Genomic DNA, 72089 nt, shown 5'->3' with positions numbered 1-72089 from the left:
CGGCAACTCAAAGCAACCAAGGACATGAGAGGCAATTGCAATGAGAACAGAATTGATTAAAATTAATTTCTGTGGCTGAGACAAACTGATCGCATTCCAACTCGTCAACCATTTAGCAATGTTATTGACGATGAACTGAAAGGAGGCAGATTTGCGGCCCACCAAGTCAATAGGGACTCTAAGGTGTGACGCAAACTGGTCAACCTTGGCCATGCCCAAAATACCTCTGAACGATGTTTGCAAGGAGAGCGGAGTATTAGGGCTAACTTTAAAGTGTGACTTGGCTAGATTAATTTGTTGGCCCGAAATGTTGCTGAACCTGTGAATAACGGCTACAATGGCATGGGTACTAAGAACATTAGCTTTGTAGAACAACAGGGCATCGCCTGCAAAGAAAAGATGAGAAATAGAAGGAGGGCCTCTAAGTCCTAACTTTATCTCGTCGAAAAGGCGCATGTCACAACCCTGTTGTAACATTCTTGACAGAACATCCATACAAAAAAGGAAGAGGTAAGGGGATAACGGGTCCCCCCGACGTAACCTACTTAATGGTCTAAACTGTTCACTCGTTTCCCCATCCAGTAAAACTTTGTACGAAACCGTTGAGATGCCCACTGACCTATCATCTGTAACCAAGTGGGGGGAAAACCGTACCACTGCAGAACCCAGTTCAGAAACTCCCAATTAACCGTGTCATACACCTTTCTCATGTCGATCTTAAACGCTGCCAAGTATTCATACCCTGTAGTCCTCTTGTTTATCTTGTCCAAGACTTCATGGCTTAGAAGAATATTATCTGTCATAAGTCTACTTGTAATAAAAGCATGCTGGGACAAAGAAATAAGATCCGGCAAAGCTCTCTTTATACGACTTACCATACATTTTGAAATGCACTTGTAAACCGTGTTACAGAGACTAATAAGGCGAAGGTGCGCTGTTGTTTCAGGGACATCAATCTTCGGGATCATCACAAGGATAGAATGATTCCATTCCTTTAGCAGGTAACCTGTGGCAAAGAAACTCTGGATAGCTAATACCACCTCACTTCCCACCTTATCCCAATGCTTTTTGAAGAAGGAAGATGTGAAGCCATCAGGGCCAGAGCTTTTATCACCATTGAGGCTAAACATAGTCCTTCGAACCTCCTCCGCTGTAACTGGTTTAGTTAAAATCGCCAGCTGGCGACTATCTAAGGTTGGGATATGAAGTTCCCGTAATAGCATGTTCATCGAAGCATCTGTATCTATATCCTGCACTGGGCATAACACTTTTTTCATCGAGTCCACAACCAAGTCCCTAACCTGATCTTTATCCTCTAGCCAAACTCCCGCGTCATTCTGGAGAGTGTGAATAAGATTCCTCTTCTGGCGCATTTTCACCCTCGGGTATAGAAGGGAGGTAGGGAGATCTCCCGATGCCACCCATTTTTCTTTCATTCGTTGCTGCCAAAATGCAACACTCAAGGAGGCATCAGTCATAGTCGTGTCCACGTTTGTGACGTAAGAATGAGCATGCGGTAGATCCTCCGCTGACATGCCCTGTGAAGCTAGCTATGTAGTCAACAATTTCCAATTTACCCCCAGAGCTTAGTGTTTTGTAAACACCAGTGACACATTTGATTCCTTGTTATGACCTGTTTCTTAGAAACAGAAAACATGGGAGAGCCCACAATAGGTGCATTCCACGTCTGTGAGACAATCGAGCCAATTTCTACAAAATCCAGGCACCAATTATCTATCTGATAAGGTCTATTTCTATGTTTCTGACCGACTTCATTTGTAAAAATGATGGCTGCATGATCAGAGGCTACCAATGGTTGGTTAATAATCCTACTCTCCGGAAAATGGAAAAACCAATCATTTGACATATAGCCCCTATCCAGGCGTTCCAAAACTAGGCCATTACTAAGTCGTTTATTCGTCCAAGTAAACCTCGGACCAAAAAAGGGAACATCTAAAAGTTGATTACCCAACTTCCAATTTGTGAGAACCTCACTACCTCTAATGTGTATGTTCCCTCCCATCTTATCCTCAAGTAGCTCTAAGTGATTGAAATCTCCTAACACAAGACTATTAGGGAATTGTTGTAGGTTTTGCAACATAGAATTCCAAAAGACAGACCTATCCTTAAACACAGGCGGACCATACACAAGAAAGACATTCCATACCATCCCATTCCGATCCTCTACATTACAATGGACAAAATGCGGAGTCATAGAAACACAGTAGATAGGCAAACTAGACCAACCTAAAACTAGTAGACCCCCACTAGCACCAACCGAGTCTACACCTGTAACAAAAGAAGGATCTCTAAAACTAAACAAACTAGCAACTGTACTAACCGAGCATTTAGTCTCGGAAAGAAACAAAAATATAGGCTTATGTACATTAAGAAGCCACAAAAGGTAAGGGAGCTTAGGAGAAACTTGAGAGTTTAGCCCCCTTGAGTTCCAAGCTATCATCTTCATGAAAAGTTAGAGGAAATCATCCCTGATTTGTCGGAACTAGTAGCCTGCTTTGAATTATTGTCAAAAACCATGTCCACCGAATCCGAAGTGTCCGAGTCTTCAAAAGAGGTGACCTTGTGCTTCTTACAACTATCAACATGAACCTTAGTAGCTTGTTGTTTCCTTGCCTTTGTAGAAATTCGACCTTTTGTAGTGGTCGAAGATGAAGCAAACCCCAGCTCCACCCCCATATCATCAGCCATCGTGACATCCGTGACGCATTTCGAAGAAAGAAGCTTGCTGCCATCCTTATCTAACCAAAGGTTGAAGCCTCCTTTCATTCGAGCCTTTCCAGCCGAAGCCTGCTTCTTTTCTACAGCCAATTAGAAGTGCAGTAGCGAAGAGCAGCAAGCATATCAAGGGACTGAGAGCGCTCCAAGCTACTGGCAAAGGGACGTGCCCTTTTGTAAGGCCAATTATGCTCAACATCAATCTGCATCGGCGTACTCGAGGCTGTGGGTACCTGGTGCTGTTCTGTGTGAGGCATAGGTGTGTTATGTGGCACTTGATAGTCCTGAGAAGTTGTAGTAGGACCTGAACCTTGAGATTTTAGTGGAGAGAAAGTCACATTAGGTGCGGAAATATGTACCGGTGTGGGAACATGATACACTTTGCTTTTGTTTCTCAAAGAATGGAGAAAGGAGCGTAGCTTCCCACCACTGCACGACCTACCAACATGTTGCGATGTATGATCCTGCCATGGACGATCCAGTGGGTAGTAAATCGCACCCCTACTAACCTGAGGTACGCCTTCTCGAAAAGGAGTTTGAACTCTGTTGATGTAAACAAAGACTGTATTCGAACCACGGTTTGCATTTCGCCCTCTATTTTCAGCCAGAATAAAGGTAGATGATTGGGGTGGTGATGTATGGCGTTGGTCAACACTAGATGAGGGTTCCCCAATTTTGAAGTTGGAATTACAAGCTAGTAACCTCTCAGTTGGTTGCTGACAAACAGGAGGTGACATCAAGGCCTCCTCTAAAGACATTCTAAAAAGCCCACCAGTTGGCATCGACCCGCTGTCACTTGAGCAAGCCGTATATTGAGTGTATGGATCATCAAAAAGATCATATCTTGTAGCCCATGATACTCTGCCTTGCAGTGCCTGTGTAGCTGCCACTGGAGCCCTAACCTCGTCTTCAACCATAGGCTGCTTCCCTCTCGAATCAAGAGCAACACCCCCCCTCTGTAAAATCTCCTCCGAATCAACTTCGCCTTCGAAGTTATCGGTTACCTACACAAACTCCGCCTCTGTATTATCATCGCTTGAAATATCAACAATCCCTTGAATCTCCTGTTCTAGGACGTGCCCCTGTTCTGGCTCATTCTCCTCGTTAGGGTCTACGAAGAACACTGTGTCTGTATTATGGTGATACCCATAATCATTGATGTTTGGGCCATTACCATAGTAAAATTCATCATTGACATCATCATTATTATCCGGATCATCATTGCCCCCATTACCATGATAAACTTCGGCTGGAACATCACCAAGTAGCAGCAAATTCACCTTAGTGTTGCGATGAATAAACCAGTCAGGCAAACCTTCGATTAAATTAATATATAAAGGATGGCCAGGAGGGCCGTATATAACATCGTAACCCTATTGCATGAAACTTTCGTAGCGGAGATTTAATCTACGAGTAGCTTTATATTCAGTCAAGACACAAGAACCAGTATTATGACCAAGTGAACCACATAGTTTGCAAGATTTAAACACACCTTCGTACTAAAAATAAACCCAAACTTCCTGACTTGGAATATCCGTAGGAAGAAAGCAACCTAGGATTAAGGACTTTGAAAGATCAATGATAACTGACGCTCTATAATCTGGGTTGAAAGGCTCCTCGTCACCATAATCTTCGACCTTGACGATATAACCTACATGGCGAAGTGCCTCAACAACCCACTCTGGGTCTAGATGATCAAGTGGTAACCCGGTAACTTTAATCCAAATTTTTGCATAGTCGAAATTGAGAGTAGCTAAGAGAAGTCCACGCTGACCCCTTCGGAATGTAATCAGCCAACCATCTATGACAGTGGTATCTTGCTCTAACAAAGCATCAACATCCCTTGGGTTGGAGTAGACAAAGGCATAGTAGTTCCCAATTCGTTTGATGCGAATAGAGGCCCTCTTAATCCACCTTGTATCAACTATGTTTTGGACAGTAGAACGAGAGGCTCAGGTCCTTGGAATCTCCCTATGACGGAGCTATCCCAATTAGTAGGAGGCCTTAACCTGCGACTTGAAGGATGTCTACCCAGTACTCCTCATTTGGTAGGACCATAGTGGTTGTTATGATTCTCCATATTAAACAAGTAGAATTTGTGGAAAACGTTTTGAAAAAAATAACCAAGAAAAGCTTAAAGAAAGAAAAGAAAAACACAATGAAAAGATGTGAAACACGTTTTGAAATAAAAAGGAGATTTGAGTCAATTTCTTATAAGAGAAGGAAGAAATTGATGAGTAAGAAAAAAAACTTGCATGCAAAGCTTAAGAAAGCAACAGGTGTACCTTAGTGAATTTTAAGAGGACACTTCAACACCTGAGAGAAAGCCATGCGCTTGAAAGGGATTAGTAGCATGAAATTGGTAGGAACAAGATTATTGGAAAAGAAGAAATTGGATGATTTTTATGAAATTTTTTTAACTTGCAATCAATGGAAGAGGAAAGGGGTTCAAACCCTAGGACTCACTTTTCGTGAAGGAATTGAGCTGCTTTCTTTGAGAGAGAATTGAGCTGCTTGCTTTGAGAGAGAATTGAGATATTCAACATTTAAAAAATATTCTAATTAATCTATAACAAATATTCTCTTTCCCCTTAAGAAATCTTTCATCAAAAAACTAATTAACAAGCTAACAACCACTATTGTTAGTCAGTAGTCACTATAAAAACATGACATAGTAGATATTGGCCGGCCAGACTGAAAAGTTGTTATGTAGAATAGGTCACACACTAGGTTAGAACTCGTGCGATGCACGGTTTATATAAAACCAATTTTTAATTTGTACATTTTAATAATAAATCGCTATTATACATGAATATAAATAAGAATTACGTACATTTTGTAATTTAAAATATTTTATTTCTTCAAAATTATGATATAGTATCTGTTCAACGTCGTCTAATTCATAGTTCAATGTAAAAGGTCATTTATTAGTGTGCTATTTAAAATTGTTTCAATTTCCTACGATAAAATGATAGGTTTTAGTTGTAAGGTAGAAGCTTATAATATTTAAATTTCAAAAATGTTAAATAGGATAGCTCTACAAAAAAAAAAATGACATCATCATTGCATTTAGGCGGGAAATTTTTTATGAAGAGAGCGACACGTGGGCAGTGGTGACATCAGCATCTTCTGTTTTAGTAATAGTTAATAGATTTGAATTTCTCATCTCTATTTGTAGTCCATAATTGGAATGGACTAGACAAAAATTGAAAATTTAAATTCAAGACTCGAAAATCGGCCAGTTGCGCTAGATTCGGTAAAACAAAAGTGAAGAGTGTCATATAGCTCATATATATAAATATACCTAACACATAATGATGGTAACAATTAAGCATTCCAAATGTTTTTATGCATAATATTAAACAAAAAAAACTTATATGATATGATGGCGATTCTAATCCAAGATCCGTTTTTAAAGGGCTTTAGATAGGATCGGATCAGAGATCAAAAAATTTCTCAACCCAGATATCAAACTTGTTCCCTTCGATTCGATCTTGACTTGTTGATTTTAAACACCCAATATAATGGTCTTGTGCTTAGTTGAATTGGACAAAAAAATTGATTATTCACTTTTTTTTTTATTAATCCTGATTTCCTACCATTACACTTAAGCCCTGGAAAAAATTGATGTGAGTTTAGTATTTTTTTCATAATACACGTGTCTTTACTTTAAAAATAAGAAAAAAAATGAAGAGCGTTTTCATAACTTTTCAATAAAAGCCTAATAGGGTTAGATATTATTCATCAATTAAGGAGTTGGGGGTTACTAGTTGGCAATCACCATTAACCACACAATTTGGATTTGAAATGGAAGGACTATGTAGGTTTTAGGTGAAGCCAATATTTTATTTCTATTTATTCAAATTTATGTATTTAAGAAAATATATGTGGTTTATGAATAAAAGTACAAACTATATAATCTATATTTGTATTTGTGTTGGTGTCTCTACACATAGCACAATAGCTAAAAGTCTAACAAAGGTCCAAAACCGTTAATATTGGAAATTTGTGAGAAAAGAAAATGTGAAAGATCCTAGAAATGAGGATATGGATTCATATGGTGGGATCATGTGATACATTTTACCTGTAAATTCCTTCACAGAGCACCAAACTAAAACTACGCGTGACAATCCTAGGGAAGATGCATTATACATTCATACACATCCTTTATTTTCTTTATTCTACAATACTATTAATTTCACTATTTATTTATGTAAATTTGTTTGATTCCATCTCAAACCATATATCCTACTAATCCTAGTAACATTTTTGTTGAGAGGTATACAAGTATTTTTTTTTTCAATATAAATCTTTGCATTTTAAATTTTTATTCTTTCTGGGTAGATAAATATGAAGAGATGTATCAGGTCAAAAGGATCAACTAGGTCTGAATTAATGGGCTAAACAATTTGAAAGAGTGTAGTCGTTTGTGTGGGGGATATTACTCCGTATAGTGATAGCACATTAATACCATCTTAACAAGAGTCAATATATGGGAGAAATGCTATTGTTGGCTACTCATGATCGATGAGGGTAGTCAATGCTAAAGTGAACGTCAGGAGTGCAATTTGATACGTCTTCAATTGTCTAAAATATCAAGTTCTTAAATCAAAGAGTTGTTAAAAATACAATGTATGTTATTGTGCATAACTGCATATGTATACTATCATGTACTGCACATTCGAGAAAATTAAAAAAATAAAATTAAAATTTTGTTGCAATTAATAAGAAATGAAAAATAATACTATTATTAATTTCGTAAAATATCCACTTGACCATGTACGTGATCCATCTGTCCTCGTCTTTTGTGTTATGGTAGTTAGTCCTACTATTTGTCAGGCCCATTTTGCTACCGTCTCCTAGAATGTATACTCGTAGTAAAGTCTGTAAACATAAATGGTCCCTTGAGTTTGTTAGTTTAGATGTTTACGTACTGTACGATTATTAGGTGAAGTCGGCAGATCTAGAACTATGCAAGAATGCATTGCGAATTTGCAATCACAGGGTTTAGATTTTACAGAGTAATTGATTTTTCTTATAAATTCATAAATTGTCTGTTGCATATTATATTTTGGTCTATGGTTTGATGACATAAACATAAATAATAAAAACAGATTTCCATAACTAATGTTGTTGCATCCAGCTACTTAAGTCATGTTGATATTTATTATTTTGCCCCTTGAAATTGTCTAAAAGCTTTTTTTCTTAGAAAGATATTTATTTTCATTTTTATTTTAAAAAAGCAAATAGGTACTTGTAGTCCCTATAAATAATTTATACAGGATTACAGGCGTACAAATTCAAATAAATGACAAAAATTAATTCCGAGTAACAACTATATTTGTTTTTTTTTTTTTGGCAACAAATGATTTTTTTTTAATTTTTTTTATTTTTAAATTTCACATATAATATATTTTTGTTTCAAATAAAAAGAAACAAAGGTAGATTTATGATTGATATATTTTCTCTCATAGTATACCGTATTATTTATGCAGTACATTCATACTGTATTTGTTTACTTTGCATTTATTACTACAGTAGTAACTAATTATTTTATTTATTATTTGTTTTAGTAGGATTTTTTGTAGACAAATGAGACAAAATAAAGTCGTGCATAGACGGTAGACCCGTGCTACATAATTGCAAAAGAATTATCAGCGATAAATGCGCTTCAACAATGAAACAAGAGCAAGAAGGGGACCAATATTATTGAGAAAAATCCATTAAAAAATATATATTATTGAGAAAAATACGTATATCTCAATAAAATAAATTAATAAAGGAGATAAAAAAGAATCTAATAATTGTAGACCATGCAGTAAGAAATCTTTTTAAGAAAAGAGATCAAACATTCCAAACAAATCAACAATTCACTGCATCTTTTACAATCCAAATTCCAGATGCATCTAATCTAATAAAGGAATAATCAACTTGTAAACATCTAAACCAATTAAATAAAAAGATGACAGCTTAGATGAGGTAAACTTACGATTAGTTATTATTATTATTATTAAAGTATTATTTTATTATTTATTTGTGTGTTGAGATACAATAAGTTATTCAACCATTGACAAATTGTGATAAGCTGATAACTCTTTCTAAGGGCCTGTTCTGATTTATTGAATAGAGCTGAACTAAATTGAATAGAGCTGAAATGAATATGTTATGAGAGAAGGAAATTAAAAACTGAACTGATTGGAGCTAAAATGAAGAGAACACACCCTAATTCTCACAATGTTACTTGATTGTATAAGGATAGATAAATGATTGTTTTGTTATCTAATGTTATTTTATCGGAAAACTAGATGTGATGAAGGTATTTGTTTTATGGGAGAGAATAACATATAAATATAAAATGGATCATTCTTAGAATATAAATGTAAACAAATATTTAAAGATATACTTAGTATAAACATTTTGATGAGGGGGTAATAATGTTTATTTTTCTCTTTTTGGAAAATGTTAGCATATATTATATAATATATTAGTGCAAAACAAGTTCACCCAAAATAGTTTAATTGAAAATATAAATACTACGCTTAATTTTGTATATTGAAAGCGAATGGAATGGCTAAATCTCAAGATTCATGCTAGCAATATTTGTTGAATTTATTTATTTATTTTTATTTTGATGATAGCTAAGATTCCAGAAGATTTAGGTTCACAAATCTATTGGGAAAAAACTGGTCAGTTGAGAAATAAAAAATTACTCTAATTGTAATTAGCCTAATCCATGCTTTATTATTAGGCTTAATAGTTAAAAACACGTATGCAATGACTCAGAGTCTCAGAGCAATGACTTAACTACCAGACATAAATTACTTTTGTGGTCAGATTAACTTAATGTCGTGAAAATGGGCACTGTCCACTGAAAGCTACGCTTTGTGCTTTTTTCCCTTTCCTTTTTTAGGGGTGACGAGCCCAATTTTCTAAGATAAATCTCGAATCAACTATTGGATGTCAAATTAGGTATCCTGATAGCATAGGAACATATTTTAGATTTGTTTAGAGAATATCTCAGCTAATACAAATTGAGTACTTATGAGGTGAAAGATCCTACTCCATGACTCGTTCTTCGATTACAAAGTAGTTTAAAAGCTTAATTTGAAATACCCAACTTACCAACAACCTTTTATGTCGAACACAGTCTTAATTGCGCTCTAGTATAACATTAAAAAAAAAAAAAAAAAGAAAAAAAAAAAAAAAAAGAAAAAAAGAGTACTCCGTAGCATGTATTTCATACTCTTAGTGGAAAGTGCACATCAACAGAAAATTCCCATGGTTTATCTGATAATAGTAATTGGACCAAGTTTATAAGGAATTAACATAACGCCATAATCCATATAGTCGTTCCCCTTGACAATAAACTAATAAGATGTCACATTCAATTTGATTATTTCCCAAGTAAAACGTAGCTTTCAACTTAATTAAATGAATTATAGTGCTTCCATCACCATACCAGTCCAAATTCAATTAGACACATCAGTTGCACGCATGCATGATCGTGCAAAACGGCATCCACCGCTTCTACAAACTACTCCTATGAATGAGCTAATTATTCCTCAACAACCATCTCCATTTCCTCTTTCCTTCGCTTTGCTCTTTGGTTGCCTAGTTATGATACCATATAATAATTTGATTTAAAATTATGGTTTCTAACTTATGGATCTAACCAGTGACCCATGACAAGAGAGCCTCGGATCAAGCTCAAAAGAGACATGGTATCCTCTACGAACCCATAATGTCCGTATGCATGAAGGGGATGGGCAAAACAAGCCCAAACTCGAGAGCAGGTGTAGACGAGAATTTTCTCCTAAGATTCCTAGTGGGGGAGTTGAACTCAAGAGAGCTCGTTGCTAGCCTGAGCATCATAGAGTATGCTAAGTAACGAAACCAAGGATAAATCACTAGATTTTAGTTTTTTACCCATAAAATGTTTGAGGGCCCCTAAATTCCTAAAGGGACGTTACGAGCCAGTCCATGTCGTGCTTTGGATTGCAAACTTAAGAATGTCCTAGGTATGGTTTGTTATGCACTCTTGGCACATAGGCCACCACAGCCAGACCCGATAGCAAGGTCAACTCATGACTAAAAAATACTTCACATGCCTATCAATAATTAAGACTAGCTTGGTGATAATGGACTTATCGTATAGAGATGGGTTACTTTCAAAAATAGAAAATCCAAAATTAGTAAAATGACTTAAAACAAACCATGTCCAAGGAAAGACTCTCAGAAGGAGTTTGGTAGCTGGCTTATCAGCAAATGGCACCACAGAATCCAAATGCACCTAACTTAGAACACTGAAAAAGACCATTCAACAAATTAGTCATAAGAAGAGTGAGTAGCTGAAGCCAAATGCTGGAATCTTTTCTATTTTGACCTACCAGTTAAAAAATTAGGCACACAAGCATTATGGGCGGTGGCAACACTTGTAATCCAATTTTGAGAATGTGGTTCATAAACTGTTTAAAAATGATAGCTACCCAGCACAAATATGTTCTGGAATCTGGATCAGGGCTAACAGTAATCGAAAAACCTAATAAAATCATTTTCTTCTGCATATATACTGTATGTTATGATCAACTAGTAACATGTTCTCAGTTGATCAGAAATTACAGTTCTAAGCAAGATAAAAAGTGAGCATTACTAAGAAAAACCTCAAAAGAAGTTAAATGATCATGTATCTAATGGAGCAAAAAATATATGCTGCATAGATTGATTTTTCAGTCCCACAATTGTACAAATTACATTAACTGTAATTAATCTGATAATATCTCTTTTTTTTTTTTTTTTTTGGGAAGAGAGGGGGGGGGGGGGGGGGGGATTTCTTTCTGTACGTGTCGTGTCAAAATTTGGTGTATGATACACAGTAAGGGTAAAGGACTACTTCTCTACATGTGCATAACCTCAACGGCCTGTATACCAAGCTGTGATCATTGATCAATGTTGCTGCAGGTTTTGTGGTGACCTATTCTAGGAAACATAACTGCCGAGCTGGTCGCTGCTGAAGGTCTCGTGCTCTTAAGATAAAGACAGAATCAACTTACAGTGGCAGCGATTGGTCATTCTCAATGTCAACCAAGGGCCTACGCTGAGGGCCTGCGGCTAAAGAATGGTCTCCATGAAAGTTTATACTGAGTAGATACATAATGCTTGCCATGTAAAGTCAACCAGCTGCACATACAGCACCTGAAACAATTCAAAGACTTAGGTCAAACAAACCCTTCACTTTGCAAGGACTCTTCAGAAAATGGAAAACGAAATTCTCTTCCAATTATGTCAATCATCACGCTCATTAGTATAGAAACATGGATCAAAAATCAAATTTGATCCACATATTTATATATAAATAAATATAATTGAACTTCTTAAAGCAGATTAAGGGTGTCTTCGGCACTAGCTTTGGAGTAGTCTTTAGTGGTTTAAGTGTCAAAGGTGGGATTGTTTTGGAATAATCGAAAGGTGGGATCATTAGTTTCCATTTTTCCAAAGAATAATTATTCATTTTCATATGACCACCCCTACTTTAATTATCTACAGTATCACAGCTAAGATTAATCCCACAGCCATAAACTACTCCCACAGTCCCACATCTATGTTTTGCTTAAGAGGGCCCAACCAACCAATTACAAAATACTGAAAGAATTTTCCCCTGTTCTAGGTGTGGAGTTTGTGCAAGTGAAAGTGCATGTTTAAACAATCCTAAAACAGATAGAATAACATGCTAAGAAGCACATTATTCAGACAGCATACAACAATGATAGCCGCCATTACAGAATGTTTCTGACTCCAGTTGATTTGCCCACTCCAACATGACATTTCAAAAAGTATTACACAACTTGGTCAAACCAATTTGAACATTACAAGAAGAACATGGCATACAGATTGCAAAGCAGAACCATTCAATCAGTGTAGATTTCACAGAAGGGGAGGTAGTCTCCACTCCTATCCCTATCTTTTCTTGGTGTGTTCAAAATTCACAATATACCTGATGACCAAGAAGAACAACAAAGCTTTGCTTCATCAATGTGCTTCACGTCCAGTCCAATAAACCAAGACCCAGCACTGATGTCATCGTGGGCAAAGGTCCGAAGGATGGACCTGCAAAACAATCAGAGGTTCCGAATTCATTTCAGCTGACTCAACCCTCAGCACACAAATGAGAGCTACACATGAATGCGTGTATAACATGTCTTGATGTATGAATAAGACTAAGGGAAAGGATGCAGCAATGACAACCTGTTTATTGATACAAACTGAGCCAATTCCTGCGATATGGCAAATATCTCTCCAGAAGCATGTCGAAAGTACCTGTCATACATAAATAGTAATTTCAGGCATATTAAACCGAGGTCAACCAAGACTTGTATAATTTGCTGATGCCATGAGAATCGCTAGATATATGTGAAGTATATGGTGGCAAAATCAGTAACAAAGGTTAGTTACCGCACTGAAGGAAAACAGTGGGGTGGGGTGGCGGGAGGGGAGGGGGGACACTAATTTTTTGACATGATTCTGCTTGGAAGCAACCAAGTTGTTTAATCATAACTAAAACTTGTATAAGTAGCATAATAGAAGCCCACATCCAACAACCATGATACCAGAATTTTTAATTCACTAGTTCCAGGTATGAGTGAATAAGGCTCAACTCTAATATGTCCTTTGAGGAATAAGCAAAAAGATGATTCACACTGAAGCAGCTGAACAAATAAACTTCAAACAAGAATGAATTCTCCGTTTTTAAAATAAAAGCAGTAAATATCATTCAACTGAAATCAGTAAATTAGAATTTTCTGAGTATAATCTTGAATCTTAATAAATGAGTAGATCAAATTCATGGTGCTACGTTTTTCTACTTTCGGTTTTAAATTCATGCTATTAGCACCTTGGAAGAATTGTGTACTTTAGAGGTACCATGTTATCCACATTCAATATGAGACTAGTTACCAAACATAAATTCTTGGATTCCATGTGTCCCCTTCCCAATTCCTTGCCTCCTTTAAATAGTTCTCAGCATGGCAGCATCCCAAAAGCCATAAAGTAATACTGCATAGATTCATAGAACACTCATTTGCTCATAGCTCTAGTAATCCCTATCTTTATGATTAAAGAGTGTTGATGGAGACATTAGCATCAAGGATCCAGAAAGACACTCAGCACGAGGCAAATTTAGCATCCAGTTTTTTCAAGTCATAACTCCAAACATCTTCACACAGCTGGGCTGATTCAATTGTGGCATGATATTATGGTTTATATGAGATTATTCTTCTATTGCAGAGAATCTTTGTCTATAATGATCTTAATATGTGAAGTTTCACAATTTTACCAAATTTTGAGGTTTGGATTATGGATGACATAATGACAGTTTACATTAAAATCTTCCCTGTTAATCTGACTACAGTTAAAACGGTGATTGCTAACACGTGATCATTCCTATTATAGTTGCAAAGCATCTTCAATTAATTTGTTAGTTCTTGGTTCAATGTACTGATATCTTAACTTTTTTTACTCAACAAATTGTCGGTTAAACTTTGGGATGGACATTAGGTAAAGTTATGAGGAGTGCGGAAAGGAGTGGGGCACCTTCAATAATTCAGGTACTACGCTAATTTCAAGCACCCAGGGCACGTTATCAAAGCCGCCTTTTGTCTCTTTGCATCTCAATCAGTCTCATTTCCACATATATTTTCCCCCCTTTTGATGATCTAGCAGCAAATCTAAATGAGTAAATTTACATGTACAAAGATAATACTTCACACACCCCCATGCAACACATACTTATGTTACCAATTTGCATCACATCATAGGGTGTACCTTGTAACATAACACCTTTATATTTAATTTCTCTGATAGTGGATGTGCACGTGCAGACTTTAAAATTAAAATATTGCAAACGGGGAATCGCTTTTTCCACTATGTTTAAAGTCTAAATTGTCCAAGCAGTTGGTGAATTTTGCCACATTCCTAAAATAAAACATTTAAAATTCCATACCTTCAATCATTGGAACCTCTCAGTAAAATTAAGGAGACATTCTAAAAGACCAGAACAAAAGTAGTCAAAGAAAAAAATCAGCAACAGAAACATTAAAAGCTCTTGTTCCTGGGACATAGGGGGATTCAGATGTATCTCAATATGTAGAAAATGAATCAATACATAATTACATACTGTACACTTGCTCCATTAACGAATCAATATTATTTGATCAGCAGATTAAAGAAGAAAAGCTCACCAAAGAGCCAAGAACCCCCCTCCCCTCCCCCCTCTTTCATTCTCCGATGAGGCACTTTAACTGTGTTCTGAGTGCAATTCGAATAACCTTTATTCTTCCACCTCACAAAAGGGCGACATTCTTAATTCCATGCAAGAAACTGCATTGAGTTTCTGCCCAAACTACATAGATAGATTTTGAGAAAACCCTATTTTTAGTTAAAATATTTCATACTCTGTAAAATACTTTAAATGTTTCTCTTATTAATAATCTGTGTTGGTGCACTCATAGATTAAAATATTTCATAATAATTATGTAATAAAGCCATTAAGAACAGGAAACAAAGCCAAGAAAAACAGGAATATTGTGAACTTGTGGTTTAATGCTAAGTTCTCAGGTGAGGAAAAAAGAAAGAAAGAAAGAATCCATAACATGAATGTGCTTAACTCCTTTTCTACATAATTAACACTTGACACCGCAGGTAATATAAGCACAGAGCAAGCAACAAGCATAAATGTCCTGAAATTATACACATAATTTAAAAAACATAGAGAGGGGGGGGGGGGGGGAGGGGAAGCTTAAAAGTAGATTAACTTACGATTTCCCATCGCCAAATTTCCACCAATCTGGTTCATACCATTTATTACCCCTGGAAATTCATAGATAATGCGTTTCAAAAATATATAATTTACGTTATGCAATGACAATAAAATATAAACTTCTCAAGTTTCAAAGTAAGGACTGCACTTACGGCTCAGAGAAAACTTCCCCTGACTTCATGCACCCAATATAAATACGAGGTTTATCCAAATTTGCAGAAAGAATTGCAGCGAGGCCATCTGCACGACAAAGCATGCAACTTAGGGATTGATTTGTCTTGAGAAAAAAAGGTGTGTGAGCATGTGTGCCAATCTACTTATATTTACATGCCAGTCCATAATCAGTTGGATATACAAACCTATTTTAACATAAACATCATCATTGACCTTGACATAGAACTCAGCCTCCCATGTTTCAGCAGCATGAGCAAAAAACAATTTTGTCTTCTTAGAAATCTCCTCTGGCACCTCTACATGATCATCCTGAAATTGGTACAAAAACAATTAAAAAAAAAAAAAAAAAAAGCTGATTACTTTATGCTAATCACATTCAAGTACATGTTAGAAGGTGTACAGAAGTTTCTAATCTTATACAAATATAATGGATGAATTTATTCACAGAAACAGTAGCTTAACACCAGCCACAATGTAAAAGAAAATGAGAATCGCAGCATTTCACACTACAAGGTAGTACGCCAACTCTCAGTCTGCAGCTAAACAGTACAAAGACTACAAACAAGATCCTGCAGTCCTACAGGGACACAGCTCATGACTGAACAAGCTAGGTATCCATGTGAGACAAGATTAGGATAACAAAAGATAGCAGATATTCAACATACAAGAATGATGAAATCGCTGGTCTGCCTGCTTTCAACATCAATATCTCTGTCCAAACTGTCTCCACGGTTTGCACTGCAAGATTCCTTATTTTCAATTGAAGTTTAAGGAAGCAGGAAAGAGATTTAACATAAATTCAAACCAACAGAACATAGACCTTCTTCCAATCACAAATCTTGGAACAATGCCCTTCTCATTCTCTAGCTTTTTCAATGCATCTCCTGCACAGATGTAACTACAAATTACACCTTCCTTTCAGAAAAATATGAAGTGAATCGCTACATCAAGCTTTTATAGTGTAGATTATAGAAATCAAATCCATTACCAGAACACATCCATGCTTTTCGTATAGCATTTCTGTTCCTCCTCCGACCAAACTGTGTAGAAATTCCTATAACAGCTAAAAGCTTCTTCTTTTTAGCAGTAGCATCATTCCCTGTTGAGTATTTTGAAATAAACCCCCCTTTTTTAGCTGCAGCCAGTTCCATCTCGAGGGCTGACAGTTTCTTTTCCTGTTCCCTGCGAAAAATTATAAATTGACATCACAATAAGATTTCAAAACACTGTAGACAACTTACCAGCAAGATATTATTTCAAATTACACAATGACATCATAATAAGATTTCAAAAACCAACACATGCAACCCCCCAGCCCCAACAGAGCAAAAGAGTAAATAACTTACCGACAAGCTATTATTTTCAAAGTGTCATCAACAGATATAGCTGTCTGCCCCTGGGAGTGAAAATTTGTTGTTAAATTTCTTTGCACAAAGTACAGTTTTACACAATTCATATGTAAAGTGAAATATAAAGGACTCAAACTTCATACATAAATCATGACAAAAATAACAGTCAGTAAACATCATTGCCCAGTCCTTGTCTATGCAATTCCTCAAAAGACTAATGAACTTGAACATGTAGATACGATCTTCCACTCCCCCAACTTCTCCATCACAAAACAAAACACAACAAAAATCCTTCACAATGGTTGAAGACATCAAAGAGATAATACCCACATGTCAACTTCTGATGGAGGCAACTAGTATGAGATTGAGACACTTGATATGTCACACTAAAGAACTCAAAAATTATACAGTGCAATAAAAAAGGATATATGTGTATAGTCTGATACTCATAACTTCATAAGTGATCCCTTCTCAAACTTTGGGATGCTGTCAGAAATAACTTTACGTTTCTTATGGACAATATAATCATGATATTCTTCGACAGAAAAATGGGACAGTTTAAGCAATGACCACAAGTCCACAACACATCACTACTCAAACAAATCCCAAATTTTGAACCACTTCCTCAATCCTTTTCACTCAAGCTCTAAGTGGTACTTGCATCCTCTACACCACTAATCACAAAATTCAACTTAGGTCATGTATTTTTTACCTCACTTAGGCCATAATGTGTTTGACTTATTTTGACTTGTCAGATAGCTTACGATAAGATCAGAGGAAGACAAAAAAGGTTTTTCAGCAGACAAGTTTAGACAAATTTTTAGACAATTTACACATACAAGGATTTTCTTTCTCAAACTAAATAAATATTATCAGACAAAATACAGTCTTATAATATCATTCAAATAATAGAGGCTATAGAGCCCTAATCTTAGGCCTTATTAAGTTCAGCTTATTGTAGCTTGTTTCGGAAAATAATTACTTCAGGTAAGTCATACAAAAAAAAAAAAAAAAAAAAAAAAAAAACAAAACTAATTCAGACAAAATACGTGAAGTTTGGATAAAATAAGTTTAAACAAAAGAATTTGATTCAAACAAGGCCACAGACCTAAAGTTATTTTAGCTGATCATAACGGATTTCTCTTGTAATTCATAAGCTGAAGAGAACAGGGCCGTACTCATAAAATCTTCGTAAAAGACACTGAATTGACGCTCACAATTCATTAACAATTTTATCTTCCTAAAATAACACTACCATGTTCACACAACAATTGTTTAAAAGATATACAAGTAAAATTAAACCAAAGAAAAATCAAAAAATAATGTTGTAGATCAAAACATAATACACATTTGCAAAATTGTCAAATAATTGGAACAAAAACCATAACAGATTATCAGAATATACCTTATCAGTCCTCTTATCAAGTTCCTTAATCATATAAACTCGATTCTCCGCATCTTGCCACAATCTACCAATTTAAAAAAACAATTAAATAATTAAAATCCGATAAAAAAAATTTAAGCACATTATGAAAGATCACTGAAAATCACAAAAAAAAAAAAAAAAAAAAAAAAAAAAAAAAAAAAACTGTAATTAAAAAATTGTAGATTAATACCGGCCAGCGACGTAAAGGGAAGCTATTGTAGCGAACATAGCAAACATAAGAGATGAAATTCGAGATCTAATTGGTGAACCAGTGAGCCGGTGACTTGATTCCCGACTAGGCATTGATTAATTTTTATTTTTTTTTAGTATTGGTTTGATTTGCAGAATGTTTGAATTCTGGGTTTTCTAGGGTTTATCGATTGAATTGAATTTCTGGAGATTTGAAAATTGAATGCGTTGAGTAGAAGATTTGAGTATGGTGGAATTGGAGAAATGGAAGATAGTGATGGATCATGAACTTTTTTTTTTTTTGAAGAAGAAGGGGTTACTTTCGTGTTTCTGTTAGCAACAACTTCAACTGACTTGTTGGAGTTCATTTTACTCCGCCTCTTATTTGAATGTTGTCAAAAACATTTTTTTTTTCCAAATTCAACAACTGTACTTCTATTGTTTATAAGTTTGACTTAACCCAACATTATGCATAGATTTTATTCATTTTAATATGTGATAAGGGTTGGTTTGTTGGTTTCGATTATCATCATGCGTCAAAAAAAATAATTTTAGATTAGTAAATAATAATTTTAATTCAACAAAAAAGTTTAGTAAAATTCAGTAAATATAAAAAAGAAATATAATTGATAATCCGTAAAAATTAATTTTAGTTTAGTATATAATAATTAGTTTAGTAAAAATAAGTTCAGTTTAGAAAAAATAATTTTAGTTTAGTAAAATTCAGTAATTATAAAAAATATATATATATGATAGATAATCAGCAAATAATTTCAGTTCAGCAAAAATAATTTCAGTTCGATAAAAATAATAATTTCAATTCAGCAAAAATAATTTCAGTTCATTAAAAATAATTTCAGATCAGCAAAAATAAGGTGAAGTGAACATGTTCACCTTATTTTTACTTATTTCAGAAAAAATAAGTTCAGATCACATCAGAAAAAATAAGTTCATATTAGATCATCGTTTTATGTGCAGTTTTTTATCGCTAAATATCTTTAATTTCGTAACAAAAAAAATTATGAAAATCACATATTAATAAATATACACATTATTACGAATCTAACAAAACCTCACTTGATATATTTTTTCCGTATAGATTGTCGTATATTTAAGGTCAAACTTTGGTCAAATCTGTCATTCAGATCAGATCAGACCAAATCAGAGAAGCAAAAATAAGGTGAACCAAACAAGGCCTTACTCTATATTAGGTTCTATATGAATTAAGAATTTTCTATAAAGGACACAAAATAGTGTCATTGACTTGAATTAGGCCAAGTACAACTAGGGGTGTGCAAAAAAAACTGTAACTGTAACCGTTAATCGGTATAATCGACTCATTTTATAGGTTAAGTTAACCTTAAAAGCATCTTTATTTATTTGTAATCAACTAATTAGAACTTATTATTGTGTATATCAAAATTTGTATTATTAGAGTTGAAACTCTTAAAAGGACAAAAAAGTATTAATTTATAATTTTTTATTGGTTAGCGATTAACCATTTGGTTAACCAGTAACTATATCGCTAAGAAATGGTTAATCGCGGTGGTTAACCGTTCCTTAAGTGTATGATTACGGTTGTGTTTTTAAGTAACCGGTCTAGCGGTTAACCGTACCGTTAAGGCTTAATGGTACGTTTAACCTAATGTGAACAACCATAAGTACAACCATTGATTGATACAATATACATGGGGAACAAGATGACATTCAATATGTTGTGATGTATGTATTAATATGAATTGATTCATGATTCAAACTTTCGTAAAAGGAACTACTAATGGCTACACCAAAAGGTGGAAAAGGAAGGAAAATTTCAAAGAAAATCGATCTTGCCTTCGAGTAAATATTACGGAAGTATTTGACTTTTGGTCTAGTTCGATCAATTCGGTCCAATACAACTCTAAGATTGATCTTTGACAAATAGCTGATTATTACTCAATTCTACAGTGCGTATATTAATTATTCCTAAAACCATTAATTGCTCATTCTAAATTTCTAATATCAACTACCAATCATGAAACTTGAACAAAATTACAAACCATGCATATACTGTAACTTTTTTCATGTACATTATTCAATTCTCACAATTAATATACAAAGTATTTACAAACAAAAACACTTACGGATGGAATACAAATACACTAAATTTCTAAATTTTAAATAAACAATATACTTTTATGATATACTAAATTTCCAACTTAAAAAAACTATATTCCTTAGCTTTTAAAACGGGACTATTTCCAATTGTTGACATTGCATGCAAGTATACATACGTAGTAACTAATTTGGTGTAGTTTACAAGAAAAAGCTCGTTGGTCACATTAGCTAGCTAATTAAAGTGTTACTTACAAAATCTAGCCAATTCATTCTAATTAAGTACTTTATTTAATTTAATTTCTTTCATTTTACCAACTAAGAAACAAAGACATCTTAGCAATAATCGGTAGCAATGCAACTACTGTATGTACCACCTTTCTTCAGTTCATTCCCACACCCCCATAATCGTTTATAAAATGCTTGGGTTTAGCTTTGTTAGATATATACCAAAAAATATTATCAATTTTTCATTTATATGAGCACATAGCTTAAACTAGAGGTTGAGAAAAATGGCGAGTTGGAGGGAGAAAGGGGTGACAATAATAGTGTTGGTTGCTTGCTTATTGCCAGTATTATTGGTTGAATGTCGAGTTCGTCACTACAAGTTTAATGTAAGTACATGAATTTTCGTTTTTATACTTTTTACATGCATGTTATGGTTATTTATTTGCCTTCAATATTTACATGTATGCCTTTCAAAATACTAGGTGGTGGAGAAGAACTATACAAGGCTGTGTTCAACAAAATCAATCGTGACTGTCAACGGTAAATATCCGGGGCCAACGACCGTGGCTAGGGAGGATGATACCGTGCTTGTCAAGGTGGTCAATCATGTCAAGTACAACCTCACCATTCATTGGTAAGTGCAACATATATATTGAGTATATGATATTAGTGTTCAAACAACTCGATCGGTCTAACAACTTCATTGCTTAATGGACAGGCATGGGATCAGGCAGATACACACCGGGTGGTCGGATATGATGGACTAGCATACGTAACACAATGTCCAATACAGCCAGGGCAAACTTACACTTACAATTTCACGCTAACCGGCCAACGAGGAACCCTTTTCTATCATGCTCATATTCTTTGGCTTAGGGCCACTGTCCATGGTGCCATTGTTATATTGCCCAAACTTGGTGTTCCTTATCCTTTCCCCAAACCTGACAAGGAAAATGTCATCATCTTAGGTAAAAGCTCATTGGATCATTTTTTAAATTCAGCATATATATCAGTAGTTATTGGAGAAAATTCTGTGAAAAAAATAAAAGAACAATGACTTCTAGGCTTAAGCTTGTACGAGTATATATACTTTCCTACAAAAGTTATTCAACATAACCACTTAGCCCAGTAGCACAAAAACCACACTTAGGCCCATTTCATAAGACTATAAGAGTCATAACCAACACTTCACTTGCGTCATATTCTATCCAAATGGAACTAGCTAAATTTTTCAATCATGGAAAACGCTCTCAACCAAAATTCCTCTTCTCAAGAACAGGATCTAAACAATAGTTCCAAAAAAAAAAAAAAAAAAAGGGCAAAATTACACATTTAATTTTCAATAAGGAGCAGGATTCTGAGCCTAATCCTAATCCTGGATCTGAGGATAATTCAAACATCCATCATTTCCCTCCTTTGCCAAATTCAAAAAACCCTTCTAGAGGCTCGCTACAAAACTCCTTCAAAGAAATGGTCCTCTCGGATAATATAATGGCAAAGTCTACTGCTACCCTGCAGCCTCTGGAAGAGGATGAAGTCTCGGATGATGATGAACCCCCTGACCATGTTATTGATGATCCTAAATGCCCTGTGATTTACTGTCCAAGGAGGAAAAGCGCAGGATGAGACAACCTTGGCAGCATACCCTCATAATCAAGATGTTTAACGGCAAGATAGGATATATGTCTCTTGTGAAACGCTTGAAACAGAAATGTGAATTATCTGGTGGTCTGGTTTTAACAGACATAGGCCATGGCTATTTCATAGAAAGGTTCTTGAATCTTGGGGATTATAATCATGTGTTAATACAAGGCCCTTGGATGTTAGATGATAATTATCTAACCATTAGAAAGTGGATGCCCAATTTCATTCCAGATGATTCTCCCCTGCGCTTTCTCACTGCCTGGGTTAGAATTCCACATCTTTCGGTGGAATACTTTGACAAAGAATTTCTTTACAAGATTGGGGAAAAGATAGTCAAGGTGATTAGGATTGATAATAACACAGCCTTAGCAAAGCGTGGTCAATTCACTCGACTAAGTGTGGAATTGGATTTATCAAAGTTCTGGTTGCGTGGTAGAAATTGGAGGATTCAATATGAAGGGCTCCGTATGATATGCTTTAACTGTGGCAAAATTGGGCACCAAGGTGAAGCTTGTCCTCTCCATAAAGTTGCGAACATGGATGAGGATGGGACTCAAAACAATGACTCCCAAAATAAGCAAGAACCTACCCCAATCCCAACTCATGACAGAAGTGATTATAGAGACTGGATGTTGGTCAAGAAGCCTCCACCCCTCAAGCGTGTAGCAAAACAGGACAAGGTTCAAGCAGGGGCTGGCATGGTGGCGCAAAAAACCAATGCTACTGTGATTCAAGGTCAAAAAGTCAACGATCAGCAAGTCAATGGTCAACTTGCGAAGTCAACAGGATCTCGATTCGCAGCTTTGGAAGGAGAAAATTTGGAAAATGTAGATTCCTTGGGGAACAATTCTGGTAATTTGAATAAAGATCCCCTTAATTCTAGGGAAGTTAATGCGGAGGTTATCAATTTAGGTGATCCTTCTCAACAAGATAATTTTCTTATAAAAAATAATCCATTTAATTTTGGAAAGGATAATCACAATCCAAGATCATCTGGCCAATTTTTAGGAGGTTCAAAGCAATGGCAGGAAATTAGGAAGCTAAATCCTAGCAAATCAAAAACTATCCTAAAAGATAGAGCTAATTCGGCTCAATCTTTGACCCCTAATAAGCCAAAATCAAAGGAGACAACTGGTAAGGAAAATTCAAATATTGTCTTCCAAGCAACTGATAACACTACACCTTTGACACACACTGTTGACCTTAGCAAGCAATCACAAGCCACACTTGTCTCAGCCACGCCTAACCTTGATGCTGCCCTTTCTGAAGCCAATTATGCTGAACATTCCCCCGGAAAAAATAATATGTGCCAGTCTTCCAATACAAGACCCATACTTGGGAGTGGCAGACCCCCTGACTCACAAATTGGAGATGGAGATACACTCATGGTCGGTGTCGAGGCAGATAACACCGGAACTAATGGTGACACTCCAGTTGCCATTTGAAATCAGACAAGCGCTGCGTTATTTTTCTAATGCATACCAATCCAATTTTCCCAACTCCCCGGGTCTTATGAATAGTTCACACAATCTCAATGTTGATTCCTATCCCATCACGTGCATGGTATGGAATGTTCAAGGTGTTGGAAGTCGTGAGTTTACTACTGTAATCAAAGAATTAATTCGTGTTCATAAACCGATTGTTCTTCCCCTTGTTGAAACTCATATGGGTGGTGACCGTGCACAACAAATTGCTGCAATTTTGGGGTACAATGGTCATACTCGTGTAGATGATGCAAGCTTCAATGGTGGAATCTGGGTTTATTGGAAACCCGAACTGGTCACTATTGATCCAATTGAGAAGAGCAGCCAATATATCACAATGACAGTCACAAAAACAGGGGAAGTGCCTTGGTACTTCTCAGCTATTTATGCGAGTCCTGACCCATCTAAAAGACAAGAATTATGGCGTGACTTTTTGGCCAATTTCGCTCGTAACAACAATAAATCTTGGTTACTTGCGGGTGACTTTAATAATACTCGCTATGATTGGGAGCGTAGTTCAAGTTGTGCTAGCACTTCCAGACGTAGCCGCCAGTTCAATAATTGGATTTAGGATAATCAACTCTTAGAGGTAAAATTTGCAGGACCTTCTCATACATGGGTTAGGGGAAATACTATTGAGACTTGGCAAAGTGCTAGATTAGACAGAGCACTCTGTACAAGTGAATGGGGTATTCAATTTGACAAAGCTCGAGTAAAGAATCTTCCAGCCCTTTACTCGGACCATTGTCCACTTCTTATTTCTCCTAATGGTTTTACACCTCTGCCTCGATGGACCGCCCCTTTCGATTCCAAGTAGCATGGATTACTCATGAGAAATTCTCTAACTTTCTTTTTGAAAAGTGGGATACCTCGGCCCCACTAGTTCCCTTACTTCATTCCCTCTCAAATGATCTTCAAGAATGGAACCAGAATGTTTTTCATAATATTTTTCGAGAAAAAAGAACCTTGATGGCTCGAATTCAAGGTATTCAATCGAAACTCTCTCATGAAAGGAACTCGGGGCTGTTGAAATTAGAGGCCAAATTGCGCAGGGATCTTGATTCGGTTTTACAGCAGGAAGAACTTCTATGGTACCAGAAAGCACGGGTGAATTGGCTGCAATATGGGGACCAAAATACCTCCTTTTTTCATCTCAGCACTGTGGTCAGAAGGTGGAGAAATAGAATTGTGGCTATCAAGAATGATGATGATCTGTGGATATATGACAAGGATGAGGTAAAAAATTTAGTAGTCAACTATTTTGCTAAATTATATACTGATGATGGAAATGAGGGGGAGTATAATATTCCTTCGGGTGTTTGTATTGAGATTTCGAATGAAGACTGGACGAAATTGAGTAGACCGTATACAAAAAGTGACATTGAATATGTGGTCAAGAATATGGGGTCACTCAAAGCTCCGGGTCCGGATGGTTTTCAAGCCCTATTTTATTAGAAAAATTGGGACTTGGTACCTCCAAATGTGACTAAATTGGCTTTAGCAGCTCTAGTAGGGAAGGGGTTTCCTTACACTCTAAATGAAACCTTTTTAGTTCTACTGCCAAAAATTGACAATCCGGAACTACCCTCTCAGTTTCGCCCTATTGGGCTATGTAATGTCACCTATAAGATCATTACTAAAGCCATTGTGAACCGCATCAAATTAATTCTACTAAAAATTATTGCACAATCACAATCGAGCTTTGTTCCCGCAAGGCAAATCACAGACAACATTGTTATAGTTCAAGAGGTCATTCACACCATGAAAAGAAAACAAGGATGCAAGGGCTATATGACGATTAAAATGGATTTTGAAAAGGCATATGATCGGCTTAAGTAGGCTTTTATTCAATTCGAGACACACTTGTAGAAATGAACCTCCCCTTGATCATGATTGAGGTGATTATGGAATGTGTTACATCCCCTTCAATGAGAGTTCTTTGGAACAGAGAGAAAACTGAATCTTTCTTTCCTTCTAGAGGCATCCATCAAAGGGATTCAATTTCTCCCTATCTCTTTGTACTCTGTATGGAAAGGCTTAATCAAGTAATAGAGGCTGCTATAGTTGCGGGGCATTGAAAACCGATTTATGCTAGTAGAGGGGGTCCAAAGCTTTCAAACTTATTTTTTGCAGATGATCTCATACTTTTCGCCGAAGCTTCTATTGATCAAGCCAATGTGATCACTGACTGTCTCAAGAGGTTTTGCACGGCTTCTGGTCAGAAGGTAAGCCTGCAAAAATCTAGAGTGTATTTCTCTCGAAACATATGCCAGGAAGAGCAAGCTGCAATTTCGGATGTCTTGGGAATGGAAGTTACTAATGATTTGGGTTTATACTTGGGCATGCCAACCTTAACTAGTCCGGTAACAAGGGAAACGTATGCTCATCTTTGTGAAAAGGTGGATAGAAGACTAACTGGTTGGAATTCTAAGTATCTCTCATTGGCTGGCCGTATTACCCTAGCAAAGTCTACACTCACAACACTTGCTAATTACTCAATGCAAACAGCTAAGTTACCTCGTACCGTTTGTGATGAGATTGATAAGAAAGATCGACGATTTGTGTGGGGTGGGAATGAGAATAGTAAGATACACCTTATATCATGGGAGGCTCTACAATTCCCTAGAAATAAAGGTGGTATTGGATTACGCTCTGCTAGGCAATCGAACTCGGCTTTCTTAACAAAGCTAGCTTAGAGAGTTATCAAGGAACCCACAGCCCTTTGGTCTAGAGTTCTCTGCTCTAAGTATTGCAAAGGACGATGCGATATTGACATGTTTTTACCTACCAACAACATGTCAAATGTCTGGCGAGGAATCACAGAAAATGCTTGTTGGTTGAAGAAAGGATCGATTGTTGCTGTTGGTAATGGCCGTACCACTCTTTTTTGGGATCATTGTTGGGCAAATTCTACTCCGTTGCGCGATGCTTGCACAGCTAATATCCCAGCCTCCTTGGAGAAATCTACGGCTGCAGAGATGTGAGATAGTGGAGTAGGTTGGAAATGGGAATTATTCTCTAATCTCTTACCATCCCATGAAATCAAATGCATTGCTTCTCACGTTTAGGTGGAAGATCCTGCAGCTTGTGACATTCTGTACTGGAGAGGGGCAAAAAATGAAGGTTTCTCTGTGAAGTATGCTGCTCAATTAATGCAAGATCATGAGCATATTCCCACAAACCCGAAGTGGAACTTAGCTTGGAAAGCGCTAGTCCCTCACAGAATTCGTACCTTTCTTTGGTTATGTTTTCATGATCGAGTGCTTTGTAATGCTAACAAACTCAAGAGGCATCTAACAGAGGACCCTTCCTGCCATCGCTGCTCTCAACACACTGATGAAACACTCTTGCACTTGCTAAGGGACTGCTCTGAAGCTAAAAAGGTGTGGTAAAAGGTGGGTGGTACAACCTACTACCATTCCTTCTTTACTGGTGAGCTTAATACCTGGCTAGTGCGTAACTTAGAAGCTGATGGTTTGATTTTCTCTAAGAAATGGCCAAAAACCTTTGCAACAACCCTTTGATGGCTATGGAGATGGAGGAACAATGCTATGTTTGGAAGCTTGGAAGAAATCCCTGCTAACATTGTTACGTTTTTTCATACCAAAATTGAAGAAACCTGGAAAGTATACTCTGAGGATCATGGATTAATTCTGCCAGACTTGAAGAAAGAAGTGCTTATCAAATGGATGGCACCACCAGTGAATTGGTTTGCTCTAAACACAGATAGAGCAGCAAAGGGAGCGTCAGGCCTAGCAGGAGGAGGTGGAGTAATTCGGGACAACACTGTCAAATATGTGCGTGGGTTTGCAACTAATTATGGGATTTGTACAGCCTTCAAAGCCGAGCTCTGTGCTGCTGAGATGGGTCTTAGAATGGCATGTATTTTGGGCATCTCGAAGCTAGTTCTATAGATGGATAACCAAGCTTGTATTGAAGCTATCAAAAATCCCGAGCACATGGGAGGTGAATGTGTGCACATCCTTAACAATTGTCGTAACTTAATTAGTTTTCTTGGTTGTAATTTTTCTATTGTGTTTTGTTTTAGAGAGGGTAATAGGGTGGCTGATGGCCTAGCTAATTTGGGTGTTCATCTTGAGGAAGGGATGGTTTATTTAGATACTCCTCCGATCGAAATAAACTCTCTTCTAAGGGAGGATATCGTAGGAGTGGCTATGCCACGTTTTATTATGTAATCTCTTTTGGTTTTTTGAATAAATGGGCTTGGCCCTCATTTGCACCAAAAAAAAAAAAAAAAAAAAAAAAAAAAAATTCTATCCAAATGGGAGTATGGGACAAGCCACACATAACTACGGAGTACATAAGTAAATAACATATAACATTAATGTTGGAAATTAAATCCAACTGTAGTTGATTATCGAAAATGATCTTTAATTATCATATTGGATTACCTATATAGGTGAATGGTGGAAATCGGATGTTGAAGCCATGATCAACCAAGAACTAAAATCTGCATTAGCACCCAATGTCTCAGATGCTCATACAATTAACGGACATCCTGGACTGATTAAGGGTTGTAACTCTCAAAGTAAGAAGCAATATTCCTAATTAGTACTCACTTTTGTTATAATCATAATATTATACAGTACTTGTATATCATATATACATTCACATGATGCAGAATTGTTCAATTTACATGTGAAACCGAGGAAGAAATACATGCTTCGAATTATCAATGCTGCACTCAATGAAGAACTTTTCTTCAAGATAGCCGGTTGTAGACACCCATTTGTGTCTCCCCAAAACCAAACCCAGTGATGAATACCTTTTGCGTCAAACCATAATCGAATGAGGTGAAAGTGTGGAAAAGTCAAGTGTTGCGGTTAGTTTTTATTAAAATCTTTCTTTCTGTTTTCGAAAACCCACTCTATTTTATAAAAACGTCCATTTCAGTTTATTTTGGTCTTGATAAGGGTCCAATAATAGTGTAGTTGGATGGGGCTTTAAAATACCTTTCCAACGATATATTATAAGCCCAATTCCGATGAATAATGAGGAAGTTATGGCCAAAATACTAAATTGGGCCCAAACCGGATTTTACCTACGACCCAATGATCATGAGGAGGGTCTAAAGGTTTAATCCTATTCCTAAACTAATTAGGATTGATTAGAATATTCTATAAGTTTATAAAATATCTTAATTATCCTTTTTTTGAAAAGATAAGATCATGGAATTTGATTTGAATATAAACTTTCCTATTTTAAAACTTTCCTAATTCTATTCAGATTTAAAGATGTTCAAAGATAGTCAGATATTATTTTCGTGCCTTATAATTTTTTATCCAAATTTTATATGGTTGGATAGATCTTGAAATTATCTTTCCAATGATATATTATAATAGTACATCCGAGCTATAACGAAAAAGATATGAAAGATATACGAAACTCTATCCAAAACTAACACCGTCCTACTATTTCGACCATATCTTTTTATCTACAAAAGATTTTAATCTGAATCCAATTGCATTAGAAAGTATACTTCAAGAGCTTTCCAACGACATATTATATGACTTATTTGGACTTCTAGATCAAAAGATATGATTAAAACAAAATCCGCAAAAAACTGTCTTGTCGCGAAACGACAGTTTTGTCGCCTCGCGACAGACTCTGTCGCCTGGCGACAAGATAAATCTTTGGCGACAAGGTCGGTTTGATTAGCGACAGCGTGGAGTTTTATTCCTTATCAAATTCTATGATTTTCCGGACTTTTTCCTTATAAATAGGGTCCGAACCTCTGTTTTTATTCATCAATTACAATCAACTATCATCAACTTTCATCAATCAACTATCATCAACTTTCTTTCATCATCTCTCATCAATTCTTACTCAATTCTCTCTATCAACACTCTTCCTTAATTCTTTCTTTCTCTCTCTCTTTCTAAACTAGCTTTTTACAAACAATATTCCGCATTCACAAGACTTAGAGTCTCTTAGCCAAGTTCGAAGTTGCCTTCGCCCTAGACGTGAAAGGGTTGACAATTTCTGAGGGTTTGGTCCAAAACTAGTCAAAAATTTATTTATTTTGATTTCAATTTAATTCTTTGATTATTCTTTATTATTTTCATTGAAGTTTACTAACTTGTGTATTTTGTTATTAGAAAGAGGTACGAGGCTTCAAAGTAAGTAGATTAGCTTACTCTCTATTTCTTTCACAATGTAGATTGCATGCTTATTATTGTTAATTCCTAGTATCATGTTAGGATGCTTTTAATGCTTTCTAGTATCATGTTAGGATGTTATTTAATGCTTTCTAGTGTCATGTTTAGGGTGCCTTAATCCTTTCTAATATCATGTTAGTACCATGTTAGGTTTAAAGCTTTGATCTTTATTGTTTAGTGACATGCTAGGATTTGTTATTGATCTTATTAGTATCATGCCTAGGATCTTGCTATTATATTTAAGCTTTATTATGCCTTATCATGCTATTATCATCATTATGGTTATCATGATTATTATTTATTCTTTATTATCATGTTGCTTGATTATTTTTTTATTGTTATTGCTTGATCACGCCTTTTATGATTGTTAAAGGGAATTTGTACTTGAAATCACGCTTAATAAGATAATTATTAATTTGGTTTAGGCTAATGTGATTTTAACTCAAGTGATCGCCAATAATAGTCTTTATTTGTGCATTAATATTCAACCAACATAGATTAAACAGGGTAGGTTTAATATAATGTTTGTATGTTATTTGAAAAGCGCACATGAATACGAGCAGAACAAAGTAGAGGCCTATTTTATAGGGCGGGTCCTTTCTTTTGTAGATTGGATTCGTACCCTCATCCCCGGACCCTGTTTGGTTCAAGACCTTATGGAGTAGTTGATGGTCCTTTTGGATTGTCTTTTGGGTTTACAAGTTCCTAAAACTTGTTGGCGACTCTTTTTGCTCTTTGTCTTTCCCTTTGGAACGCCACCGTACTTTAGTGTATGATCACAGTGGGGTTCAAGTTTGGGGTTATCATAACGCTTGAAATATTCCCTACAATTTTTGGCGACTCCACTGGGGAGGATTTCTATTTATATTCCTAAAATTTATTTAATTTTGGCAATTATTTAGAATGAGCGGATGAGACTCGAAAAATTCTAAGTATTTCATGTGCGTGATTTGATTAACATTATTGTCATATGCATTAAAAGGTCCTCATGGGAGTACCCCATGAGTCAATCCATAGGAATTTTACACGTAGGAAATTTGGGAAATATCTTTCATGACTAGAATCGAAAAGATAATACGAAATCTGGAAAATTCGAAGAACACATAAACTTGCCAAGGCATGTAGGAACTAGCGTCTAGAAAACAGGGCTTGTCGCCCGTAAAAAGTTTCTGTCGCCTGGCGACAGTTCTGTCGCTTGGCGACAGGAGCTTTTTTGCGGTGACAGTCCCTGTAGTCTGGCGCCAAGTTCTTCCAATACCGAGCCAGGGTTCTGTCTTCTTGCTTTGACCATTTCTAGTGTTGTTGGCTCGATTTTGCTTATTGATTGAGTCATTTTCTCACTTTTCTGAAACCCATATGTGTTCTACATATGGATATAACCCTCTGGGGGTTCCTGCTTCGCCTGCCCAATGGAGTATTCCACTATCTTGTGCAAAGCTCAGATTTGGGGATGTGTAAGTTTTGTGAATCCACCAAACCATGGCGTCGAGTCCGATCTCATATCGCACTCGCGGAATCTTGTCCATTCGCTCCAACCCTCCCGGTAGGCTTGTGTGCAATGCATATGGATTCTTAACCATGGACCTTTTTTGACTTAACCCATATCCTCGAACTTTAGAGAACTAGAGCCATGGTTAGGTTGCAAACTCATCATATTGTGACTATGTGAACTACTTGTTTACCTTGTTTGTATATATTATATGTGTGTTAACCGTTTGTTTGACTTGTGTTCAAGACTAATAAATTGACTAATGACTAAAAGGACTTTGTCTAGTTAATTAATTAATTAATCTTGAATTAACTAAAGACTAATAATTTAATCAATTCGACTTAGTACGACTTTAGGCATGTCCATTTAGAGTAAAATTACTGGAAACAGTCCAGATTAATGTTCCAGCAATGGCACAGAAATTTGGACTGTGGCGCTGCAGTCTAGTCTCTGTCGCCTGGCGACAATTTTGTCGTCCGGCGACAGGCTTTAAACAGTGGCGACAGTCCTGTTGTTTTAGCGACAGTCCAGTTTTCTTGCTTGAGTCACCACGACGAGTCTAATTAACAGTCTACTAATCGGATTAATCAGTTCATTGATATTTCAAACCATGTTTAAGTCTTATATTGACTTTAGGCACTTAAAGTCCAATGGTCATACACTAAGAGTCAAAGACTTTGTTTAATTAATTAATTAATTAATTTGAACTAATGAATAAGCCTAAAATCGAGTCATAGTTCCATTAAGTCAACCCGGATTTTTATTCCCATATACTGCACATGCGTCAACTTGTTTTGGTCATAGCCAGAGTTCTAGGAAGAACCACGAGTCGTACAACCTATGGATCTGTAGCCCTGAGTTTTATCTTTAATTTGGCGTTGGTTTCGTCCCAATCAGAGTCACAGATTAAAAGTTATGACTAAAATACCACAGCCTATCCAGTTTAATGCACATACGTGAAGTCTTAATTTAGTCTTTGCTTAAGTCTAGTCACATAGTCTAGCCACATGGTCATGACACAAGTATTAACATGTCACCTACACTCATTAGTCTTAGCACACACATAACATGTTTGTCACACTATGACCATGTCTTAGGTTCATGCATGAGTCGTTTTTCCGTCATTTGAGTGGGGGTCCATTCTATTCCTATTTCTTCAATATTTCTTCATCTACATCTTCTTCCTATTCTCCACATACTTTCTTCCATATTTCTTCATCTACATCATCTTCCTACTCTCTACATACTTTCTCCACATATATCACTCCCTTCATTCTTTCATGATCTCTTCCCATCTATGCATGTTGAATCGAGTTCGAGTCATGTGATTGACAATAATAATAATAAAAAAAGGAGTAATGATGAGACAAAACACAAGGCAAGCTTCTCACTAAGATTTCATGCTTTCTTCTTCTTTTTTCAAACCTTTCCCCAATAAGTCTAGCATAGGCACCCTTTGTCTACCTTAGATTTATTACATAGGTTTTTTTATTTTGTTCCCCTTTAATAAAATGAGCATTTTAATTTCTTGCATATGATCATTGCATTAAAAAAAAAAAAAAAAAAACGCCGAATTAAGCACAAGGTATACCAATGATTTGAGGCACCCCTTGTAGCCATATCATATTATCTCTCACCCTTTAAATATATAATCCTTTTCTTGATAAACCACTTTGAGCCTCGTCTAACGATAGACCTTTCTTTTTTCAACCCACATCTACTAACCTTGGGATGGGATGGTGTGTAACTTATGCAAGTTCTAAATATGAAAGCTTGAGTGATTTCAAAAGAGTAAAATAAAAATAAGAAAAAATAAATAAAAGTGTACAAAAGGGCAAGTGTTCCAATGTCTATGATATAAAAATATCTTTGATAAGAACATGTCTCAGATTGCGTTTCTTATCGAGTGCTCGGTACCGTGCCTGAGAAACATGAATGCCAAGTGAGTGATAGACCGCATGATCGGATTGCCCACACTTATAAAAATAAAAATGCAAAAGCAAAAAAAAAAAAAGAAAAGAGCAAAAAATAATAAAAAAAAGAAAGAAAGCTCATAAGTGAGAAAAAACCTCAAGCATAAAAATACAAAGATTCAAAAGCAAGGTTGCACACCTTGGGGGCTTATTTAGGGTCTTGAGCCTTTATCCCCTTCTTCTCTAACCTTTAGCCTAACCACGTTACAACCCTTAAAAAGACCTTCTTGAGGTATACACACACTTGTGCGAGGTTCGGCTAGAGCTACGTTTGGCCTGATTCCTAACGGATACGTAGGCAACCTCATATTGAGGTGCGACCATAATAAAAATGCATTCATTTTCACATTCACACACTTACACCATGATCATATCAAGGGATTTCCAATGCTCATCCCTATTTACTTAGAGCTAGACTTGGGGGCTTTATCCTTACATCATTAGCCTACCTAGCCTAAGAGTCATCATTATTTGACTCTTATCAAATAATACTTTTCCATACACTTAGCCTTTGCAGCTTAACTTTAGTGTCACATCCACACACATCACAGATACATGACCAAATAGACTTCCAATTAGGAACCCTTTGTCATGAAGTCTTAGCATAATGTTGAAGCATGCCTTATCAAAATCATTCATCACTCATCACTTATAATCATCATTGTATCAAAGTATGAAGTACTTAGCCTCCGTGTCTAAGTTACCTAAATACTTTCATAATCGAGTCAACTAAGATAGTTTAGGAGGAATTAATCCTTGCACCTTGAGGGATAGTATCAAATGCATATACTTGATTAAGCTCATTCAACATGCACCATCAAACACTTCGATTCTTTTTCGTGTCTTTCTTTTTCGGGAGAAAGTCGGTACCCTCCACAAAAATGACGGAAAATTTTTCTTTTTTGCATTTTCGAGTCGCACGCCACACACGAGTCATGTACATTGAGTCATGTCGTGTCAATTCACCTTGGGTCAACCTCAAGTCAGTCAGTCACATTGAGTTAACCTCAAGTCAATCATTCACCTTAGGTCAACCCTAAGAAACACATCAAGTCTTAGGTCAACCCTAAGAAAAACACCAGCAAAGTCTTTTGGCAATTCTTTTGATTTTTACAGGATACAACCATTCAGCAAAGCTCCTGTTCGCAGCCAACCGAACGATCGCAACAAGCATTCAAGTATCAAAGCTCTTTTGTTCAGAGACGCGTGGACATATCATCAAAGCTCTTTTGTTCAGAGACGCGTGGACATATCATCAAAGCTCTTTTGTTCAGAGACGCGTGGACATATCATCAAAGCTCTTTTGTTCAGAGACGCGTGGACATATCATCAAAGCTCTTTTGTTCAGAGACGCGTGGACATATCATCAAAGCTCTTTTGTTCAGAGACGCGTGGACATATTATCAAGCTCTATTGTTCAGAGACGCGTGGACATATCATCAAAGCTCTTTTGTTCAGAGACGCGTGGACATATCATCAAGCTCTATTGTTCAGAGACGCGTGGACATATCATCAAGCTCCATTGTTCAGAGACGAGTGAACATTCCTCAAGAAAGCTCCATTGTTCAGAGACGAGTGAACAATCCTCAAAAAAAGACTCCATTGTTCAGAGACGAGTGAACAATCCTCAAAAAAAGACTCCATTGTTCAGAGACGAGTGAACATCAACAACAAATGCAACAAAACGGTTACCCCAGAGACGTGCGCTCGACGGTGCAAGATACGCGTTTCTTAACTCTTTTATCTGTTTAACTAATGATTGTTTTGCAGGTATCGGCGTTATAAGAATGATTTGGAATCGCAGAACGTTTTGAATCATTCTCCGTCCCTATCGATACTTTGACTTTCGTTTTCGAAACTTAAGTTTCTCCAAACTCAGTCAAAGTGGGGGCTTCTGTAGACACCCATTTGTGTCTCCCCAAAACCAAACCCAGTGATGAATACCTTTTGCGTCAAACCATAATCGAATGAGGTGAAAGTGTGGAAAAGTCAAGTGTTGCGGTTAGTTTTTATTAAAATCTTTCTTTCTGTTTTCGAAAACCCACTCTATTTTATAAAAACATCCATTTCAGTTTATTTTGGTCTTGATAAGGGTCCAATAATAGTGTAGTTGGATGGGGCTTTAAAATACCTTTCCAACGATATATTATAAGCCCAATTCCGATGAATAATGAGGAAGTTATGGCCAAAATACTAAATTGGGCCCAAACCGGATTTTACCTACGACCCAATGATCATGAGGAGGGTCTAAAGGTTTAATCCTATTCCTAAACTAATTAGGATTGATTAGAATATTCTATAAGTTTCTAAAATATCTTAATTATCCTTTTTTTGAAAAGATAAGATCATGGAATTTGATTTGAATATAAACTTTCCTATTTTAAAACTTTCCTAATTCTATTCAGATTTAAAGATGTTCAAAGATAGTCAGATATTATTTTCGTGCCTTATAATTTTTTATCCAAATTTTATATGGTTGGATATATCTTGAAATTATCTTTCCAATGATATATTATAATAGTACATCCGAGCTATAACGAAAAAGATATGAAAGATATACGAAACTCTATCCAAAACTAACACCGTCCTACTATTTCGGCCATATCTTTTTATCTACAAAAGATTTTAATCTGAATCCAATTGCATTAGAAAGTAGACTTCAAGAGCTTTCCAACGACATATTATATGACTTATTTGGACTTCTAGATCAAAAGATATGATTAAAACAAAATCCGCAAAAAACTGTCTTGTCGCGAAACGATAGTTTTGTCGCCTCGCGACAGACTCTGTCGCCTGGCGACAAGATAAATCTTTGGCGACAAGGTCGGTTTGATTAGCGACAGCGTGGAGTTTTATTCCTTATCAAATTCTATGATTTTTCGGACTTTTTCCTTATAAATAGGGTCCGAACCTCTGTTTTTATTCATCAATTACAATCAACTATCATCAACTTTCATCAATCAACTATCATCAACTTTCTTTCATCATCTCTCATCAATTCTTACTCAATTCTCTCTATCAACACTCTTCCTTAATTCTTTCTTTCTCTCTCTCTTTCTAAACTAGCTTTTTACAAACAATATTCCGCATTCACAAGACTTAGAGTCTCTTAGCCAAGTTCGAAGTTGCCTTCGCCCTAGACGTGAAAGGGTTGACAATTTCTGAGGGTTTGGTCCAAAACTAGTCAAAACTTTATTTATTTTGATTTCAATTTAATTCTTTGATTATTCTTTATTATTTTCATTGAAGTTTACTAACTTGTGTATTTTGTTATTAGAAAGAGGTACGAGGCTTCAAAGTAAGTAGATTAGCTTACTCTCTATTTCTTTCACAATGTAGATTGCATGCTTATTATTGTTAATTCCTAGTATCATGTTAGGATGCTTTTAATGCTTTCTAGTATCATGTTAGGATGTTATTTAATGCTTTCTAGTGTCATGTTTAGGGTGCCTTAATCCTTTCTAATATCATGTTAGTACCATGTTAGGTTTAAAGCTTTGATCTTTATTGTTTAGTGACATGCTAGGATTTGTTATTGATCTTATTAGTATCATGCCTAGGATCTTGCTATTATATTTAAGCTTTATTATGCCTTATCATGCTATTATCATCATTATGGTTATCATGATTATTATTTATTCTTTATTATCATGTTGCTTGATTATTTTTTTATTGTTATTGCTTGATCACGCCTTTTATGATTGTTAAAGGGAATTTGTACTTGAAATCACGCTTAATAAGATAATTATTAATTTGGTTTAGGCTAATGTGATTTTAACTCAAGTGATCGCCAATAATAGTCTTTATTTGTGCATTAATATTCAACCAACATAGATTAAACAGGGTAGGTTTAATATAATGTTTGTATGTTATTTGAAAAGCGCACATGAATACGAGCAGAACAAAGTAGAGGCCTATTTTATAGGGCGGGTCCTTTCTTTTGTAGATTGGATTCGTACCCTCATCCCCGGACCCTGTTTGGTTCAAGACCTTATGGAGTAGTTGATGGTCCTTTTGGATTGTCTTTTGGGTTTACAAGTTCCTAAAACTTGTTGGCGACTCTTTTTGCTCTTTGTCTTTCCCTTTGGAACGCCACCGTACTTTAGTGTATGATCACAGTGGGGTTCAAGTTTGGGGTTATCATAACGCTTGAAATATTCCCTACACCGGCCATCACCTCACTGTCGTCGAAGTCGATGCCACCTATGTTAAACCCTTCAAAACAGACACAATTGTCATATCACCAGGCCAAACCACTAATGTGATCCTTGAGGCCAAAACTAAAGTAATGGGCAAGTACTTGGTCGTAGTATCACCCTTTATAGATGCACTTATCCTAGTGGATAACGCAACCGGCTTGGCCACGATTCGTTACCCTTCATCAAGGTCCGCGACCTTATCCACCACTCTCACCGCGCCACAACCTATCAATGCCACTCAAGTGGCTGATAACTTCACCAATTCCCTTCGAGCCCTTAACACGAAAGAGTTCCCAGCTAAGGTGCCACAAAAAGCTGATCAAAAATTATTATTTGCAGTTGGTTTAGGTGTTAACCCTTGCTCAACTTGTGTAAATGGGTCTAGGGTGGTAGTTGATATTAACAATGTTACATTTGTTTTACCAACAATTTCTCTTCTACAAGCACATTACTTTAACACAAGTGGTGTATGCACTGCTGATTTCCCTGTAAACCCTTTTACACCATTCAATTACACCAGAAATTAGGTTACGAACCTCGGTACTACAACCGGGACTAGAGTGTATAGGCTTCCTTATAATGCAACAGTTCAACTCGTGTTACAAGATACCGCAATTTTGACTCCGGAGAACCACCCGTTCCATTTGCATGGATTTAATTTCTTCGTCGTTGGGAAAGGTGTGGGAAATTATAACCCTAAGAAGGATCCAAAGAAATTTAATCTTGTCGATCCTGTTGAAAGGAACACCATTAGAGTACCATCAGGCGGATGGGTTGGTATCAGATTTAGAGCCGATAATCCAAGTAATTTTCGAGTACGCGTAGTTTTCAATGTTCAATCAACTTAATTATGGACCTATATATACTTGTTCATTAAGCATACTGTTAATTATGTATTTAATTATTCTTTTGGTTGTGTTATATTTAGGGGTTAGGTTCTTGCATTGCCATTTGGAGATTCATACAACATGGGGGTTAAAAATGGCGTTCTTAGTGGATAATGGCAAAGGACCACATGAATCTTTGATACCACCTCCAAGCAATTTTCCCAAGTGTTAATGAGTCAAATTTCCTATTATTTTTTTACTCCGTATAAAATAAGATTATAGTTCCTCTATCCTACTAAGATTTCTCTATATGTCCCAAAAAACTCTCAAAAATTGGTCATATGGAGCATTCTTAGTAGGACAAAGAGAGTACATGATTCTTTTATTTGTTTAATTTCCTTGTGAAAAGCCACATGAACACAGAGAAAAGACGATGAAGAAGATTTCCATGAAATTTTTAGTATTTTTGAGCAAGCTAAGCAAGAGCAAGTGCCTAATATGCAACAAAGTCAAATGTACCATGTTGTGTACTTTGGTTCTAGTAGTTGACATCATGCATGTAATAGGAAGTACGAATGCTTCCATTTTATGCAGACTGCATAGATGTATTGAAGTTTAGGACTGCAAATTTGTTAATACTTTGATCATTTAGCCCTTTTGGGTAATGCACAAACCAATTTGTACGAGGGTTGGAGCATTCGGCCAACTTTGTTTAAGCATTTTTGGTTCGTCTAAAATCAAATATTGGCATTGAGGCTAAACTTTAAATGACTATATACATGCAAAAACATTATCAATTAAGAAAACATGTTCTTCAAGGCTAGTACTTTTTTTCCAAAAGGTGAAAAAAAAAAAAAAAAAAAAAAAAAACCCTCTTTTAAGAGGATATATAAGAGTGGATAACATTTTCCTTCTATAAGCTTTGGCTCTAAAGTCTAAACAAATAAACAATACTCCTCCTATTGTTCCTAAGTTTACAAATCAATAAAATGTGAAGGGAATACTAGACCAAATTCATAATTTAAAACTTAGGTGTTAAAAAAAGTCTTAACAATGCATGAATTTATTTAATTTTCAACTTAATTTATGTATGGATATTGATCGTGTATCCATTACCTTTACCCTTAGACTTTAAGGATGTATATGGTTCATAAAAACCTTCAAATAAAATCTTAACTAACAATTTCTCCATGTTAATCTCATTATATTAGCACTTTTTCCCGCTTCATATAATTCTACCAAATAACATGAAAAAAAAATGAGATTGTTTAGAGACCGACTATATAATAAATTTCACTTTACTATAAAGTTTCATACATATAACACATATATCATAATTCTACCAAATAAGCAACTTTTTGTACTCCGTAACAATTACCACCATGTAACTCTCCTCTTCATCCTAATTACGTAACATTCAATTTAACACTTACACATTAATCACAAGATAAATTCTAAATAAACAACAAAACAAATCAACAAAGCACACACCATGAGCTGCTGAGTCACCAAATGACAGCAATGAGTGGACCACAATACCTCATGGTTACCAGGAGACGTTACGTTAAATTCAACCCACAAAGAAGCGGAGTAACTATAGCCCATTATCAGGTATGGGCTCATAGTTATCCATACCACAATATAAAAATTTTTATTTTTCCTTTTTTTTCCCTTTTTTGTTTTTTCCCTTCTTCATCTTCTTCCTCCCTTAAACCCTTTCCCCACCTCCATAGATAGCTCCCATTGCCGGCCAAACCTCCGCCTACCATACCTCCACCTCCGACAACAAGAAACCCACCCCACCAACCACCACCTTGGTCGAAACCCAGAAACATGCAACCACCTCCGTTAGAAATCACCAGAAGCCACCCAAAAAAAAAGACCCAAAAACACAAGAGTGAGCAATGCTATAGAATACTTCTGACTGATTTTTATGGTCTTCAAACATAAACAAGTTCCTTGTCGACTTATGGCTCTAGCCATTAAAAAAATGAATTCTATGCTGGAAATTGTCTAAGTTTGGGCGAAATTGACGACATTAATTCTTTGTCGATGCTCTGTTATTATTAATTTGAATACTGTTATAAATGGTTTGTATATTGCTATTTTTTATTTGTATACTGTTATTATAGTATTGAATATTGTTATTAACAGGAGAGTGACTACTTTTTTACAACATGGTAAGTAATATGCGAAATTATATTTTTGCCCCCGGTATGGGCCCAACAAGCCCATATATGATAGTGGTTTATCACTACTCGAAGCAAAACTGGAACTTCACAATTCCAAAGTAAAAAAAAAAAAAGCGAGTAAGCCCAAACCTGGTAGTGGTCTAAAGTAGCGAGTATAAATTTCTGAAAAGAAAAAAGAAGAAAAAAACGAGGGCAAAACTGGAACTTCACTATTCCAAAGTAAAATTGGACATATTGTTTGAATGGTGAGCTATAAAGAATAATAGAACAGCATAGCAGAAAGTATAAATTGCCCAAAATTCCCCTCCATTGATGAGAGTGTTTCCAAAACTTTTGACAAAAATGGAAAAATTAGATAAGCTACATTTCGCAATTGCTTTTACCAAAATTAAATTAGATTTTCTCTACACTCCTCTATGTCTTCACTCCTATTCTCCTCTTTGTTTCTCACTCTTTTATAATTCTCTTTCTCCCCCTCATTTCATTCATCTAATGTTAGATTTTCCATCCAAAAAAAATAAGAAACAAGAGAAGGGTTTGAAGTGAAGTTCTTCATCACGAATTTTCTGGAAGAGCTTCCACGAAATTGACCGTTGCCAGAATTTCGACCGTCTGGTCGTGCTGAAAATTGGTCTGATTGTTGGAGACACATAGATCTTCAAATTCAACCGTTGGATCGTTCGTTTGAGCTCAGGTTTGTTCGTAACCGTAGTTGGACACAAAGGCCACGTTTTGGGGTTTTATGGGTGAATGGGTGGTGGTGGTACGGTGGGTGACTGGGTGGTTGATTTAGTGTTTAATTTCGTTTTTTTATATTTATTTGTTTTTTAATTTATTGGTATAAGTGTATAACTGTACTTAAGATCTAAATTTCAGATTTTATATCCTTGTTGCGCTTAATTTCTACATTTTTTACAAAAAATCTCAAAGAATTATACTAATACGCCATTATTCTCTCTCTAATAATTTCAATTTCAAATCATAAACACTGGTATCAACTACCATTCTTTTCACTATCATCATTTTGATGATCTTGCCAAATTGTAGATCGACGAATTCGGCTGTAAATTACAGCGGCGGTGGTGATCAACCGCGGAGGTTTTGTGGGTTGATATGGTTAAATCCCAAATATCCGTGCACGACATACAAATGACCTTATGGAAGAACTTGTTGGTGTTATCAGGGGGGTATTTGCGGCTATCATAGTAAAGAAGAATGCACAAAGGCTTTCAGGATTGGATGTAAACCTTATCCTCCTACTTATCGATTTGCTTTTATCATTGGCATTCCTTTAGATGTTATTGCGTATTGGGGTTTTATATTGTATTATATTATTCGGTCCGTGCAAAAATATTTGAACAAGTAAAATAAATATTTGTATTATTCGGTCTACTTATGTTAGGCCTTTTATTAGCCGTTCAAGTACCAATTTGTATCATAGTTTCCTTTCCAATGTGTTGTGTAATTGTGTTAGTAGTTCGGTTATGTAATGAGTTTCTTTTCCATTATTCTTCCATCAGTACCATATTTTGGTTATGATGGGAAGAACAATGCTTTTGTTGTAATGGATGCTTTAAGCCTTAACGGGCAGTAATAATATATTATCCTTCGCTTTGTGTTAAAAAAAAAATAATAAATATTTGTCATGCTTTAAGGCTAGGTATTTGTCAAGCTTTTATTTTGGGTGTTTTGTTGCTGCTAGTAGTGTTCATATAGCTTCGCATTTTGCTTGTGGTTCAGAAGCTATCTTATGATTTTGCGTAGAACATGATGCAACAGAGTTTAAGTATACATGGCTCGTGAAAAGAGTCTATTAATATTTCTTTTGTTTTCTTTCCTTTACTAAAAAAATGCAACAGATTAAGTTCACAAAAATTTGCAACTTTGCAAGTACAACACCTTAGTTACATTTTCATACATAGCATTGTCTAGTGAATTAAGAGCATAACACAACGAATCAAGTTTTAAATACTACTATCAAGTATCAAGAGTCGTAGCAACCAAGAAGCCACATGAACTCAAGAGAAAGGTGGTGAAGAAGACTTGCATAAAATTTTGTACGTATTTTTGAGCAAGCTTAGCAAGTGTAATGTGCATGCAAGTGCCTAAGGCCAATAAATATGCAGCAAACTCAAATGTACCATGTTTTGTATTTTTGTTCTAGTAGCTGATATCATGTACTAGGAAGTATGAATGTTTCCATTTTATGAAGACTACATAGATTATTAGATGTATTAATTAAAGTTTTGGAGTGCAAATTTGTTAAACTTTGTTCGTTTTGGGTAACGCTTAAACCAATTAGTACAAGGGTTGGAGCATTCGACCAACTTTATTTAAGCATTTTTTGTTCTAGAATAAAATGTTGGTATTGAGGACAAACTTTAAATGACTATATACATAGAAATACGTTGTCAATCATGAAAGCATGTTGTAATAAGGTTTTAGTATCTGTGCTTTGTATTTTAGCTTCCTTTTGTATTCTGGTTGTTTTCATTCAATGAAAAAAAAACACTTTTATAAGAGTATATATAAGAGTATAAACAATACTTCCGTAGAATTGTGTAATTCTCCTTGGTTGGAGTATTCTCATTAATCAATATATATAGGTATTTACAACCTAATTATGAGATCCCTAATTACACAAGATATATCGTTACAGAATATTAATAAGATAATATTAATCTATTATCTATCACACCCCCGCAGTCGAAGTGGGAGGAAGTCGGACGCTGAGACTGTCTCTAAAGTCCAAAAATAGTTGGCGAGGTAAACCTTTGGTGAAAATATCTACGTGCTGGTACGAAGACGGAACATGTAAAACCTTGATCTCACTAAGAGCGACCTTATCGCGTACAAAATGAATGTCCATCTCAATGTGTTTGGTACGTTGGTGTTGTACCGGATTGCAAGATAAGTATACGGTAGAGATATTATCACAATAAACCAAGGATGCCCGTCGAATAGGGCAATGTAACTTGAGAAGTAGATTCCGGAGCCAACATAATTCAGAAACAACATTAGAGACACCTCTATATTCTGCTTCGGCACTTGATTTGGACAAAGTAGCATGTCGTTTTGCAAACCACGAGACCAGATTACCACCCAAATAAATACAATACCCGGAAGTGGAGCACCATGTGTCCGGGCAGCCGCCCTAATCAGCATCTGTGTAAGAAATAAGTCTCGTAGGAGCAGAACAATATAAGTGAAGTCCATGATCGGAAGTGCCTTTGATATATCTGATAATACGCTTAAGAGCATTAAAATGAGGTTTCTTAGGAGCAAGCGTGAATAGACAAACTTGCTGAACGGCATAAGCAATGTCAGGTGAAAGTGAGGTACTAAAGTGAACCTGCAAGGCTCTTGTAGAGAGAGGGATCCTGCATTGGCTCACCATCATGAGCACTAAATTTTGACTTAGTGTCGACAGGTGTAACAACCGGTTTGCAATTGTCCATCTTTGCCCTGTGAATAATTTCCTCTGCGTACTTACTCTGACAAAGAATCATGGAATCCTTTGTTCGGGTTACAGAAATTCCCAAAAAATAACTCAACTTCCCCAAGTTAGACATGGAGAATTCGGACTTAAGAAGAGTAATAATATCACATTTGAGTTGTTATGAGGAAGCTGTAAGAACAATGTCATCAACATAAAGTAAGAGATATGCAACATTAGCACCATGTCGCAAAATAAAGAGGGAATTATCACTCTTGCTGCATACAAAGACAATCTTCAAGAGATATTAGCAAACTGCTAATACCAAGCCCGAGGGGCCTGTTTGAGACCATAGAGAGATTTGCGGAGCCGACAAACATAAGTGGGAGCATTGGGGTTTACAAATCCGGGTGGTTGATGCATAAATACGGTCTCTTGGAGGTCACCATGAAGAAACGCATTTTTGAAATCTAACTGAAAAATAAGCCAGTCCCGACCCATAGCAATACTTAAAACAATTCGAATAGTCGCCGGTTTCACCACGGGGCAAAATGTCTCATCACAATCGACACTAACCTGTTGAGACTTGCCATTCACAACAAATCTTGCTTTGTGTCTCTCCAAGTCACCATTTTCCATGTATTTGTGCTTAAATAACCACATACAATGAATAATATTGACTCCTTCCGGTCTTGGAACAAGGTCCCAAGTATGCTGGTTAGTAAGAGCATTAAATTCCTCATTCATGGCGGCATTCCAATTATAGTCAAGCATGGCTAATTTCAGGTTTTTAGGGAGTGGAGAGATAGCGGGAAGCGTAATATTGGCTTGATATTTTGGGTTTGGCTTAAAAATCCCGTCTTTAGCACAAGTTGTCATAGTGTAGAAAGGCTAAACAGTAGGCCGACAGTGAGGAGAAATGACCGGGGTAGGGCTCGAAAGAAAATCGAATTGGATTGTTGGTGAAACGGGGGAAGAAGGTGGGCTAGAGGGTGATGGGGGTAGACTGGCAGGGGGATCCGCGGTTGGGCTGTGGCCTGCTGGTCACTACCACAGCGCACTTGCGGTATAGCTTGTGTGGTGAGGGGAGTTTGAGGAGAGTGAGGCGGGTTTGTTTGGGAAGGTGGGCTTGCTGAATTGGGTTGGGCTGCGCGTGTAGGCTAGTGAGGGATTGATGTTGCAAAAATATTGGGTGAAAATCAGCTGAGGTATATGACTCCAAAAAAGCGTAATCATTGTCCCTAAATTGCTGAAGGTTAGAGAAATTGATCCTCAACAAAAGTCACATGGCGTGAAATAATTATTTTATTGGAGGAGAGATCATAGCACAAATAACCTCTATGATTAGATGGAAATCTCAAGAAGACACACGGAGTAGACCAAGGGGAAAGCTTATGAGGTGTTGTGGCACTTAAGTTTAGGTAGCATAGACAACCGAATATACGAAGGTGATCATAAGTAAGGGTCCTACGAAAAAGAATTTCGGTTGGAGTGTGATTTTGTATGGTTATGGATGGAAGAATGTTGAGAATGTAAGCAACCATATGAGGAAGATAGGCATGGAAAAGGATAGTACGAGACATGTTATTGATTGTACGAATAATTCTTTTGGCTTTGCCATTTTAGGAAGAAGTGTGAGGGCAAGAGTGACAAAAAACCATGCCATTATTTGCACAAAATTTGTGAAATGGGGAATTGTCAAATTCACGGCCATTGTCACTTTGAAAGGTTTTGATGTTCCTTTTTATATTGATTTTTAACATATGCTCGGAAATTATGTAAAATATCAAAGACTTGAGACTTATATTTGATAAGGAAAAAGCCAAAGAAAATGAGAGAAATCATCAAGCAACACAAGATAATATTTGTGACCCAATTTGCTAGAAATAGGAGATGTTCATAAATCCATATGAATGTCAAAAGGGGCAAAAGTAACAGTAGTAGATGACTTAAAAGGAAGTCGTACATGTTTTCCCAAAGGACAAGAATAGCAAAATTGAGAATTATTTTTCTTATTACAACGAATTAAATTTTGTTTCTAAGAATATCAAAAACTGATTCGCCGGGGTGTCCAAGTCTATGATGCCAAACAGAAGGAGAAATTGCAGCTAGTGAAAGATGACTAGAGTCATATAGAGCGGAAGAAGTTGAGAATGGATAAAGGTCCCCTACACTATTGCACCGAGCTAGATTGTCCCCGAAAGAAGGTCCTTCACAGAAAAACCAAGAGGGTCAAACTCGACAGAAACAGAATTGTCACATGCAAATTTTCTAACAGAGATTAAGTTCTTAATAATGTTAGGAACAAACAGGACATTCTTAAGGTGAAAGGGTGGATTAGGTGAGGGGGTAGTAGTTGTGCATAACCATAAACAGGAATATGTTTGCCATCACCAACAAAAATATATTAAGGAAAGCTCAAACTAAATAGTTTAGAGAGAGTACCCGAGTCTTGAGTCATATGAGAAGTTGCCCTCGTGTCCATGTACCATCCGTTATCTGGGGGTTGAAGACTCATCGAGCTATAGGCTTGACCCAACTCAGTAGGAGACATAGGTAGGTTGTAACCGGGTTGAGCTCTAGCGTAGTACGCCTAATTTTGGGCCGGGCGTGGGCCCAAGATGGACTGCTGCTGCTGCCCACGGTATGCAAAAGGCGGGGCTGGGCAGTGGGAAAAGGACAGGGGCGGAGAGGCCCACTGACCCTTGTAGACACCCAAATGTGTCTCCCCAAAAACCAAACCCAGTGATGAATATCTTTTCACGTCATTTGATTATCGAACAAGGTGAAATGTGAAAAGTCTTGTGATGCAGTTGCTTTAATAAAAATACTTCTTTTTGTTTTTAAAAATATTTCTTTTCTTGCTCTATTTATGGAAAACGTCTAGTCTAGTTTAGTTTGGTCCATGATCAGGGTCTAATAATGGTGTATTTGGATGGGGCTTGAAAAGACCTTTCCAACGATGTATTATAAGCCCAATTACGATGAATAATGAGGAAATTATGGCCAAAATACTAAACTGGGCCCAAACCGGATTTTACCTACGGCCCAATGATCATGTGGAGGGTCCAAAGGTTTAATCCCATTCCTAAACTAATTAGGATTTTATTATAAGCTTCTATGAGTTTCTAAAAGATCTTAATTATCCTTTTTTGAAAAGATAAGATCAAAGAATTCGAAATTGAATAAAACTTCTCTTTTTGAGAGTCCTTGTTCTGTGCGAAATCAAAGATGATCAGATATTATTTTCGTGCCTCATAATCTTTATCCAAATCTTATATGGTTAGATAGATCTTGAAATTATCTTTCCAATGATATATTATAATATTAATTCCGAGTTATAACAAAAAAGATATGAAAGAAATACGAAACTCTATCCAAAACTGATACCCTTCCATTATTTCGGCCATATATTTTTATCTACAAAATATTTTAATCTGATTCTAATTGGGTTGGAAAGTAGACTTCAAGAGATTTCCAACGACATATTATATGCCTTATTTGGACTTTTGGATCAAAAGATATGATAAAAACAAAATCCTTAAAAAAATGTCCCAGCGCCAAACGACAGAGTCTGTCGCCTGGTGCTAATCCTGTCGTCTGACGCTAACTCCTGTCGTTGGCGACAGGAGGTCTTTTATTCCGAATGGAACTCGAACTCTTTTCTATCGTTTTCGGACTATTTTTCTATAAATAGGGGTCGTATCTCCTCGTTTTTAATCATCAACAATCATCTCTTTCTCTCTCTCTAAAAGATAGAAGCTTCTTCTCTCTATTCTTTTTCTAAACCTTCCCTCTTACAAAATTCCACATACATTAGTTCTAGACACACCTAGCCAAGTTCGAAGTTGCCTTCGCCCTAGACGTGAAAGGTTGATAATTTCTGAGGGTTTGGTCCCAAATCCGTATTTCAATTATTTAATTTAATTGTTTGGTTTATTATTTTCCTTGAAGTTACTAACGCGTGTATTTTGTTATTAGAAAGAGATACGAGGCATCCAAGTAAGTAATTTAATTGTTATTATTTTGATATAGAAATCATGCTTTGATTATTTTGATTCCTAGTATCATGTTAGGATGTCTTTATGATTCCTAGTATCATGTTTGGGGTAATAACTAATATTTCTAATAGCATGTATGGTTGCTTCTTATTTCTTCTATCATGCTAGTATCATGTTAGGGATGAAGATTTGATCTTTAATGTTTAGTGACATGCTTGGATTTGTTATTAATCTTGTTAGTATCATGCCTAGGATCTTGCTAATACTATTATTGCTTTGAGATTGAGATTATTATTATTAATATGATGATGATTGTTATAATTATGTTGCTTGATTTATTTTTATTGCTTGACCACGCCCTCTTTTGCAGGATTAAAGGGAATTTGTACTTGTAATCACACTTAATAAGATAATTAATAATCTTGTTTAGGTTAATATGGTTATAATTCAAGTGATCGCCAATAATAGTTTTGTTTGTGCATTAATATTCAACCAACATAGATTAAACAGGTTTAGGTTAATCTATTGATTGTATGTTAGTCAGAAAGCGCACATGAATACAAGAAGAATAAAGTAGAGGCCTATTTTTAGGGCAAGTTCAATCTCTTTTAGGTTGGATTTGTACCTTCATCCCCGAATATCCAGTCATGGTTCCAGACCACTATGGAGTAAGCGATCTCATGGATCGTGAAGGGGTATAACCTTCACCCTGTGAACGGTTTACAAATTCTTAAAACTTGTTGGCGACTCTTTTGCTCTAGCTTCCTTTCCTTTGGACGCCACCATGCTTAAGTGTATGATCACAGTGGGGCTCAAGTGTGGGATGCTTGAAATATTCCCTACAACCCTGCTGCTGGGGTGCCCAACAGTATGGACCGCCCCACTGAGGGGCCTGCTAGGCCTGATTGCCCTTGGACTTAGTGGATTGTTGTTGTTGTTTCCGTGACCTTTCCCACGACCCTTCCCCTTCGAGTTGCTGCCTCGGCCTTTGCCCCGACCTCGACCACCGCCGCCTTGCTTCTGGTCTGAAGCCGGCTGATATGGCACCGGAAATGCTTGTGAGGAGGCTGGAGCTTAAGAATGTTGGGCCACGAGAGCATGCTGACCGGATTCAGTTTGTTTATGTTGACGAGTTCCCTCCAAAATAAACATGGATCGTGCTTTATTAAAGCTTGGGGTTGGTTCGGACTGAGAAATAATGGCAGCCACAGTATCGTATTCGCCCAAGGTGAAACCGATACTGAGTTGCATAATCAACTTGCGATCGAAGACCGAGCAATCAACATTAGCAAGTTGATCCGCGAGGAGCTTGAGTTGCTTACAATAATTAGACATGTTAGAAAAGAGTTCGTTTGGTATTGCTGTGGTTTTCTATTTTTTGGTTTTTTGCTTTTTAAAAGTAAATGATATATGTCCCATAATGAATCAAAAAATATATAAACTTATTCAAATCATGATAATTTTGAAAACTGACAACAGAAAAGTGAAAACACCTTTTTCTTGTTTCCTGTTTTTGGTTTTCAAAAAAAATAGGAAACTGAAAACCAAAAATAATGCCAAACAAGCCCAAAAGTTATCAAGTTTTGTTTTTTTTGCAAATTGTTCCTCCAAATACATAACCCTAGTATGCTTGTTATCATGAAATATCTCCTCAAGCTGGGTCCATAATTCGAGAGCCATTGCACCCGGTTTCATGATTGTGTGAACGAGGTCTCTGGAAATAGTCCCATAGATCCAATTCTTCACTATAGCACCCAACTTGTTCCATGTAACATCATCGATCTCCTTTGGACGAGCGACCTTAGCATCAATGTGGTCTAGAACATTGAAAGCACAAGTTGTTATTTGAAAGAGTTCAACCCAAGTTGCGTATTGTGCATCCTCATGGTCAAGACTAACGCTAATGTGGTTTTTGATGCTTGGGACAACAAAAGCCGGATGGAAAGTAGGAGGTTGCGATGGAGGAGGAGGAGGGTGTCATCACCAGCCATGGGACGGATGAAGGAGGTGAAGGACGGTGATGTTGGTGGTGGACGGCTAGGGATCGATTAGGGTTTGGAAGAGAAGAGAGAAGAAAACCCTAAGTGGAATATGATACCATGTAGAATTGTGTAATTCTCCTTGGTTGGAGTATTCTCGTTAATCAATATATATAGGTATTTACAACCTAATTATGAGAGCCCTAATTACACAAGATATATCGTTATAGAATATTAACAAGATAATATTAATCAATTATCTATCAACTCCTCCTACAGTTCCTAAGTTAACTAGTCAATGAAATGAAGGGAGTACTAGACCAAATTCATAATCTAAAACTTGAGTGTAAAAAAAAGTCTTAACAATATGACCAAATTAAATGAGTTTATTTAATTAATATTCAACTTAATTATTTATGAATGGATATTGATCAATTGTGTATCCATTACCTTTATCCTTTAGTGCTTAAGGCTATTTATGGTTCATATATAAAAACCTTCAAATAAAATCTTTACTAATGATTTCTCCATGTTAATCTCATCATATTAGCAATTTGTCCTGCTTCAAATTCTACTAAATAACATGAAAAAATACGAGGTTTTCTAGTGGCCTCTTATATCATATATTTTAATTTACTAGAAACTTTCAATTCAACAAGGTTTCAATTAATATAGTTCATATCATGCATGCAAAAATGATGTTAAACAGTGACGCCAAATAAAATAAAGATTAACAAGATAATTAAATATACAATCTAAATCAGTCTTGATATTAGTTGACTTCAAGTTTATCAATAATTTAAGTGTTCTAATTGGTAGAAGAAAATCGGCCAAAAATAATATTAGGTCATGATTTTATCTTCCATCTAAGCCCCTTGGAAGGGGATAGCGAATTTGAAGAATACTTTCTTTAGATCAAGGAGTCTTTTGCTTAGGGTTTACATTTATTGAAGTATATTGGAATTATATTGCAATGGAAACTTTTGGTATAAATAGCCCGAACCCAAAATTCACCCAAGAGAGTAAAGTCGACCGCTTTTGGCATTCACAAACCTATGCAAACTTGACTCCTAGCTAGTCTGGAAAATTTTGTGCCACATTATCATGATGAGTGTGCCTTTGTTTTTATGATGACTACTCTTTCCAAAAGAAGTTTTATTGATTTGATTTAAAGCTTTAGTGAATGCCTTAGGGAGGTGTATAATAGTCATAGCATGCATTAAAATCAATTTGGATATATATATATATATATATATATATATATATATATATATATATATATATATATATATATATATATATATATATATATATATATCAGATGTATAATTCTTCGATTGCTTGCTTTTGACCTAAGAAGACCATTTTTGAGGATCAATTATCAATTTTTGGCTAAACCTTGAAATTTCTATAATTTGTTGTCACAAAAGGCTTTATGTAATTCATTCACCAAATACTATAAACAATAAAATAGCAAAAGTTTTGGAATAAGAAAGTTTTTGTAATTAAATATCTTTAACCATGAAAAATTAATATGAAGAGGAGTTTGTGAAACGAGTCCAACCTTAATTACAAATTTCAAGCATTACATTATAAAACACCTAATACAATATACGGGTTTAAGAACTACTCGATACTATGTACTTTCAAATCAAACACATGTTTATCATTGTGCAATATACGAGTTTTAAAACTACTCGGTTCTATGTAGTTTATATTTTCAGTTTATATTTTCAATTTATATTTTCAAATAATCAAACACATTTTTCAGCGCGCAATCAATTACAATTAGCTTGTACGCATACATGATATAATCAAGATTGTTGAATTGTCAATATGCTTGTATAAGTAAACACATAGATAAACAAAATATCTTTACTATCCACTACTCATATAAAATACAACCGATTGTATAGTAAAAATTAACGGCGAAGAGCGAGGAAGTTCATATGAGATCCTTTATATATATAACCGCCTATCAGATGACAACAGTAGTAACCCCGTGAATATTCCGTAATTTGCCAGCTCACACATTAATGTGAAATAAACCCTTAATTAATTTTTTTGTGATCTCTTTCCAGTTTTTCTTATCAACATTATTTGTCCGACTCACAAACTCTCCTCCCAATAATTAAAGTCTCACGGTTTCATTCATTCATCGACACTTTGAAGAACTGATCTTCGTCTTCCTCTTGCCCTATCATCTTCAACCAATCAGAGGAGGAGAGAGAAAAATTCAACAGATCCGAAGATGAATGACACCGATGTCCAGAAGCAGATCCAGCAGATGGTTAGATTCATCCGCCAAGAAGCGGAGGAAAAGGCTAACGAGATCTCCGTTGCTGCTGAAGAAGTAAGCGAATCGATTGGTTTTTGTTTGATTTTTTTTTTTTGTTCATTTTGAAGTTTAATTGAAGGTTTTTTTGTTTGATTTGAAATTTTGATTGTTTTCGGTTCGATTTTGATTGGAGAGAGAATTTGATTGATTTTTTTTTGGTTTGTAGGAGTTCAACATTGAGAAATTGCAGTTAGTTGAAGCGGAGAAGAAGAAGATCAGGCAGGAGTATGAGCGTAAGGAGAAGCAAGTTGAAGTTCGCAGGAAAATGTAATTTATCTGATGTTTATTGATTGAATTGCTGCTTTTACTTCGTTGCTTAATTTCATGTTGATTACTGTGAATTGTGATTATGCTGTCGCTCAACTTTGATTTCTATGATGTGATTGAAAGCATTGACTATGATTGATACTTAACTTGGTTTGTTGTGGAAGTTTAATGTAATGACTAATGGCTATGAATGCATGATTTGGCTATTGGTTAAGATTGAATGCAGTTTATGCTATGCTATTGATGATTGATCTGGTTGAATTTGATTTAGACTTGATTACTTATATGTTATGCTATTGTTGATCTGTTTGAATTCGATTTCGGCTTTGATTACTTATTTACAGATTTATGATCCAGATTATTTGATAACGTTGATTTGCAAATTATTGAATTATGTCAAGGTCATAGGGCTGAATGTCAAATTGTGGTTGAATTTCCTAATGTTATGCTTCGTATCTCATATATGTATAGTCTTTTGATTGTAATCTTTGCATCACTGCATAATGTTAAATGTACCAATTCCCTTTAAATAGACCTTGTGATTAAGGCCAAGTTGATTTTATATTTTTTATCTGGAAAGACACAATTTTCTTTATACGCTTAAATTGTTTTTGTGAAGCTGTCCATTTATGGCCCCTAGAATTCCGTTTTATTCTTCTTTGGTATGGAGTTGGAGATCCGTTACGTTTTTGAGGCCAAGATTTGTATGACTGGATAAGATTTTGACGAGAACTTTTGTTTGATTTCTTGCCTTTATTTAAGATTGGTGGTTTGACAAACGGGTAGAAATCATGTTGTGGATTCATGTGATTTGCTTGGTGCTTCATCTGTGGATTCCTAGTTTAAGGTGTTATCTCCAATTTCCCAGGATATGTTTTCTGTGATAAACATGATGAGGGACTCATTTTGCTCAATTATTCAAGCTGTACATCAGTGTTTGTGCTGTCCTGTTGTGTATTCTCTTATGTTACTTGTATTTTTTAGTACTTGTAATTATTATTAAAATCAGATTTTGTCAATCAATTGAGAGGCTAAAATGACATATTACACATATGTATGATAGTACTACTTCAATTAGGTCCTACAAATCTCCACTAGTAAAAGATCTGCTTATTCTCTTAGCGCTAAAGTGTGTGCCTTAAAAGTTGTGTTCCTTCTATCACAAATTTAATTTTGCTTCAAAACCTCCAACTAGTCCTAACATCAAGCAACAGTAAGTTAGTTTCTTGAATATAAGATCTCAATTAAGGGGATCTATTATATGATTTCATCTTCCCCCAATACAATTTCATAATAAGAATAGTAGATATAAAGAGAAAGTGTAGGGATATAGTGAGAAGTAATTTGAAGTATCGTAGAAAAGGCAAGATTGAAATGTATTGTGGTCTTTGTGGGATGGTGTTAGTAGTTAAAGTAAACTCTTTTATTTGAACTTCTGTAATTTGGGGAAATAATTATCCATTAACACTTTTTTGATCTGCTTCTTTTGGCAGAGAGTACTCTATGCAGCTTAATGCATCTAGGATCAAGGTCCTTCAAGCTCAGGATGATTTAGTTAATTCCATGAAAGAAGCAGCAGCCAAAGAGCTACTGCGTGTCAGTGGAGACCATCATCATTACAGGCAGCTATTGAAAGAGCTTGTTGTTCAGGTTAGTTGATATTTTGCGCTTTCTAGTCTCGTTGTTCAATTCAATTTTTTTTTATTTTTTTATTTTTTTTTTTTTGGGGGGGGGGGGGGGGGGGGTGGTGGAATACCTTGTCTAAAGTGATTAGTTGACCTGTAAATAAGATATCTCCCCTTATATGATTATATCTCCTGATGGCTTCTTGGTTATACAGTAGATATTATCTTACTTTGACAGTGCAAAGAGATTGTTTCTTGTTTATTCAGCCATATTTATAATTTTAATTTCTTTTAATGAAATAGTTTGAGATTGGGATTAACATACCCCCATGAAATTTTATTTTTTTCCTTTGTTGACAGAGTTTGCTTAGGTTGAAAGAACCTGCTGTCTTATTGCGTTGCCGAAAGGATGATGTGCACCTGGTGGAGCATATTATCAATTCTGCTAAAAATGAATATGCTGAGAAAGCAGATGTACATGTACCTGAGATAGTTGTTGACACTATTCATCTTCCTCCTGGTCCTGGTCAACAGAAGGAACATGGTCTTAATTGGTAAGTTAACTTGTTAGTGTATTAGCTCTTGGATGGACTAAATTGATTTGGCTGGCTGTGTAAGATGTTCTTTCTTGATTTTGAATTTTTAGGCTGCCTTAAGTAGTAGGTGGTTTGTTGCTTAAATGTCAATGAAGGATTTCTTAAATTATTAAGTTTCAAGAACTGCTGTTCAAGATGTTAAATTTTGTATTGAACATTGTATAAGTGGTGTGCTAATGGTGTTATTGTAATCCTTGTTGCTTCTAGCTCTGGAGGTGTTGTGCTGGCTTCTCGGGATGGAAAAATTGTGTGTGAAAACACTCTTGATGCAAGATTGGATGTTGCATATAGGAAGAAGCTTCCTCAGGTAATTTATGCTTTCACTCTCCTTTGTAATGTTTTGTCTTTATAGAAGTCTTCAATTCCTATCCTTAGTAAACAGTTCCTTAACCTGTGAAGCTACATGCCTACACTGTGTATTTTCACGGTGGATCTGATACATACAACTGGGAAACTTCATCCTCTGCCCTGAATTGTTTGTCACATAGTTGCAGCCTTTTAAATTAAGAATGTGACATGTTTATACAAGAAAAATACCCTTGATAATAGTTGTGTTATCCTTTTCATATCCCATCCTTAATTTTAATAAGGGTGTATTAAGAAATTTAATCATATTACTCTTGACTATTAATTCTTTTTTGCAAAAAGAGTATATTTTAGAAAGAAAAGTTGGTTCTTTCTTTTTTTTTTTTTTTTGTTTTTTTTTTTTCTCTTTTTATTAAGTTGGGGTGAGTGGGGGGAGGGTGACTAGGTGAAATATTTAGAGGGTTAAATTGACAGGTTGTATTGGTGTATTTGTTACTAATAGTGACTGTGCTGTAATATTGTATCTGGCCTGGTTTATATATCTGATTCACTTGGACCCAAAAATAAAAAGCACAAAATTTGTTAAAGAGGAAATAAGTTTGAGGGAAGTAGGACCGCTTCTTGATTAATATGAAAAATAAGGAAGTTTCTTACAATGGTAAGCTCACCACTGTCTAAGTGGCTTCAGGTCACAACTCTCCAAATGCAAATACCATATTCTAGCTACCTCAGCAATTGCCCTCTCCCACTTTTTATATGTACATCAGTCCAAAAATAAAAAGCACAAAATTTGTTAAAGAGGAAATAAGTTTGAGGGAAGTAGGACCGCTTCTTGATTAATATGAAAAATAAGGAAGTTTCTTACAATGGTAAGCTCACCACTGTCTAAGTGGCTTCAGGTCACAACTCTCCAAATGCAAATGCCATATTCTAGCTACCTCAGCAATTGCCCTCTCCCACTTTTTATATGTACATCAGTCCAAAAAAAAACAGCAATTAAAAAGAGCCAGCTAGGTTACACAAAAGGCCAAAAGATCAGTCACAAATATTCCCACCAATCCCCCTTGCAGTAATTTGTTGAGTTGTGGCTGCTCACTGAAAATGTTGTGCTGCTGCTGCTCTATTTCACCTGCTCCCTCGGTCTGCACCCTTTTCTTGCATTTCCTCTTATGTGTGATGATGCCTTGGGGCTGCACCCTTGGGTTCGTTACAGATTCTGAGTTGCTACTCTTAGGTCCTTAATGTTCCTGTTGGGATGATGAATTTAATTTTATTTATTTTTGGTGGTATGTATGATGTTTAAGTTTTTTGGCCTTCTATAAGAAATCTTCTTATAAGTCTTATAATCCAATGCAGATTCGCAAGCATCTCTTTGAGGTTGCTGCTGCATAATGAGCTGTGGTCAAGAGAAACTCGTGCATTCCTTGTCACCGAGGCCGTTAAGATTTTGGATATATGGTCATTGACCACAATCAGCAATTTGTTTATCGCTGTGAGACTAGTACAAATTCTATTTATCCATTCGAGTGACTAAGTTGATTAGTAAGTACATGAGTGTTTTATGTATTGTTCATCATACATTAAATCTGACATTGAATTCGTTATTTTTCTTGCTTATGGTCATTGGATCAAATAAATGACAGCTTCAGATAAAAGCTGCGTTCCTTCATTAGCTTGTGTAATTTCGGATAGTCTTAAGCAATGAATGGAAATATGGAACGTTGAGTTGTTAATTATCAGGCATTAGGCCATCTTTTATTATGGGCTTTAAGCATGCTCCTGTTTTTCCGAGCTGTTCTGTGTTTATTTATGGGTTGGCAATAAGATATACTTTGTATGAGACTGCTAGTAGTATGAAATTCTACAGATGAAGTTGTTCATGATGTGTGGGAAGTTTGTATTTTCCTGTTTTGGGTGTGTTTCAAGTCTTAACTGACTGAAACTTGATTGATTGTTAGGATAAATCGAGCTATCTATTGCATTGGTTTGAGCTTTTCTAATTAGGCATTAGTAAATACGGATGCTAATTTTGTACAGTATCTTTTACGCTTTAAGCAAGCAGAAAGAAATACCATTAACATATCGATGTGTATCTGTCTCAGCCTCCTGGGCTAGCAGATCAAATTTTTTCAGAAAACTGCCGAGAGTATATTTGAGTCAAAAAGAGAACAAATATATTGCAATGTACAGTGCCAAACTACGAGTATTTGTTACAGTAATATTTTCCAACACCACATCATGATTCTTGTTTATGCGCCAAGAAATTGTCCTTATTTGCGCCAAAAAAAAAAAAAAGCTAAAAACTTGTACGGAGTACACATTCAGATATTGTTTTTGGAAAGAGCTGATGCTGTAGATATTATTTTGGGTCAATTAATTAAAAGAACGTTGCAAAAGTGTACCAAAACTCTAAAAGTGTATTGAAAATGAAAGGACAAAAGATGGAGGCTAATGTTGCTAATTTAATAAAATGGGTGATTGTGAGTTGATCCATGATTTGCAAATTGACATTAAATTATTGTATTGATTAAACATAACGTATTACTCTTTCCCTCTCTTAGCTTTGGCGTTTTACTGAGACTGAGAGCCCATGATGCAACTTGTGCCTGCTAATGCATGTGGATGCGCCACCCACGTTGAAGGTCTAAAGCTGCATTTCCTACAACTTATGACCTTAATGGCTCTTGGTTTAGGCTATGTGAAATACGGAGTACTCATTAGTGGAATGTACGTAATATTTGTCATGAATTCAATTAATCTTTATAATTTCACGATTTATTTGTTGAACCTGAGCTACTAACTAAACACCTTGAAATCAAAGTCAAGCATAGTTGTCATTTACAAACTTCAATATAAAAACCTTAAGTATTGTTCAAATCATTCAAATCAAAAACTAGTTTTGTTGTAGGCCAGTATTGCTTAGACTTCCTAATATATATTAGAAAGAAGTGTAAAAACAAACTAGACTTCCTAGTATAGTTGTCATTTACTACCGAATACGGAGTATTAATTAACCTACTTTAGCAATCTAATTTGCTACACCATTACGCGATTTGCATTTCGATAAATGTGTTGTTACTACATTATCAACCTAACTTGTTGTGCGATGACCCTCTTGTAGATGTGTTGGATACTCTGTATTGGATTATGAGTACTTACAATAATCAAGCAATAATATAGTAGTTAATATTCTAATTAAACAACCAATTAGCCTCCTACACAAACCTACCTTCAACCCTCCACCTATCTCCATTCCCTCGGAAGGTCACTGTCCCTTCACTCCCTCGACGAGTCCGTCTTTTACCTTCCCTTCCCTACTTTCTCTCTCCTCCTCCATTCCTATATCAGCCCCTCTTCTCCTCACCAACTCCCCTTCACCTTTCTTCCTCCCCACTTTCTCTCTCCTCTTCAACAATGGCGGCCGCTTCTCAAATTGGCCTCGCAGGTCTCGCCGTCATGGGCCAAAACCTCGCCCTCAACATCGCCGAGAAAGGCTTCCCTATCTCCGTCTACAATCGCACCTCCACCAAAGTCGATGAAACCATCGACCGCGCTAAATCCGAAGGCGATCTCCCTCTCTTCGGCCATTACACTCCTCGCGATTTCGTCCTCTCAATCGAACGACCCAGATCCATAATCATCCTCGTCAAAGCCGGGTCACCCGTTGATCAAACTATCCAGTCTCTCTCCTCTTTCATGGAGCCTGGTGACACCATTATTGATGGTGGTAATGAGTGGTACCAGAACACTGAACGTCGTTTATCTGATGCTCATTCTAATGGACTTCTTTACCTCGGAATGGGGGTTTCCGGTGGTGAGGATGGTGCCCGCTTCGGTCCTTCGCTTATGCCGGGTGGCGATTACGCGGCGTATGAAAACGTTGAGAAGATCTTGAAGAAGGTTGCAGCTCAGGTTGATGATGGACCTTGTGTTACTTACATTGGTGAAGGTGGTTCTGGGAATTTTGTCAAGATGGTTCATAATGGGATTGAATATGGTGATATGCAATTGATTTCGGAAGCATATGATGTGTTGAAGAATGTGGGTGGTTTGAGTAATGATGAATTAGCTGGGATTTTTGATGAGTGGAATAGAAGTGAGCTTGAGAGTTTCTTGGTTGAGATTACTGCTGATATCTTCAAGGTTAAGGATGATTTAGCGGAAGGTGGATTGGTTGATAAGATTTTGGATAAGACTGGGATGAAGGGTACTGGGAAATGGACTGTTCAACAAGCTGCTGAATTATCTGTTGCTGCTCCTACTATTGCTGCTTCTTTGGATTGCAGGTATAACCCGAATCGTCCTTTTCGAGTTATGAATATGTTTATTTTGCCATGATATGATTTATATACTATATGCTTTTATTGATTGTGTACTTCATACTTATTCTTGGATATCTTCATGTATTATTTATGGTTTATGATTCGATTTTTGGGGACAATTGTAGTTAATTGAGTGACGGAGAATCGTATAACCCAACTGTATAATGGTTTTCTTTGTGATATCATGTCATATGTTGGATTATAAAGGACTGGGATATTGTAATGATTATTTCCTGAAGGAGTATCTGGTAATGAAATTGAAGTAGGGTGTATTGTGTATGTGCATGTTTTTGTTTGGTAGAATATGTATTTGATTATAGTCATTGAATTTTAATTGAGTTTTTTTTATTTATTTATTTGTTATGTGTGGCTGCATGATGAAAATTTTATCAGATATACTGAATGATATGTGTGTGTGGATATTGTTTGCTTATTGAATTGGTACAATCTTGCTTTGTAGGTACCTAAGTGGGCTGAAGGAAGAGAGAGAAAATGCAGCCAAGATACTAGAAGCTGCAGGGATGAAGGATGAGGTTCATGCAGTTCGAGCTGGAGTTGATAAGAAGAGGTTGATTGATGATGTGAGGCAAGCTTTGTATGCTTCAAAGATCTGTAGTTATGCTCAAGGGATGAATTTGTTGAGGGCAAAGAGTGCTGAGAAGGGTTGGGATTTGAATTTAGGGGAATTGGCAAGGATTTGGAAAGGTGGATGTATTATCAGGGCAGTTTTCTTGGACAGGATTAAGCAGGCATATCAGAGGAACCCCAACTTAGCTAGTCTGGTGGTTGACCCTGAGTTTGCGAAAGAGATGGTTCAGAGGCAAGCAGCTTGGAGGAGGGTTGTGGGTTTGGCAGTTTCTGCTGGGATAAGTACTCCTGGAATGTGTGCAAGTCTGGCTTATTTCGATACTTATAGGCGTGCCAGGCTTCCAGCTAACCTTGTTCAAGCTCAGAGGGATTACTTTGGCGCTCATACCTATGAGAGGGTTGATCGTCCTGGTGCCTACCACACAGAGTGGTCAAAGCTTGCTCGTAAGAGTAACCCTGATGTTGCTGCTGCCCTTCACTGAGCTATGGTTTTTTTCCCTTGCCTTGTGTTTTTTTCAATCATGTATTTTTGTTGTTTCGAATTGAAATCGGGATTTTGTGTCTCCAATGATCCCTGATTAGGCATAGGAATTGTTATAGTATTGTTTTAGCTTAGTAGAATGATAGTGGAAACTGATATTAATAAGAGCGTGCCTTTTGAAATCAATACAAGCAGGCATTGTGTGAAACTAATTTGAGTATCCCTTTTTTTACTTGAAGAACCTATTATACTTTCATTGTTCACTATCAGTTATTTGTACATGTTATTACATAAATCTCTGTGCAGTCTGCACTGGTGCAAAACAAATGGGAATAATAGTTGTCTTTATGGTTTTATTGCTTGCTGCTTGTGTGCTAGGGAAATATTTCCTTTTACGTGATAACAATTATGAATCATAAGTTAATTTCACACAAAAGGTGTTATGAGTCCTCATTGTGTACTCCTTATTCACTATAATGATATACTACTGCTCTACTTGCTAATGTCAAGAATATTTCTACATCTCACATGAGGAAAATGTTTCCCTATTATTTTTCTAATGCTATTAATCACTTGGCTATGTATCAAGAAGACTAGAACCAACTTTATCTAATATGAGAACCTCTGTATGTAGGAAGTCCTGTAGGCATAGAAATTGATACAGTATTATTTTAGCTCAATCAAAAGGACAGATGTAGATAAGAGCATATCTTTCAAAATCAATACAAATGTATGTCAGTATTTCTCTTCTTCATTGATTGACTACTTTTTCAGTTTTTCTGTTTTATTCTCACTTTGATTTGGTACTTTTCCGTACTTTTCTGTCTTTACCAGATAAATAATTTTGTACTAGACTGAGAAGGATGATTACTGAAATCATTGTCATGCTAGATAATTTTCTCCTCGGAGGAAATGCAATTGTTGTGTGAAGCTTGAAAGCCAAATCTAGTGCATGCTTTAATTTAGAAAACATTCTATGCTGTTTGACTGGCGAGATTGTAGTCCCAAACCTAGTTATGTGATCCTTAGGCTTTGTTTTGAACTGTTTGGAAAAATTGTAACCATGGAAAATTTAATGTAAGTGGTGGTGGTTAAGCTTGAGGCTAGGAATAAGGCTGAGAACACTCTAATCCAAGCAGCAAATTTTGAAGATTATGTTTTCTATGTAGTGGATCAATAAGAAAGTTTTATAAACCATAAAACTTCTAAGAACTGATTTGGTTTTCTTAGTTGAAGGCATCGACCACTGTCCAATCTTGAGACTTCTGAGAACTATAGTTTGGTTATAAGATATCTTGGTGGAGCAGAGAGGTTGCTTACTTCTCCTCTAAATAGAACAGCAAGGTAAGAAACCAGTGTGTACTGTGTGGTGCAGACTTATAATCCTTTGTTGGTCTCTTCTACATTTCCTTGGCTGAGTCACAGTCTATGTTATTTGAGTCTATGATTGTCTTGCTGCTTACTCTGTTGATTTGTCCATTCACTCCTAAGGAAACAATCCCCTCTTAACTTTTGTACCCAGTGAGTTACTTTGGCTTTTGCTTAAACCAACTTTCTGTCAAATGAGACTTTTGTATGCAAGTGTTTATCTTATAATTCATTTTTTTGGAAATTCTCTTTGGTGAACTCCAACTTTTTAATTTTCTAAGTGGTAAACGTTCTTAAATTTTATTATCAATGGTAAACCTAAATTATTGATTACCATTGATAAGTGTTATTTTAATAAAAATCCTTAACTATAGTTAGTTTTTTATTTTTTAAATAATTAAATTATTTTAAAAATATTTTTTTAAAAAAAAAACCAAACCCCCCCCCCCTCCCAACCCAGCCACCAGCAGCCCCTCCCCTACCGGCGGCCATGTCTCTGCCGGAGACGCTCAACCTCCCCCATCCTCGGCCGGCGACGCCCGACCTCCCCCGCCCCACCTTCTCTCTTTCCCCAATTCCTCCATCCCGAGATCTCCCAAACCCAGATCCCGGCAGCCCCAACCACCGGCCCCTACCCGATTCCAGCCCCGACCACCAGCTCCCTTCCTCTCCCCAATTTTGGCCACCCTCTCCCTTCTCCTCCCCATTGCAAGTCACCCCCTCCCTTTACCTTCTCGATGTCAACAACCACCAACCCCAGCACCACCCGTAACACCATCAAAATAGCAGCGACAAATCAACTTCAATTCTCTCTCCTTAACTTGCAAAATCATCAAATTTCATAAGAGAACTCATACTTGATAAAAAAACGATGCCGAAAATTCCTCATTCGTTCTATCGATCTTACCCATTAATCCCGCTGCAAATTTCGCCGCATCCACCTTAAGTTGCCGTCGATTAGATCCACCTTGTTGGTTTTAATAATGGGTTTTCGTGGGGGAGGGGGGAGGTTTTGAGGAAGGGGGTTTGTGGTTCAAGGGGGACGAGACAGGGGGAGGGCCGAGGGTTGTCGATGCAGCGCCGACGTCGGGGGGGGAGGGTCTTGGTGTAGCCGGCGCCGGGCTGGGAACAGGGAGATCGGGGTTGGGGGTATGGGGTGGCTGGTTGGGTAGGGGAAGAGTTGGTTGTGGGATTTAAAAAAAAAATATTAAAAATTATTTCTAAAATAAATGTAAATTAAAAAAAAAAACTAACTAACTATGGTTAAATATCTAGTTAAAATTTATCATTAATGTTGTAATTGAGTTAATATAAAAAATTTAGGTTTACCATTGATAATAAAATTTAAGAACGTTTACCACTTAGAAAATTAAAAAGTTGGAGTTCACCAAAGAGAATTTCCCTTTTTTTTTTTTTATTTACATTTTGTTTGGGAGGTAATAATAAACAGTGGAAATTGGAATGGTTTATGTTGTAATTTCGCAAGAAATATATTACCTTAATGTACATGGTAATGCAACCACATCTCCAAGATGTGTATTATTACCATGGGCATTGACATAAGACGTACATTTACATACAAATCCATTTTTTATTATCACCTACCAAACAGACTATTAGTGTAGGGCTTGCATTTCATAATCAAGTGCAGGTATTGCATAATTAGTTTGTCAAGCAACTTTTGAAGGGAGAAATATGATAATAAGGTCACTAGAAAGGTTGGTAAGTCAAATAATTTATATCTGCAATTCCATATCAAGCTAAATTTATTTCTTCCTATAATTTCTGCTCTAGTAAGGCTATTAAGTAACAGAAGATTGCACACCCTGCTCTTGAAGTGTATGATCTCTGGATGTGATATGATGTCAGTGATAGTACTTGTCTGTAACTGCTGCTGTTTGAAGCTCGTATTTTATCTGAAATAGACGGTGTAGTTTTTATTCTGTATACTTGAGTTCTGGTCCTGTAGACCAGGAATTCTTCTTTTCGTGGCGTGGGGGTGATGTATCATGGGGCTATTTTTTTTTTTTGGTGAAAAAATGGGGCTAAAATCTACATGATCATGAGCCAAGCTGGACTTCACATTAAGAAGGTAGCTTAAAGCATTGACAGGCTGGCATTAAACCACAAAATGAATTTCATGTAATTATGTAGTAAATAACTTTCAGTCAGGCCATACTTCTGAAAATGGTATTATCACTTGGGCCTCTTGGCTGCACTTTAAGGAAAAATGGCTGCTCAATCCCCGCCTAAATTGGCTGGAGCTGAGTTCATGTTGATCAATTTTGTACTAAATATATCTTGCACTTCTGTAGCTGTGGCCTGTCGACTACAGAGCTGATGAACCTTGCTGATGTATGACTGTATTGTTCAAGTGTTCTGCATCTGACATCTGATAAACAAACTTTGTGTCTGACATCTGATAAACAAACTTTGTGTCTGATATCTATGTATATTGGTTGTGAATACTAGTATGCTATTTCTTGTCTTTTAGTCTGTTGCATACTGGATAAAGTATATGGTGGAGTTGATCAAATGGAGACTGCCACTACCTCTACAAATTTCAATGGGCATTCACATATCAACCATGTCTTGTTAATAGCAACTGATGTGCTTATGATATTCATCATATCTATATTCCTACTTGTGACTTTGAGTTAACTCTATAATATAAGATGATTTAACATGTATTTGATATTATTTTTATAACCCTCTCAACATCTATAGATTTTTCACAAGTCTTCGTTGCATGCCAAAAAAAACCCTCAATTAGAGCTGTCAAAGAGCTGAAAACTACACTAAATGGATGGTCGAAGAGCAAACACCAAACCATCAGAGTTATAACTAAGCATAGGCTCCCTAAATTGTCAAATATAATTGACATTTTACCTAGTAATCAAGAACATATTATTCAAAGATATTATGCACATTTTGCCATTTCACATATCATATCTACCAGTCCGTGTAATTGTAAAGTGTAAACAATTAGTGGTCCTCAGTCCACATTTTTCCCACCTTCACATTTCCCATTTCCGCATTTTAGCCTTCATTTCTTTTCTCTCCTTTACGTGTTTATTTCTGTTTTCCTGGTTCATCTTCTTCTCTCAAGTTTCAATAACGTCTTTTTTTGAATGGAGTTTCAATAACGTCTCTTCATTCCTCTTCCTCTCTCTATTCTTTAATACTCGACCCCTCCATGGGACATCCTCTCATTTTTCATCATCGTCTTTTTCTCTTTGGTCTCCTTCTCTCTGTTTCACGTACCAAATCAATATTAAAGTCGCTTTGTAATCTTGCAGTTGATTACCCAAGCTTCTTGTTGGTTATGGTGGTATAGGTAACTTTTCTATTCCATTATTGTTTACGACTTATTTAGGTGTGATTTGGGTTGATCTATGTTGGTATTTTATGTAGGTTTAATTTTGCAATTGTAATTCATTTTGGGTTGATTGTTTTAATTGTTTGTGATTATAAATGCAGAATTCGGAGGAAGAATTGATTTGTTGTCTTCAGTTCATAATTCCGAACTTTAACTTTTGCCAAGTTGAGTTATATCGCCGAGTTGAGTTTCCCAGTTGCCAATTTCTGAATGCTATCTCTGTTGCTTTATCTACAATGGTAGCTCTCCTAAGAGTTTCGATTATGGTCTCGTTAATTTTGTTGCTGGTGTTGGTATGGCACCGCTCTTCACGTCCATTGAGAAGGTAGAATGATTATGTTGCTTGTGTCATATATGTATGATTTTTTTTTTAAAGAAAAACATATATGATATGTGGTGCAAATGTATGTCTCAATTTTGATTTTGGTTGGAATTTGAATGATTAAGGATTCATTTTAGCTGATAATGGTTGTGTTGAGAAGGTATATAATCATTAAAATTCCAAAAATCATTTCATTAATTTTCTTTTCCTTTCCTTCTTTCTTCAATTTTCTTTTTAAAATGATTTATTGAAATGGGTACTAGATTGATGACACCACAACATAAAGTTAAGGAGGTTGAGACATGCTCAATACAAATATACAATTACCCAACAATGACGAAAACTTAAGGTGGATTATTGGTGAAGTCCGCTTTTGTTTCATGTTGTTGGAGGCGAATGGTCGAATAATTTTGTTGGTAACTTTTTTATTTTATTTTATTTATTTATTTATTTATTATTTATTTTTTTTTAATTTTTAAAAACCACCTACGGATAAATATATTAGTAGAGGTCAATTTCCACCAAAGTTAAAATACTTTGAGAACACAAACTTTAAGAAAAATCGGGTGTACAATAAATATTATACATCCGTTATAAAGTTACCCTTTAAATGAGTAAAAGTTACTCTAATATGAATAAAAGTTACCCTGACATAAATAAAGGTTATGAAGTATTTATGCTTTATTGATAAAGTTATCCAAAAAATTATAAAAGTAACTCTAAATTTGATAAAAAGTGACCCCGATGTACAATAAATTATTGTACACCGGATGTATACAAAAGTTATTCGATGAAAGGGACCTAAATAAACAAATTCATTACAACCTTTAGAGTCCCGTCTAGCCACATTATGAGCTAGAGTATTACCCGCACGCTTTACATGAAAAATCGAAAAATCAACAAAGCATAGAGAAAGAACACAAATATCATCAATAAACTCATTTTGTTGGTAACTAGATGTGATATAGTTTCCGATCTGAAATGATTTTTGGAATTTTAATGAATATTTTCTGCTAATTAATTTTTTTATTTTCATCAGTTTTGAATTGTTTAATTTATAATTATTGATTTTGGTTGCCAAGAGATTAGCTGCAATAACGGTCGAAGGTAGATCACTTCAACAGATTCTTAAGAAGAAATTCCAATCTCATTCCACTGTAATTATTTTTTTATCTTTCCTAAAATGTAATCATTCAAAATTGTTCATGTATATATTTAAATCATTTGTTCATTAACATGTTTTTTTTTTTTGAAACATGATTTTTAAATTACTTAACCCACAATGATTAGATTTCTCTTACTTTTATAAGAGCATTTTGAAGTTAGGTTACAACAAAGCAAGAAAATGGTGTATTATAGGAAGTATTTATTTAATCATCGAATATTAATTTTACACCATCGTTAAATAGCAATTGAAAGTCTGTAAACTCTAAGGTCCAAATACATAACTCCCCCTACGATGGTTGATTATACCGCGCACAACGCGAGCATGAGCTTCCCTAGTTTTATTAAAATTTTACGATTTAACAAAATTAAAATTGTAAAAGATACTACGTAAACACTTTCTCTCTCTTCCTTCTTCCCCAAATCTGTTGAACATCGCAATTCACTTTTCTTATCTCAGAATTTGTTGAATCAACAACAATGGCACCAAGAACCGTTCTCTTTATCGTTGTCATCCTTCTATCGTCTTGACTGCTTTTGAACCATCATCTTACAAACAAGCTAGAGATCACCCAGAGTGGGTGGAAGCTATGAAAAAGGAAATTCAGGCTTTGGAAACCAATGACACTTGGGATCTCACTGAGTTACCTTCTGGAAAAAGGGCTATAGGATGCAAATGGGTTTATAAAACTAAATTTAAACCAAATGGTGATATTGAAAGGTGCAAAGGCAGGTTAGTTGCAAGGGGTGATAGACAGATTTCTGGAAAGGATTACAAGCATACCTTCAGTCCTGTTGCTAAGCTCACTACAGTAAGAGTAGTTATAGCTATTGCTGCTGTTAACAACTGGGATATTCAGCAACTTGACATCAACAATGCTTTTTTGCATGGATTTCTTGATGAGGAAGTGTATATGACACCTCCTCCTGGGTATAGTAAAGCAAAACCAGGTCAGGTTTGCAAGCTTAAGAGGTCTTTATATGGTCTTAAGCAAGCATCAAGATGCTGGAATAAGGAATTGAGTAAATATCTTGTAGATTGGGGTTTCATTCGGTCAAAGCAAGATTATTCTATGTTTGTCTTGAAGAAAAACAACTCTTTTGTAGTTGTTGTGGCTTATGTTGATGATCTTCTCATTACTGGGAATGATAGTAAGCTGATTAATGATCTGAAAGCTGGTCTTCACAGTGCCTTTACTATCAAAGATCTAGGTGAATTGAAGTATTTTTTGGGGATTGAGATATCAAGATCTACTTCTGGTATTCTATTGAATCAGAGAAAATACATTTTGGACTTGTTGAGGGACCAAAATATAGAGAATTGTGTTCCAGCTTCTTTTCCTATGTCAAAGGGATTAAAATTAAGCAAGGATGATGGTGAACTATTATCTGATCCAGAGGTATACAGAAGATTGATTGGTAAACTTCTGTATCTAAACATGACAAGGCCTGATATCTCTTATGTGGTACAGCAGTTGAGTCAGTTTCTTTGTACTCCAAGAGTACCTCACTTTGATGTTGCAATACATATCTTGAAGTACCTCAAAGGGACTCTCAATCTTGGTCTTTTTATCCTGCAAATTCTAGTTTCATTCTGGCTGGATATAGTGATGCTGATTGGGGAACTTGTAATGATTCTGGAAGATCACTTACAGGATACTGTGTTTTTCTAGGAAATTATCTGATTTCTTGGAAAACTAAGAAACAAAAGGTGGTTTCTAAAGGTTCTATAGAGGTTGAATATAGGAGTATGAGTCACACTGCAGATGAGTTGGTTTGGCTGGAAAGGCTTTTGTCTGAGTTGCATATTGCTGTTCCTACTCCAATCACATTACATTGTGATAATGTATCTGCAATACATATTGCTGAGAATCCTTGTTTTCATGAGAAAACAAAGCATATGAGGAGTAAAAGTCAGAAAATTGATGTTCATTACATCAGAGAGAATGTGCAATCAGGTTTTCTTCAGTTGAAACATGTTAAGTCTGCTCTTCAGTTAGCAGACATCATGACAAAACCTCTGGGGTCTGATCAACACAGATTTTTGAGCTCAAGGATTGGCCTAGTCAATCATACTCCTGCTCAAGAATGGCCTTGTGTTTCTTCCCCAAGTCATTCTTGAGAGGTGGGGGGGGGGGGGGGGGGGTGAGGGTGCTGTAATGTGAACTGCACATAATCTCGTTATGTTCATAACTTCACATAATCTCGTTATGTTCATAACTTCACATAATCTCATTATGGTCATAAGTGCTACTGGGGAATGAAAGCTACTCAGAAGTGGCAATAATGCTTATTTTCAGTCATAACTTTCTGTTGCCTTTTCAACTTTTGCTTCCATTTGGGTTTTTTTAGCTTCCAAATATTGTTCAGAGCCGTTAAACTTAACAATGATATTGGTTGGCCAACTATGGGTTTGCAGTTTAAGTTGGGATATACAATTGCATGGAGCAATCATGGTTGCTACTGAAAAGGGAAACAGTTTTGATTTTTCCTTAATATATGCTGTACATTAGGGGGAGAAATGGCCGGTCTTGAGACATACTAATCTTTGATATTGATACTCTGAAGTCTTAATCCTTCAACCGTGAAACTGCATAACTCCATAAATACCATTGGTTCTGGATAATATATATCATTAATATTAACCAAAAAAATAAATTACATTTATAGTTAGTGACATTTAAGTGTTTACTTTTATTATTTTACCCAATTTGTGTTTTATAAACTTTATTGATTTCCTTTGCTAAAGAATCTCAAACCTTTATGTTTTTTACTCACACTTTTACCACTCCTTTGAAACTTTCTTGAATTTTATTCTTTATCCCCTTTTAAAACTCTCAATTTTTACTTGGATGCTCATGTTCATTCTTTTTTCTCACTTTACACACCTTTTTTCACACTCTTTCAACTGATAAATTTGTTATTCCCCTTAGCCTCATTTTGGGACTAAGATTAATTGTTGTTTAGTGACATTTTAGTGTTATAACCTGGTATAGATTATGGAGAGATTGTAGATCAATTTGATTTCTTTCTTTCTCCTTGTCTCAGTTAAATTCTTGTTTGAAAGCCATTTCAGTATTAAGTACTAATTTTGTGCTCTATAATGACAGGAGGGTTAGGTGAATTACAAATGAAGCAGTGGTATTTGCAACTTGCAATATTTTAGGTGATACTGCAATTTTCAAGGATATTTGTGTTCTTATGTTGTTTATATAGTTTGATAGATTTTTAATGCAGAACTCTAGATATTTATCCCTTTCTCTTGATAATTTGATGGTTGTTTTCAAGAGTAGCTTTCATTCTCAGCCTCACTGTAGGAACTCTGGTAGTGGTAGGCCATGGTGATTGGTTGCTAATTACGGCTTTGCAAATTGATGCTTGATTTGGCTTAACTCAATGCTGGAAGCGACTGTGTAGTAGACTGGTTTTCAGATTTGTATATAATATGGATTATAAGATAAAAGCTTGGAATTTTGATTGTGGTAGATGGCATAGACATTTCAACAATAGGGCTGCATGATCTCTGATCACGCTTTGTAATCATTCTGCAAGAGCCTATACTTTTTCATGGATCCGTGAGGTTTAATCTTGATCCATTATCAGAGCATAGTGATGAAGAAATTTGGGAGGTAAATAATCATTCCTATTTAATGTTACCACTGAGTAAATTTTGATGATGAATATTTAAATTTTCTTTAAGCTTGAATAATTCCCCTGCAGTCCTGCTCAAGTACGAGGACACAGGGTACTATAGCATAATAGCTTGCCAGAATACTAGGGCAATATCTTCCATGATGACAATCAATAGAATGAACAATGAAGAGCTATAACGAGGAGCTATATTATATCGTTTCTTGTATGATTTTACTAGTGTCCACAATCGAACAACTAAATAAGAAAATAGATTTCTGAACTGACTTCAAATTACACCTCGAAACTTCAATTATCTTGATCTGTTCGTTTCTACAAGGCATGCAAAAACCCTAGAAACAATTGTGTTTTATAAATGTCGTATATCCAGTTATAGGACAAGGCTAGACAAGGTTCATGCGTCTGAAATTTTGAGCCTCGAGTGTGCTCACACATGAATATGTACCTAAAGTCCTGAACCCAACACTCGTACCCAAAGCATGTCTAAGTAACTTGGTCATATGCGTTGCATACTTGCATACATAATAGTGGAATGTTCTTGGGTGGGGGAACCCCCTTTTTTTTATAGTCTCTTAAGCTTGATATGCCTCACTGAAACACGTTGTTCTAAATGTGTTAAGGTTCTTGAAAAATGTCAACTAAAGGATGCTGTCCGAGAAAAACCTGAGAGCCTAGACACATCAGGTAAGAAGCAAAAGATTGAGCAGTTATTCTTAATATTTTTTTTACCCTCAGATTGCTTTAAGCTTACATGAGGTGTCTAGCAGTTCTAAAAGATGGATCAAACTGGAGCATGGGACAACGACAATTGTTTTGCTTAGGACGTGCATTATTGAAGAGGAGAAAAATACTAGTGCTTGATGAAGCTACTGCATCGATCGATAATGCAACTGATCTGGTCATTCAGAAGATCATATGCTCTGAATTTATCGACAGTACAGTTATAGCCATAGCCTACAGGACTTCCACAGTTATTGACTGTAATAAGGTTCTTGCTTTAAGTGATGGTCAGTATTCTATTTTGTCTTTCAGATTTCTGTTTTCAAATTGTGAATATGTATATCTTTTGATCTCTCATTGCTAGATTTATCAACTCGTACGTGTTTACTTTCTTTGTAAATAGGACTGTGTAATTAACATGTTATTGGGTATGAAAATTTGGTTGAAATATTTCCAGGAGAGGTGGTTGAATTAGATGATCCCAAGAAACTCATGAATGAAGAGGACTCCCTTTTTGGTAATCTTGTTCGCGAATACTGGTCCAACTCTGAA

General features: G+C 36.0%; 4 protein-coding genes and 1 pseudogene across 4 annotated transcripts in view; 4 read left to right on the top strand and 1 right to left on the bottom strand.

The window, feature by feature from the left end:
* Positions 1-11473: 11473 nt before the first annotated feature.
* LOC145569196 (hydroxyproline O-galactosyltransferase HPGT1-like) lies at positions 11474-19023 on the bottom strand. The gene is made up of 12 exons (XM_081628552.1): positions 18687-19023; positions 18476-18539; positions 17068-17117; positions 16710-16903; positions 16542-16605; positions 16387-16459; positions 15907-16030; positions 15700-15787; positions 15547-15597; positions 12979-13050; positions 12728-12840; positions 11474-11928 (listed from the first exon to the last, which is right to left on the bottom strand). The coding sequence occupies exons 1-12, from the start codon at positions 18797-18799 to the stop codon at positions 11906-11908; spliced, it is 1029 nt and encodes a 342-aa protein (XP_081484678.1). The 5' UTR covers positions 18800-19023; the 3' UTR covers positions 11474-11905.
* A 2268-nt stretch (positions 19024-21291) lies between these two features.
* LOC145569195 (laccase-4-like) lies at positions 21292-39034 on the top strand (annotated as a pseudogene).
* A 13464-nt stretch (positions 39035-52498) lies between these two features.
* On the top strand, positions 52499-57281 carry LOC145567755 (V-type proton ATPase subunit E). Its single transcript, XM_081627125.1, has 6 exons — positions 52499-52763; positions 52915-53015; positions 54509-54665; positions 55001-55194; positions 55444-55543; positions 56899-57281. Exons 1-6 carry the CDS (start codon positions 52662-52664, stop codon positions 56932-56934), a joined length of 690 nt encoding a protein of 229 aa, XP_081483251.1. The 5' UTR covers positions 52499-52661; the 3' UTR covers positions 56935-57281.
* A 1520-nt stretch (positions 57282-58801) lies between these two features.
* On the top strand, positions 58802-61141 carry LOC145567754 (6-phosphogluconate dehydrogenase, decarboxylating 2, chloroplastic). The gene is made up of 2 exons (XM_081627124.1): positions 58802-59828; positions 60325-61141. Exons 1-2 carry the CDS (start codon positions 58957-58959, stop codon positions 60932-60934), a joined length of 1482 nt encoding a protein of 493 aa, XP_081483250.1. The 5' UTR covers positions 58802-58956; the 3' UTR covers positions 60935-61141.
* An 8412-nt stretch (positions 61142-69553) lies between these two features.
* Positions 69554-72089, top strand: part of LOC145566849 (ABC transporter C family member 10-like) — a 2548-nt gene continuing 12 nt past the window's right edge. Inside the window, exons 1-4 of the mRNA XM_081626136.1 lie at positions 69554-69670; positions 71438-71501; positions 71585-71824; positions 71995-72089. The exon at positions 71995-72089 is cut by the window's right edge and continues 12 nt beyond it. Coding sequence (XP_081482262.1) covers positions 69554-69670; positions 71438-71501; positions 71585-71824; positions 71995-72089 — 516 coding nt within the window. The remainder of the gene's footprint in view (positions 69671-71437; positions 71502-71584; positions 71825-71994) is intronic.

This window comes from Chenopodium album, chromosome 11 (assembly GCF_948465745.1).
Source record: "Chenopodium album chromosome 11, dcCheAlbu1.1, whole genome shotgun sequence".
In the NCBI taxonomy this organism is placed as follows: domain Eukaryota; kingdom Viridiplantae; phylum Streptophyta; class Magnoliopsida; order Caryophyllales; family Amaranthaceae; genus Chenopodium; species Chenopodium album.
Note: the sequence above shows the minus strand (reverse complement) of the source record. Positions and strands in the feature narration are given on the sequence as shown.

Coding starts and splice junctions, on each gene's coding strand:
- LOC145569196 (XM_081628552.1), bottom strand. CDS start 18,799: ATGCCTAGTCGGGAATCAAGTCACCGGCTCACTGGTTCACCAATTAGA. Junction 16,904..17,067: donor TTGAAAATAATAGCTTGTCG/GTAAGTTATTTA, acceptor AATTTTTCGCAG/GGAACAGGAAAAGAAACTGT. Junction 15,788..15,906: donor TGATGTTTATGTTAAAATAG/GTTTGTATATCC, acceptor TTTGTCGTGCAG/ATGGCCTCGCTGCAATTCTT.
- LOC145567755 (XM_081627125.1), top strand. CDS start 52,662: ATGAATGACACCGATGTCCAGAAGCAGATCCAGCAGATGGTTAGATTC. Junction 52,764..52,914: donor TCTCCGTTGCTGCTGAAGAA/GTAAGCGAATCG, acceptor TTTGGTTTGTAG/GAGTTCAACATTGAGAAATT. Junction 54,666..55,000: donor TGAAAGAGCTTGTTGTTCAG/GTTAGTTGATAT, acceptor CTTTGTTGACAG/AGTTTGCTTAGGTTGAAAGA.
- LOC145567754 (XM_081627124.1), top strand. CDS start 58,957: ATGGCGGCCGCTTCTCAAATTGGCCTCGCAGGTCTCGCCGTCATGGGC. Junction 59,829..60,324: donor GCTGCTTCTTTGGATTGCAG/GTATAACCCGAA, acceptor CTTGCTTTGTAG/GTACCTAAGTGGGCTGAAGG.